The following is a 72,089-nucleotide window of genomic DNA, read 5'->3' as shown; positions in this document are numbered from 1 at the left end:
TATATGTAGCTCACTTGTGAAAGAACACTTAGAGAAATTCAAAGAGAAAATCGACACTCGCCTCTAAACTTGATCTCTTATTTTGCCTTCTATTTCGCTGTTTGTGTAGACTCTTTTAGAGACAATTTTTTTATTGCACTTTAGTGTTATTTTGTTTTAAGACTGAGCTTACGTAGAGCTGTGAAATCCTACCTTTGTTGTCCCACGATACCTAAGAAAATAGACCAGTGATTAATTATTTTTCTTCTTCTTGACATTTTTGAAGAGTTTGCTCAATTTGGGACAAAACATCTATAGGTTGGCCAAGGCTCGAGACTCCATACATAGCTCGTATAGGTGCGATCTTATTATGTTATCGTTTATCTCTTATGTTATGTGTGTTGCTTTAACGTTTCAGCATACTCATCCAATTCTAGATGTCAACTTCTGTATAAAACTCAACTAAAGGGGTTGATCCCACAGAGAGTTGTTCTATCTTGAATTCAACTATGATGTTATAACAGTGACTTTCGTAGCTAAAGGAATAAAATTTTAAGGAAATTATGAACCAAATTCGATGATGTAATCACTAATTCAACCGAGCAGCTCTTGGACTACAAAACCACTTTAACAATCTACAAGGAACACTCAAATAAAAAGACAATTCTTGGACAATTGAATAACCAACTGCAAAGGTCAACTGACAGGTGGAAATCACTAACTAGCAATGCTAATTCGTCATGGATAGGATGGACTTTAGGTAAGACACTTTTCTTTCGAACAATTACCTTATTTCCACTGAATTCTTTCTAACCTCATCGCACTCCATAATAAGAACAACCCACAATGTAATCAAATCTATTCTCTCGAGCTAAATACAAAGGATGAATCTTTAGTTTCACTTTGTCAAGTGGAATTTGTCACGACCCACTAGTTACTATTGACAAGTTACTACCTTAGCTCTACACTTCTCTATCAAGCAAGCATTAAACGCTGAGGTATATTGCACAAAACATACAATATCAGATTTATACCACTTCAAATTTACACCAAAAACTGATAAGTACTTGCACATATTAAGTCAAACGCAACAATTATTTACATTCTCAGACCCAAAAGACTGGGGTTTTAGCAAATCGTGTTAAAAGGACAAAATTCGATACTTGTTACATGTTTCATTACTAAATACTTAAAAATCAAAAGTATAAAATGAATAATATCTCCTCTACTACAATATCCAACCGAAAATTCATGCTAAAATTACTCAAAATCTATAATAGTAGTCTTTTTTTCCTTATAATTTCTAAATGTTTTCTTCCCTAAAAAAATTATTTTATACTAATCTAAGGTGTGGATTTTTGAGCTAATCAGCGAGGAAAGTCGGGCTCCACTAACCATTCGATGACTCACCAAACGTCCTTTCCTCTCGGCTTTTTCTTTATACTTTTATTGTTCAAACACTATGATTTTAGTCGATCCGGATCGCGATCACCGATCGACTCGGCGATATGTCCTTTAGTCTTTTAGCTCGCCAATCTAAGTTCACCTTGATCTCAATGAGTACGTTCGATGACATGGTCATCCTTCACCGATGCAGTCAGCGAGGCGCCGATAGGGAATGTACTTCGCCTAAGTTTTTCTTGTTTCAGGCTTAGTGTTCTATAAAATTAGGCGATCTAGGAGTGATTTGGCGGTCCGATGAGTTCTCTTGGCGATTGTCACACTTTTTTTTCTCTCTTTTTCAGCTTATGTTGTCCTTTTTGCCTATTAATTTCCTATCTTTGCTTTTCAACCCATATACCTGAAAATCAAGTATTTTTCATTAGTTCATTTGAGGACACTAACCCTATGTAAGCAAAGCCTTAAATGATTCCAAATCTTGGGCTCATCAACACTCCCAACTTAAACTTTTGCTTGTCCTCAAGTAAAACTCAAGTTCAACAGTTCAAAAAGGATGTCTCAAACAGAGCTACAAAAGACTCAACATGAATGCACATAACAAGACTCGACTACTCATGCAATGATCAATGTTGCACTCAAAGATTCAAGTTGTGATTTCACCATTACCAAAGATGCTCACAATACTCACTTCAAATGTAAGTTCAAGATCAACAGAGGTACTTGGATTCCCTCACGACAAAGACGATTCCATAGTCACACACAATTTTTTTGCAACAATTTATAGTTCTAGAATAACATACAACTATCACACTCATAAAGATGAACACATGCATGACTTCACCCATAGGTTTGGACTTATTCTAATTAACAATCGTTTCAAATCAGTTAAGATCACAAAGGTTTTTTAAGACTTGTAACTGGCCTGAGTGTAAATGTATAATCATTTAGGCTGAATGAGTGTTACCCTCATGAAATGTGGTTTTGACATCATTTTCTTCCCTATCTTAAATATTTTGATCATGTTAACAATTCACCTCATTATTCACTTTCACGTGGACTATCAAATATCCTATTCTTTTACAACTTTCATAACTTTATTTCACAACTTTTTCTTTTGCTTTCTTCTGTTCTTTCTTTTTTTATATATGGAGAGGTTCCATCTCATTTAATGCCATTGGCTCACTGGGAAATTCTTCAAAATTCTTGATTTAGCCTAAGTTTGCTATTCTAACAAACAACATTTCATGAGAGTTATGTGTGAATGGATAAAGAGGGATCACGTTCAAGTGTATTCCAAGGGGGTTCAAGCAAGATTCACACATCTCACAAGGATGGCCACAAAAGAGGTATATTGCCAAATTGTTTCACTCTTCATTTATTGTTGCCAAGGATCATTTCAAGTGGTTGCATCACTTAGTGAACCGAACCAACAGGGAAAATTGTAGGTATCAGCACAGACAATGTTCAAGGTAAGATTATCACACAAGGCATTGACACCATTATCATACGAGACTCATTCGAGGTAGTGTACCATGTTTATCACAAGAGAATCTATTCGATAATCTTCTAGTCACAACGAGATACAAAAATTCCATATATTGTTTATGCAATTTCATTTAGCCTCATCGTAGTTGCACATGCATTTCGTTCAATCAGGAGCACTATGTAAGTCATCAGTATCAATTACAATGATACTCAAATAAATTTTGAAAGAACAAAGGACTCAATAACCAAACAACTACCAACCCTACCAAAGTTGTCACATCCAGGGAGCACCCCCTAACGAAACCCGCATCGTCGTCCTCGAAGAGGACTAAGACTAGACTCTTAGCATTCATCATTACATTTCATAAGTTAAATTAGTGAAAAATTTAAACTTTTTAACTACTTCTACATTGAGGTTTACATAGACCTCTCGCTTAAACATAATATATATTTAGGGAGTTTACATAGACTCCTTTCAATAGGAAGCACTATATAGGCTTCTACTTTTATTTCACATACATAGTATAGCAATATAATCTCATAGGAATGTCTAAAATACATCTCATATTAAACCACCTAAAAACGAGTACAACATTGGGTGTAGCCCATACTTCATTACAATAAAGGCCTCATAAAGGCATATACAAAGTCAACAAAGAAAGAGAATGAACTAAATTATCTTAAGACTAAACAATATCCAATAGCAAGATAGTTCGATTCCATGCTTTCTTCAATGGCCCTCTAAAAGATCACTCGCCGGAACCTACATTTTGTAGTAAACATAAAATATGGGTTAGTATGAGTATATGCACATCAAAAATTGAAATCATGTTAAAGAGGACATTTGTTCAAAACTATGCTAAAGTACTTTGAAAAGCCTTATGCACAATCAAGAACCCATATAAGCCAATTATCACATAATGCTTAAGTCATAACCATGTACAACACATGACCAACATCACCAAGTAAAGTAAAGTCAAAATGTATAAGAATTCATAATATTATAACATAAGCAAGACCCTTACTCATAACCCACCCTTTAGCTTCCTCAAGGATACAGTTTCTTAAGTCATCAACATTAGGAACACACAACCTTCCTTGATACCTCAAGACGCACCCCCTAAGGGTAATGACTCATTAAGCTTGCAAAGAACTAATTCCTTCAGCTCCATCAATGGTTGATCAAGGTGTTGTTTAGACTTCACCTAAACCACAAAGACGATTTGGAGTTATGATAGACCATAAAACCATTATTTGGAAAATCTTCCAATCTAACACCCAATCTAGCCAACCTATGAACATCTTTCACTAGGTCTTTCTTGGGTTCTTTTACATGAGAAACACCACCTATGGTCACACGACTTAGAGCATCCACAACCACATTGTCCTTACCGAGATGGTAGAGAACACTCAAGTCGTAATCCTTCAATAATTTAAACCATCTTCTCTGTCGGAGATTTAGCTCCTTTTTGAGTAAACTCATATTAGAGACTCGTGTAATCGGTATACACATCAACATGGACACCATACAAATAATGCCTACATACTTTCAAAAGAAAACACCACGGCTGCTAACTCAAGATCATGAGTTGGGTAGTTCTTTTCATGAACCTTAAGTTGTCTAGAATCATAAGATTCTACTTTCCTATATTGCATAATAACACAACCCAAGCCCACTTGGGATGCATCACAATATACAATGAAGCCATTGGTATCTTCCGGTAGAGTCAATACTGGAGCGGATGTACGCCTTTATTTCAAGATTTGGAAGATTCTTTTACATGCCTCCGACCACTCAAATTTCACACTCTTTTAGGTCAAGGTAGTCAAGGGAGCTCTAATGGACACAAAACCATCCACAAACCTCCTATAGTATCCCACTATACCTAAGAAACTCCTAATGTCGGTTGGAGTCAATGTTTAAAGACAATTCTTGATCGCCTCATTTTTCCTTGTATCTCAACTCCCTCACTAGAGATGATATAACCAAGAAATGCCACCAACCTCAACCAAAACTCACATTTGCTATACTTGAAAAATAATTGGTTTTCCTTAAGCACTTGTAACACCACTCTCAAATGATTCATGTGTTCACCCTCATTTTTGTGATATACCAAGATATTGTCAATGAAGACAATGAAAAATGAATCTAGGTAACTTTGAAACACCCTATTCATGAGATCCATAAAACTGTCGGTGAATCAGTGATACCAAAGGAAATTACTAAGAACTCATAGTGGCCATATCTAGTCCGAAATGCCGTTTTTGGTATATTCTCACCTCTCACCCTGAATTGGTGATACCCCGACCTTAAGTCAATCTTAGAAAAGTAGCTTGCCCCTTGGAGTTGATCAAACAAGTCTTCAATTTGAGGGAGAGGATACTTGTTCTTAGTAGTGACTTTATTGAGTTGGCGATAATCAATGGATATTCTAAGGGACCCATATTTTTTCTTCACGAACAATTTAGAACCCCACGGAGAAATACTAGATCTAATGAAGCCTTTATCTAGTAAGTGTTTGAGTTGAGCCTTCAACTCATTCAATTCGTCCGGAGCATATTCGATAAGGAGGAATTGAAATGGGGTTGGTATCTGGTAGAAAGCCAATACCAAAATCAATTTCGCATTCGGAAGAAATTCTGGAAAGATCATTAGGGAAGACCTCCGAAAATTCCCTCACTACGGGGACCGACTCAATGGGAGGAACTTAGCAGTCTAAATCTTTGACTCTCACAATGTGGTATAAACAACCTTTAGAGATCATTTTACAAGCTTTTAGACAAGAAATGATACGACCTCTAGGAATAGAATTTTCCCCCTTCCACTCTAGGACAGGTTCATTTGGAAAATTGAAATTGACAATTCTTGTTCTACAATCAATGTAATCAAAACAATGATGCAACCGATCCATCCCAAAATGACATTAATATCGACCATATCTAGTTCTATCAATTCATCATGAGTAACTCTATTGGGCAACATAATAGGACAATTTCCATATACCCTTTTTGCAACCGCCGACTCTCACACTAGGGTAGACACCATAAAAGGTTCATTTAGAATATCGGGCAAAATATCAAACTTACTAGCTATAATGGGAGTAACAAAAGTAGTGTAGCACACGGGTCAAGTAATGCATAAACATCAATAGAGAAGACTTGTAACATACCGGTCACCATATCGGGAGAACTCTCTTGTTTACCCCTAGATCGAAGAGCATAAAATATGGGTTAGTATGAGTATATACACATCAAACAATAGAAATCATGCTAAGAGGACATTCGTTCAAAACCATGCTAAAGTACTTTGAAAAGCCTTATGCATAATCAAGAACCCATAAAAGCCAATAATCACATAATACTTAAGTTATAACCATGTACAACTTAAGATCAACATCACCAAGTAAAGTCAAGTTAACATGTATAAGAATTCATAATATTATAACATAATCAAGACCCTTACGCAGAACCCACCCTTTAGCCTACAAGTGCAATGACTAAGGAAAGCCCCATAACCTTACTCAATCATGTAAAACCAAGAGATGGATCACAAGTAATGTCTAACTCAACATAACATAGCATCAATAGTAGTCATCATCATATTTAGCACTACAAACTAATAACATGTCCATAATTGAAACTAACATCAAATAGGATCATTAATATGCAAAGTCAACATATGCATAACATTCACTTTACAAGATCATAAGAACATAAGAACAACCTTCTAGGGACATCCCTCAAAGCCAACTAGTGCAATGCCTAGGTAGAGTGCCATACCCCTACCTAGACTAAGTCAACCCTTTACGTCACCCTAGTTAGTGTTCACCTTATTACTTCATTTTACTTTCGAGAACATCTTTCCTAACCTACATAGACCACACGAGCTATGAGTTTACAGATTAAATTTCTGGTGGTAGATCCATAATCAAAAAAGTATTTGTGATTGTTCCAGAAAGAAATGAAACAAAAAATATAGTAGATCTAGGACATTTATTGTAGGAATCCGGTGTCATGAAACCCTACACCGAAAGAAGGTGGACAACCTGTCATTGTAGTACCAAAACATGAACATAGCATTTATGTGGATCCACTAGCTAGTATTCCTATGGGGGCAACATAGTTTAAGAACTAGGAGATGTAGTTGGGACCCTCTTTATGATACATGCATTATAGTCTCCAATCTCATGAGTACAATAGTCAACCTACTTTCCTTATGTGGGATAGGACACTCCTCACTATTAGTTCACTCGGTGCTAAGCTAGAGTCCCTTTTGAAATGTCTTTCTTTAACAATCATAACTTAGTTTAGGTAATAAGGTCTATCCCTTATATAGTCATAGTCATTAGCTCAATACGAAATGTATGAGAACACCTTTCAATACAACCCTCATAGGTGAGATTAGCACATTAACATCATTACATCATAGTAAGGCACATAGGTACTTCATGACTAATCTTATATCATTACATCTTAAGCATAATCTCACAATCACATAATCAAGACATTCAATTGTATCATCATACCACACCTACTTAATCCAATTACAAGGTATACTTCAATTGAACTTTATCACAAGTACAAGCCGTCATAATTGAAGTAAAGGTTTAGATATCAAAGACTTACCCAATCTCCTTCAAAAGCCATAATCATATTTTTACCATCAATCAACCAATTTCATCCAATAATAGGTGTAGGAACATAATTCAATAGTAATTAATACAATAACTGGATCAATTGCATCATCACTATCCCAATTAACTTTGATTCATAACTTAGAGTTAGGGAAAATAGGGTTCATCATGAATTCATCAAGAAATAGATCCAATCCCAACAATAAATTATCCTAGGCAGCCCATAAATGAATTAGAATAGATAAAACAAGTCTAACAATCAATACATCAATCAATTCCCATTAATTTATAAGGAAGATCCAAGATTTGTTAAATTGGGGAAAGGGACATGATCTAAAAGAAATTGCATAAATTAACATAAATTAAACAAAAATCTACACTTAATTAGTCATAGACAAACACAATTTATCATCAATTTGAAATTTAGAAGAAAACTCATTAGAATAGGAAAACCCTTCCAATTGGGTGATTTGGAAATCAATTTTGAAAGGAACTCTTGGGAAAAGAATCCCAAGAGTGCATAAATCATACCTTAATTAAGATTTAATCCACGAAATTGGAGTGAAATTCTAGGGAAATTGTTCTTCTTTTTCAATCTTTCTTGCTTCTTCAATGGAGGATTTTGGGAGAGAGAAAGTAGAGAGAAATGAGACCTTTTGGGTTTTATTTTGGGAATTTTGTTTATGTGAGCTAATATTGACTTTAAAATGAACCTTAGGCTATATATAATCATCCCCTAGATTACCCAAAAGACCCTTCACTTAATTGGATCTTTTTGTGAAGTCAAAATGCTTAAAATAAGATTTCAATGAATCTGGAAAATGGTTGTGCAATGCGGGGCTAATTTCAGATTTTATTTTTGAAATCCTAGTTGAGGAAGTGGACCATGTGGAGTGCACGCGTCGCGAGGCAATATTTTCCAATCCACGTGGCAGCTGCGCATCGCACAGTGACCTCAAATTCTGGCTTTCGCAAGCTGCTTTTGCAGTTTGGTTGCCAAGGTTTGGTCCTCCTCCCAGACCCTTCGGGGAGTCCTTGAGGAGTATTAACTTTAAGTTTGGACCCTTTGCACTACATTCTACCTATTTAAATTCTTTCTATAAGTTTTGACTTCATATGACCCTTCGAATCCTTCATCAAAAATAGAGACGTCAACTAGTTCCATTTAGACTAACTTTCAAACGTCTTGGAAGTTTCTTGACGATTTGATTTTAAAACTTTGTAAATGGTTTATAAAAATTTTTTTAGGATTAAAATAGTGTTTTAAAGTTTAGTTCATCATGTGAGGCTCTAGCTTAGGTCATGGACTTTCGGAGTGTTACAAAAGCATCTAACATTATCCCTAATGTGAATAAAGAACAAACAATAACAAAAAAAAAAAGGTAAACTATTGTCACTGAAACATGCATAGTAGGATGAAAAGAAATCTTCACTAGGCGCCCATTTGGTCAAAACTTGTTGGAGTTGCCAAATATCTTGGCAATTCAGAAAAAATTCTATAGCTCGCTGAATTTCTAGTGTGCGACCAGTCCATCTAAGGGTAAAAAGGCGATGAAAGTATGGTCTCCCAATCACTTCGGCAAGTCGCCTAGTGGTACAAGCATTCCACCTAATGTTTCAGTATCTCAGCCCATTGTTGACACCAAAAAGGCAAACAAGTTTGTAATCACCGAACTGGATTGGTGACTCGCTGATAGAGTCTTTTCCTACAAAATCGCCTATACTTGCACATTCACCACACATTATTCAAAATACTAACACATGGTTTGCCTCCCAAGAAGCGTTTTATTTAATATCGTGGCATGACATGGAAATGATCTCAAGCATATTCCAAATACACCACTTCAATCACAGAAATTTCATGGCATTCTCTAAAGTATAGTTTCAATTTTTCCTCGTAAATTTTGAAGGCAATGCCTTCTTTACCTTCGGCTTCAATTGCTCCATTAGTGAACACTCGTGTTACTCTTTATGGGCCTGACCATTTGGATTTGAGATTTCATGGAAAGAGTCTTAGTCCAAAATCATACAGCAACACCCAATCTGTAACTCATAAATTTTTTGTAAGGATTATAGAATCATGCAACTTCTTCATCTTTTCCTTGTAGAGTGTTGAACTTTCATAGGCCCTAAACCTGAATTATCTAATTCATTAAGTTACTTTGCTCTTCTTTTTGATGTACTTGCCTAGTCCAGATTCAGAGCCTTTAATGCCCATAATGCTTTGTGTTCAAATTCAATCGGTAAATGGAGAGATTTCCCAATGACTAGTTGATATGGAGACATATCGATTAGTTTCTTGTAGGAGGTGCGATATTCCCATAGAGCATCATCTACCTGTCGAGACCAATCAGTCCTATTTGTATTTACGGTTTTAGCTAAGATATTTTTGATCTCCTGATTTGAAACTTCTTCTTGGATACTCGTTTGAGGATGATATGACATTGATACTTTATGTCTCACCCCATATTTGCTTATGCGGACACGAAAATCCTGTTGCAAAAATGGTATCCGCCAACAATAATTATAGCCTGATGAGGGCCAAACCTAGCAAAGATGTAGCATTTTAGGAATCAAACAACACTTTTCATTTCATTGCTTGGTAGTGCCACAACTTCTACCAATTTAGAAACATAGTCTACTGCCACCAAAACGTACTTGTTACCAAACAAACTCAGAAATGGACCCATGAAATATATTCCCCAAACATCAAATAATTCAACTTCCAAGATTGATTTTATAGGAAGCTCATGTCTTCTAGATACTCCACCTTGTCTTTGACATTGCATACATTTCTTAATATATTCATGATCATCTTTTCAAAGGGATGGCCAATAGTAACCACTTTGGAGAATTTTAGCAGTTGTACGCACTCCATCATGATGACCCCCAACAGGTGAAGAATGACAAGCATGGAGAATTTTATTGAATTCCTCTTCTGATACACATATTCGAATGATATACTCTTTACACTCTCTAAATAGGTATTGTTCAACCCAAAAATATTTCTTGACATCAAATAAAAACCTCTTTTGTTGATAGAAGTTCAGTTCTTCCGGTATCAACCCACACACTACATAGTAACCAAAACCAGCATACCAAGGCATTTCTTGTAGAGTTACTGTGAATATCGTTTCTCTTGAAAGGCATCATTTATGTCTACCTCTAGATCGTCCTTCTCCTTTCCTTCTTATCTTGATAAGTGGTCATCCATTTGATTTTCACAACCTGTTCTATCTTTGACTTCAAACTCAAATTCTTGCAACATTAGCACCCACCTTATAAATCTTTGCTTGGCATCCTTCTTTGCCATCAAATAGCGCAGAGCAACACGATCAATGTGAACAAACACTTTAGTTCCTAGCGAGTATGCCCGAAATTTCTCAAATGCATATACCAATGCAAGTAATTCTTGCTCTGTAAATGTATAATTATGTTAAGCACCATTCAAATTTTTGCTTGCGTAGTAAATGGGGTGAAATAGTTTGTTACGTTTTCGCCCCAACATGGCACCTAATGTCGCACCACTTGCATCACACATCACTTCGAAGGGTGCTGAATAATCGGGACTAATGATAATCGGGGTGAAGATGAATTTTTCTTTCAAACACTTGATGGCCACCATACACGCATCATCAAATTTGAATTTCACCTCCTTCTCCAAAAGTTTGCATAAGGGGTGTGCAATTTTTGAGAAGTCATTTATGAATCTCCGGTAAAAGCCGACATGCCCCTAGAAGATACGAATACCCTTCACTAAGATTGGTGGCGGTAACTTCTCAATCACTTCAATCATTGCTTTATCAACCTCCAACCCTTTTTGTAACACTTTCTGACCAAGAACTATGCCTTACCTAACCATGGAGTGGAATTTTTACCAATATAGGATAAAATTTATCTCCACACATCTCTGAAGGACTTGCCCTAAATGTGCTAAATATGCTTCAAAAGTATCACCCATAACTAAAAAGTCATCCATGAAGACTTCCATTGAATCTTCCATCATGTCAGTGAAAATAGATCGCATGCATGGTTGAAAAATTTTCGGAGCATTACATAACTCGAACAACATCTGTTTTTAAGCAAAAATTCCATATGAGCAGGTAAAGGTGGTTTTCTCTTGGTCTTCCGAAGCAATAGAGATTTGATTATAACCGGAGTACCCATCCAAAAAGCAATACTATACTCTTTCTAAAAGTCAATCAAGCATTTCTTCCATGAAGACATGGAAAAGTGATATTTTTCGGTCCACAAGTTTAACTTCCGATAATCCATGCTTACTCGTCATCCGGCTGGTCTAAAAGACACAAGCTCCCCCTTTTCATTTGGGACTATTGTGATGTCTTTCTTTTTCTGTACATATTGTACCATACTTACCCAGTTGTTATTCACTATATGATATATCACTCCTACATCAAACCAATTTATTATCTTTTTTTACCATCTCTTACATCAGTGAATTCAATCTGCGCAGATGTTCAACACTCATTTTACATTCACTATCAAGATGGACCTTATGAGTACGAATACAAAGAGGAATGCCCACTATGTCAGCGATAGTCTATCCTATATCTTTGATATGTCATCTTTACATATCAAGAAGCAACTTTACTTGTCATTAAGGAAAATTAGTTACAATTATTACATGTAAGGTGTTATTTGCACCCAAGAATGCATACCGCAGATGGTAAGAAGAACTTTCAACTCAAGCTTCAGTGGTTACTCCTCCCAATCCCCTAAACTCGAAAGGGAAGCTACTAAATCATCGTAACCTTTGACTTCAAACTCATCATAATTGTCAAGCACAACCTCAAGCGGTTCACTTATACACATCAAATGGCTCACATTAGCCACCACTTCATCAATAACATCAATAGTCGAGACCACATGAATATCCCTTGAGTGTTTCATTGACTTACATACACTAAATGTTGCTTCATATTCGTTCACTCGAAACTTCAATTCACAACTTTCAACACCCACTAATGCTCTCCCAGTTTCCAAGAATGGTCTTCCCCGAATAATACGATTTTTAACATCAACCTCACAAAAGAATGCATCAGCTGGAAAAATGAATCAGTTAACCTTTACCAAGATGTCATATAGTATCCCCACGATGTGTTTAATCAATCGATCTGCCATCAAGATTCTTATTGTTGTGGATTTTGGTTCACCCAACCCAAATTGTTTATATATTCTGTATGGTATTAAGTTGATGCTTTCTCCTAAATCACATTAGGCCTTGACAAATTGGAGCATGCAGATGGTGCAAGGGATGGTGAAAACTCTAGGATTTTCTTTCTTTTTTATCATCTCGTTAGTCATAATTAAACTAGAACTATGAGAAACTTCGATTGTCTCAAATTTCAAGCTTCTTTTTTATGACTAATGCCTTCATAAACTTGGAATAACCCAACATCTCCAACAACGCCTTATCTAATATCTTGAACAACAATAAGAAATTCTTGAACTTCTGACTCTCGTTCTTCTTCTTGAGATGTTGAGAAATGGATGAGGTATTTTGGGTAGAGTTTGCACCAGTTTTAAGATTGGATTAATTTTTTCCAAATCTTTTTGTGATCATTTGTCAATGTTTTTTTGGATTTCTGTATCTTCTTCGTCCCTACCTTTTTATTCTTCATGATCTTGAGCTTTGTCGTTTCCCTTCATATCACCTACCGCTACCTTCACACTATGCGTAACCACAACTAGACCACTATTACCATTTCCCCTCATCATTCTTTGTTCCAATTATTCTATAAGTGAACTTAACTGGCCTTCAAGTATCTTGATTACATCAACATGAGAGTTCAATCTATTGTTTAATAACGAAAAATTGGCTTTTATCCCTTTTAGCAAATTATTCAAACCCTAAACCTTGTCAAGGATGCACGACAACAAATTGTCTACTCAGGACTACTTGTACTCCTTTTTGACTTTGGGCTCTCACACGATTGAGTGTGGTCTTCTTCATGGTCATCCTCTCTTATCCAATAATCACTTTTCTTAGACCATTCTTGAGAGTATCTTCTTCGCTCTTGTTCTTTGTGAGAGTTCCAACCTTAACTCTTGCTGGAAACCCTTCTCATATCTATTGGAATTTTAACTTTTTTATTCGCCGGATTTGAATAGCCCGAGGAAGATTTCTCCTCCACTTTAAACACTCCACTTTAACCTTCAGGACTTTTAATATTTTCTAACACATGTCCTAGTAATAGTTCCATTTGGCCTAACATCTTCTTTGTTTTCATCCCTTTCTCTTTCCTTATAAAGTTCTCTTGAGTCATTCTAACACAAAAAGGTGAAACTTTATCTTCTTGAGTATACAAAGACTGATTTATTTCCATCATGTCATCAAGAAGAAATGAATCCACCTCAAATGAATGCAATATTATTCCCCTTTGAACCAATTGATCACCCACCCCTTTATTTATAGAATAGAGACTCCGATTAAAGTAATAGAGTAGTTAATTGTTTGGTAGTCTGTGAGTCGGGCATCAAAGTAGGAGTTTCTTAAACCTCAACCATGTTTCATGGATGGGTTCACCCTTCAATCGCTTGAAAACTTAAATGTTATCTCTGAGTATCATCATCCTCGACGTAGTAAAAAATCTCGCATTGAATGTCGTAGTAAGGACTCAACCAACCATTTTCTTGTTTCCCCTGTGATGAATCCACAAATTGGACATATTTAGGGATTTATTTTGATAGAATTATCGTCCTCAAATGCTTATTTAGTCTCAATATCTAATGAAAAGTCTTAAGTTTCAGGTATTTAAAATTTTAGTGCAAGCATAAACACTTACGCGCAAAAGAGAACAAAAAAGGTTGTAAAGAATAAAGAAAATGAAGCCTAAGCATCACCAAGTACACTTGGTGATTTGCCGAAGGGATGTACTCCGCCCTTTGTTCTAGCATGTAAAGCCCTAGAGGAAGAGGATCTAAAATGCGATGAAAGTAGTCGTCAGCGCTTCGCTGAACAGATTCACTAAGCAATTCTCTACCGCCTAGTGGTCCATAACATGGAGATGCTGAAGGCAAGCACAAAATGGCACCGAAACAGAAGAAGGGCGAGTCACCGAGTCATTTGGCGATCTCGACTTATCTCGTTGAATAGTCCGCTGCAACACTTAATCTGAACGCTATAAATTCTTGACTTAGTTATTATTTGTAAGAATCTGAACATTATCATAATTTACACTTTAGGATACTACTTTCCTTGTATTTTTCTCTCAAGTTTGGAGAGGCATTTTTTAGAGACTTGAAGAAAGAAGGATTTCATCTTCTCTAAGTTGGAAGTGGGTCTTCTCCATTCTTCTTCCTTTGCTTAAATAAAGGTTTAGTTTCCTATACCCATTTGTTTTAATATCATTTTACGTGTATTTTGTTATTTCTTGACGTGCGGCTAAAAATCCCTATTCTTGGTTTGTGATTTAGCAAATATGAGTTAATATTATTGATGGGTTTTGCTTGCTGATAGGTTAGATGTATTTTAATGGTGATTCAACCTAGTGGTTGTGGTTTAAATTAATAGGTTTGTAGATGCAAATACAAATCCACCCATGTGTGTTTGGCTTGCCCGAAAGGGAGGTCGTGAAACCAAGACGACTAGAATGATGGCCTAAGGAGTGGGTCGACATGAGGTTCAGCCCGAGAGGGTGAGCCCTATTTCCATATCCTAACACTCAACTCTAGAGAGTGAGTGGGGTAAGGTGTAGGCTGACCTTCATGCAAAAAATGTGTGTCCGAGAGAATCATATTTTAAATGGGGTAAGTTGATTGAGAGAGAACTTATTTCCGCCTAAAGCTTAGCTTAGTCACTATTATCTTGAAAATTTCATATTGCAAACATGTACTCAATGATTTATGTTAACTTGTATTGCAGTCACACCACAAGAACTTCTCCACATACTTGATTTTCCTTAGTTTTACTGTTTACTTTACTTGTGACAAAACCCCCCATCGATATATGACACTTTTGTGTCACCCCCTTGATTAACAGTGTTTTTATTCGTTAATATCTTTAGTTACGACTAATTAGAAAGAAATTCTAATTGACTATATCTTCTCAAAACCGCTCCCTTGGGACACGAATCCAACCCTTGGTTGGGTTACTAAACTATCAATGATCGTAGACACTCAAACTGTAGGTTAGTGTCATTGGTCATGATAAGAATCACCCGTCAGAGATGGTGGAGATAAAGTGAGTCGGATTGATTCTTGCAACATATTCTTGAATAAAAATGGACTGCAAACATCTATAAAATTCTTCACATTCTCATGTGTATCTTGATGAGTCAACCCTCCATAGAGTCCCTTCATTTACAGGATATAAAGATTTGTGCTCGTGACATCAATTATGACATCCTTTTTGGCTAGTGGTAGGTAGATTGCACCATTTCCACCTAATTGGATTGGGTTGTGCAAACTATTAACACCATCAACATCATCTCGGTGACTTGCTTGTACTATGCACTCTCTCTCACTCATTCTATCTTGTGCTCAACACAACCAACACAAACACACTACAACCTAAATTGATTCAACTACAGCCGACAAATTCACAAGTTAAACTTCGATAAAGGAACTCTAAACAACGCTACTCCCTAGAACCGGTGCCATTTTGATTTAATGTTTCAAGCGCACCTCATCCAATCAAGGTTTCAACTATTGTAAATTAGTATACAATCAACTAAATGAGTTGTGGATCCCAAAAAGAGTAGTTCTATCTTCAATTCAACTATGAAATTATAACGGTAACTTTTGCAGCTCAAGGACTAAAAGTTTAAGAAAATTATGGACCAAACTCAGCGACGTAATTACTATTTCAAACGAGAAACTCTTAGACCACAAAACCACTTCAACAATCAACAAGGAACACTCAAATAAAGAGAAAATGATTGGGGTATTGACTAACAAACTTCAAATCTCAATTAAATGCAAATCACTAACTAACAATGTTAATTCGTCATGGGTAGGATGAACTTAAGTAAATCACTTTCCTTTCGAACAATTACCTTATTTCCACTGAGTTCTTTCAAACCTCAACACACTCCATAATAAGAAAAATCCAAAATCTCATCAAATCTACTCTCTCAATCTAGATACAAAGAATGAATCTTGAGTTCCACTTACTTAAGCTAAAACCATTATGATTCACTAGCTACGAATACCGAGTTACTACCTTAGATCTACACTTCTCTCTTAACCAAGCATAAAACCTTGATGAATATTGCACTAAACATGCACTATCGGATTTAAAGTACAATAATAACTTAGGCCCATTTCAAATTTACACAAAAAAATCAATAAATTACTAGCACCTATTAAGTCAAACGCAACAATTGGTCATATTGTCAAACCCCTAAGATCATGGGTTTTAGACAATCATGTTAAAAGGAATAAAATTGATACATGTTACATGCTTCATTGCTTGGTATATAAAAGTCAAAAGTATATGATAAATAATATCTTCTCTATTACTACACGTAATTGAAAATTCTTAATAAAATTACTCAAAATCCAAAGTTTTTTGTATCTTCACTCTCTTTCTTTTGTTCCTCATGTTTTTTGAATGCTTTCTCTCCCCTCAAAAATCAATTTATACTAATTTGATGTGTGGCTTTTTGGGGACTATTGAAGAGGAAAGTCAGGCTTCATTGACCATTCGACGACCCACCGAACGTCATTTCCTCTCGCCTTCCTTTTTTATATTTTTATCGTTCAAATACTATATATTTAGGCGATCGATATCACGCGATCACCGATCAACTCCGTGATGCGCCCTTTAGTATTTTAGCTCGCCAATCTAAATTCACTTTGACCGCAATCAGTACTTTTAGTGACATGATCGTCCTTCATCGATGCAGTCGGCTAGTCGTCAATAGGGAATGCAGTTTGCCTAAGTTTGTCATATTTTAGGCTCAGTGTTCTATGAATTTAGGATATCTAGGAGTGATTTGGCAATCCTCCGAGTTCTCTTGGAGATCGTTAAGTTTATTTTTCTCTTTTTTTCAGCTTGTGTTGTTCTTTTAATCTATTAATGTCCTAACTTTGCTCCTCAACCCATATACCTAAAAATCAAGGATTTTCATCAGTCCATGAAATTGAGCATTTGAGGAAACTAACCTATGTAAACAATGCCTTAAATGAGTCTAAATCTCTTACACATCATAGTTTAGGGTCTTCATATTCATACTTGTCTGCTTACCTTATTTTCTTATCGTACTATCTATATTTTAATTATTGTGAAATCCTTATTGGGGGTTATATATGTGTGTGTTTATCCCTCATTGATGATCTATTTAAGTAATGGGTCGGCTTGATGTTGTTTTTATTTAGGGATTAGTGATTGAGTGGCACCCTTTAAAATAGGGACTTGTGGCTTTGTTATGATCATGCAGTTGGACAATTGGATTTCATTACCTGGCACCTTTATTGTGCGTTTTTGCTATAGTTGAATTTTAATTTGCTTATTGTCAGTCCTTGCTTATTAGATTACTAGACTAGTATACTTGTTTAGTATTTCATTTATTTGTGTTTGATATACACCTACGTTCGTTGTTTATCATCCTTCTGCTAGTAGATGAGAATGTGGTCATTGAGAGTTGAGTGAAGAAAGGTTAAGTCTTCTACGAATTTGTTGTAGTTTTATCTTGTCGATTGTTTCCTATGCCTAAAGCCTGTTCTCAACTCCTAAGGTAGGGATGTTGAAGTTTTTCTCTCTTTTTTATATGTCCCTTATCATGGGTTTGGTGTTTAGATTTGAGTATGAGGTGTGAGTGATTCCTTTCATTTTTCGAATATTATACTAAATGGTTTTGATTGAGTTGGGAAAAGTTAGAAGGGAAGTAATTTCAGAACATTCTAAGTATAATAATACTTAGTCGGGTGTGTTTCTGAGGAAGGTTTCAATGAGGACTCAGTAAAAAGATGGATTATGTGCTTATGTCTTAGCACTTAAAAGTTTAGAGAACTTTTGATAAAGGTTTATCTATGGGATGGGTTCAAAGTATTTCATGGAATCAATGGATGTATAATTTGCTTTGGAATGTGATTTTGGCTTCAAACTTGATGATTTTCTTTTGGTGTTCATTGTGGGCATTTAGATCCATTTGAGACATTTTTTGTAGGTTGACTTTGATTATTCACTGTCTACCATCCTTTAGATCAAAGTGGTTGGCTCAAACTTTCTCTCGAGGGATAATTCATGGGCACATGTCATCGACTACTACAATATTTGGATTAAATTTTATCTTGAACCAACTTTTAGAATTTGTTTTCATGGAATAAAGACATTGAAGTTGGGCTTAGCATAGTTCTTCATCCATTGATTAATCGTCCATTTGAGTAGCTTGTTCAATTTCAAGAGGTTGCATTTCAAACTTATCTTGTGGGTTTTGAGAGTTATTAGGACTAGTTTGTGATAGGAGCGGAGTTGCATCTTTTAACTTTGTCATTGTCTTCATATGAGATATTTCATAATTATAGTGTCGTTATACATGAAATATTCAAATGATCTTGGGATGTTACAACATGACTCAAAATAGGTAGGATGCTCCAGCTGATAACTTAGAAGATGATGGGCTTGGAGCATAAAGTGAACGCACCAATTTATAAGCTAGTTGCATCTTTCCTTGTTACGTGTTCACTCAATTCAGTGGTATATGTGTGGAAATGGTATATATCTGGTCATATTTGATGCATTTGATCATGTTTGTCTGGTTGGGTGAAAGTTGGCATCAAGTAAGGAGTTGGCGGTTAATTTGAGTTTTGGAATGATGAAGTAAACTCGAGGGTACATTGTTAGCTTGAATTCTGGGATGACATTGTTTGACTAAGAAATGGAGTCTAGGATTCTTTTGGAGCACGCGAACCCAATACACTCATTTTCCCCAAACCTTTAGCGATTTTATTCCATCACTTTTGAGGGTGAAAGTCCTTTTAGTAGTGAATGTTGTAATAACCCTCATGGTCCTGTCCTTGGTCTTCATGCATTTCTTACATTTCGAACTTTCTCCTAGTCACTGCAATTCATTTATGATGTTTAAAGATTGTTGTTTCCGTCAACATGCCATTCATTTGGTTTTCATGCAAGTTTCTATATTTTGGAGCTTCTAAAGTTTAGTTGCTTCACTTTAGTCAAAATATCAACTAAATGACCTGAAAATATAATTTTTATTGTTTTATTAGCTCTAGAAGTTAAATTTACCCTAGAAGGACATTTTGTTTGGGTCTCAAATCTTTTAGACACATCTTGATCTATATTGTGAATTTTTAGCAAAAAAATGGAGCTTGGATTGTGCAACCCACTTTTCATCAAGTCAACCTCATTTCAAATTTTGACAGTTCCATTGAGTCTTAAATGTTGTTTCTAATTGGGTAGCATATTTGGTTTGCGTTGTTCAGGCACTAAATGAATTTCTCGGTCAGTGTAGAACTTGGGATTTAATACCAAGTGTTAATACACGAGCTGCTAATGAAGTCGTTCCCACGAAGATTACTGCACCAACAAAAAGTGATGACATTAAGTTAGTCTTCTCTTCTGGAGCTTTTGTTACTTCAGCAACGTCTCTCCAGCAGAGTCAGTGCGGCACCGTTGGTAGTTATATGTCTGCCTTCTTTATTTTTCATAAGTGAGAAAAAGAATTTGAGATCTAATTAGAGGAGATTTTTGGGTTTTGTTTTGGAGCATTTTGGGGGTCTTTATTCACACTTCAAAACCAATAAATCTCGATAAATTTCTTATTTGAGCTTGGAATTAGGTGGTATTAGCTATTCCAATTCTTGGGTTGTCGCGATGTTTGAGCGCGGATGTGCCTAACTTTGAGCCATAAGTTTCTTGAGCTTTTTAAGTCCTATTGACAGAGTCAATTTTGTGTTTCCACATGTAGGTCCCATGAACTTATTTTTTAACTTGGTTTTAGGACCGAGTTATATTAGAGAAATATAGTATTATTTACTTGTAGTGATGCATAGTTTACAATATTCATAGCTTCTCGTCATACTAAGGACATGTGAGGAGACCAATAGTCTCTGTAGTTTGAGATTGTTGTTTGGCTTTTAGGTAGTCTATACTCCACTTTTTATTAGATTATGATCCATGAGATACTATCTAGTATAAATCGCATGCTGGGAAGGGTTTATACGGCGGACTTGGGGTTATGTTCCTTTTTTATCTATCATGGACTCTTGTAAGAACCTAAGACTCTGTGAGTCCTTAGCTTATGCTGGAAGTTGGCTTCCCTATGGATTAATTGGTGTTAATAGCCTTTTCATAGTTAATGTTCGAGGCTTTTGAAAAGTAGTAATTCAATTCACCTTAGAATGAGTTCTTTATGATCCTTTAGTTAACATAGTTTCTCATCTTAGTAATTGTTATTGATTGGTTCCCTCTATTTAGGTGTGGAATTTTGGTTTGCTTTGCTTTTCTTTGATATCTTGAAAATTTGCCCAGCATAGACCCTTAACCTTGACATTGATTCCGATCTCGGATTAGGCTTTGGAAGCTTTGACTTGAGTGGTAATTAATGTTTACTTGTAGCGTTACCTTAGGGTAAAAGTTGAAATTCTTGATTTACTCCTTTATTCTTATTTCCTCATATTTACTTTCGTTTCTGAGTTGTTATATGCATATGATGATCTTACTATCGTGATATTTGGTATATTGTTGGGCTTGAGGTCTTGGTCGAGGACAAATTAGATTCCAAGTTAGTTTTTTATGCTTCGAGATAAAGGTCGCTCCAGTTATGTACATTGGGTGTTTAAGTGTTATTGGTTGTATATAGGTGATGACATGCATTGTATCGATACTCTTTTTCATGTGTTTTATGGTACGTTCCCATCAAATGCATTGATTTTTTCTACCATTATTGAGAAACTATAGTTTGACACTTTTCACCCTTAAACTTGTTTTTATGGAAATTGTACTATCCTTAACACTTGATAAATCTATTTTAAGATAAAAAGTCATCGAGGATGTACTATTTATATACTAGACAGATCGATAAAGATGCTAGCCCTTTCTATATTGATGTGATTTTCATAAGTATCTTCGATACATGATGAAGAAAATCTGAGGTGGATCAATTATGAAAGTCTTGGGTTGGTACAAGACAATATTTATAGACTTCCCGAGTCCTTTATGAGTCCCTCATTTTGTGTGTCACTTTGAATGTGAAGAAGGGTGTCCTCATGTGTCCTACCTTGCATGCCTATGTCTGATAGTTAGTGTATATACTTGGTTACGTGACACTTGACACTAATGACATTAATGGTTTTCATTCCGTACTTGCATTCATACACATCGCCTTTCACTTGTATAATTGGTTGTTATTTGCACCTTCTAGTTTTTAGGAGGGCGGTAATTGGGTTATGTGTATTGTTGTGTACCTTTTAAGATTAAAATGGTTCAATTAGCTTATTCTTTGATTATAATTATGTAGTTGTGACATGATAATTGTTGGTTTCCTTGATTGCCTTGGGTAAGCCTTGTAATTTACTCCTATATTGGTACTTCCGGACTGGGTTAGATTGGATGAGACTTTTGGCTACTATTATGTTTTGTGGTGGATGTTCTAAGTATACTTTTGTGTAGTTCGTTTTCATGTCAAAGGTTAAGGTTAGTTTATCTGGACAGTTCCTCTGGTATATTCCTTCGCCTCAATTACTTGTGTGTTATGTTGTATGTCCTATTGACTTTGGTTATCCTTTTCTCATTTCACCTCTTCTTAGTTACTTGTAATGCTTATTTATTCTCTACCTGCTTTTTATGCTTGCTTTATGTTTGAAGATCACTCGGCCTATGCCTACTAAGAAATACGTGTTTGATACTCACATTATACTTTTGCACCTGCAGATCATAGTAAAGTTCTCACATTGATGTGTGCCTCGTGTGAAGTAGCTATGGATTGGAGACTAAGGGTGAGCTCAGGCGTTTCAAGTCATTCTACTCCTATTAATTGCGGCTAAACTGGTCTTTATTCTATATTCGGAGACATTAATTTATATTGTACTTGTCTTCTAATTATGTTATGGTTGGTAGCTTGAGTACCGACTAATATCATGTCTTGTGGATGTTTTATATATATCTTGTTTCTCCCTCTCTTTTACTTTCTATATTTGTTCTTTGCATATACTACCCCTTCTCTTCCATGTGATGGGCCTATCAATTTTGATTATGGGCTTTGGTATCGCCTTACCTACTGGTGGCATGTTTCTAGGTGAATCATCATGTCTTGAGTTTCTAGATCATGACAATCATGGTGGAATTATGATCTACAAAAAATACAATATCAAAATTTTTAAACAAGTCACTATGATGTAATTCGACCAACACAGCTAAATTCATTGTGATGGGCAATGCATCATTATGTAACATGAAAAAGTTAAAGAATCTATAACAAAGAGATATCATTAGATTCGATGCTTAGAGAAATTTGATCCAATGTGATGAACACGTGTTGTGGAGGAAAATAAAGAAACTTACTAAGGAATAAAAGCAGTACAAGATGACACATGTTTAACCAAAGTATATTTATAGCATAACCCAATTTTAACTTCGAGATCCAAAGGTTTTTCCACATCTAAAAATAGGTCCTTAGATCATTTTTGAATGGGTGGAACGTTATTTAGAGGATTTAGTGTAGAGAGAACATTAGAGCCATGAAATATTTTAGTTTTTACTTCTTTTTATCTTTGTTATATATTTTATATATGTTACTTTCTTATGATTGTTGCTAAATGAGAAGCTAACACCCTTTTTTGAGGTTATAGAGGTCAGATGAATGTTGTTATATGATTTTGAAATAATATTTTAGGGTGTATATCACTGTTCCATAACTTATGTGGTTGTTTACTTTATTACACATAACTTGTTATGTGTTATTCATAGCTACCAGTAAAACATATATTAGAAACACAAATGTGATCCTAGAGGAAGAACCTAGGGTAATCAATAGGGTTAAGTAAAGCATGATCTCTACCCCGTGTAGGGTATTGAGATCTGGGTAGGATAAATACAGACTGAAACACCATGCTTGGTTAATGCTTAACAAAATTGTAGGTTTACATGTCATGTTCCTAAGTATAGAGAAGTAGGCATGGAAGTAAGAATATTAATTATAGTGCTACATATTGTCTGCCTCCGAGCCAACACCCTAAACTTAATCGGCACTCGAGAACCATTTCTAACCCCCAACCGAACCTTTGGGTTGGTTTACTATGGATCACATGACTCTACATAATACGCGGAGCTTAATTAGATGAGCATTTAGAGAAGTCTTATATCACTATCTTGAAATACTTAACATAAGTCATAAATTAAATAAACATCTTGACAAACAATGGAAACATCTAATTTTGTCCGTCTATGAAGCCTCTAATAGTTCAAGATGAATGTTGGGATTAGACTCACATCACGTCAAATACTACTAAAATGGAAATGGAAATTGAGTCTCCCGAAAGCAAGAAGGCCTCACCAGTCTGTGAGTGTGAGGTGACCTCAACAAAACACTAATGATTCTGAAGACATGTATCTGCATCATAAAAAATACAAGTCGAATAGTTAGTACATTGAATGTACGAGTATGTAATATGGCTGAGTAAAAGAGAAACTGACCTGTATGAATGAAATGAAAGCAACTCAACTAAATCAATACACGATCATGAAGCGTAAACCATTTGAGATTTACAATAAGATATGCAAACAAAACAATATGAAAATATTATACTTTACTAGTGGGGAGTTTCTCTAAATGACAACCATTACCATAAGCCTAGCAGTGATACAACGTTTCATCACGCTGCAAGGGTCATCCTATACTTGTCCGGGTATAGGATGATATAATACTGTAAATATGGATCTATCTAATAGGTCTTCTTAGAGGTAGTGAGGTGTCGTATGACGAGTCAATGTTTTCCTATCATACGCTTACTATGTAGTTTTTTATGAGACTTTTGAGTTATAAAAGACTCTAACCCAATTCAGTGTTTGATACTACTCCAAATATAATAAATAATATAAATAGTGCTCAGTTCATCCCACTAAAAAATTGTTTAATTGAAGTATTTTTCAAAAACATAACTCATACTTACATTTGAACGTATTCTTATGGACTTGTCTTTTCAAGTCCAAGATCGAGATGCATAAAAACTAAAAGCTCTTATATTTATACGAAAATAGAGTATTACACTTTTCACGTAAACTCACTTTAGTTTTAAATGTACACTTAAACGCATGATTAGGATATGTAGGGACTTTCAAAGGTAAATAGAGTTTATATTAGCTAGTATAGAGAAGGGAAACATGAGCACAACTTAAAGGAATATGTGCCGGATGAAACAAAGAAAAGAATCAAACCAGCAAACCCCAGCATACTGTTGGCACATGGCGCCAGCCCCCAAAGTACTGGGCAAGTTTTGGGCATACTACTAGCGCGTCGGCCTGCGCCCGAAAGTAATGGGGTTGGTTCTGGTCCCACTGTTGGCGTAGCTGATGTACCGAGATATTGAAATACAGTTTAATGCTTAAAAAGAACTAATGCTAGAATCAAGTGTATTTGGTATGATTTGATGTTTTTGTTGATAATGTAGGAAGAAGGAAATGGAGAAGAAAAGTAGTAAACCAAGGCTAGTTTGACGGTCCGTGGCTCACTTCATGGATCGTGTAAGTGACTTTGAAGTATGAGGAATAGAGGAATTTTGAAGACCAACATTGAGAAAGTTCAATTTAAAACCACGGAAGTCTTCACAGACCTTTAGCATTTTGACGATCTTTGGTTCAATCTGTGAACCCGATTCCATATAGCAGTGCGAAGTGTCTGGAGTTTGAAAAAATTAAAGTGAAGATCACGGACATCTTCGTGAACCGTAATAACTTTAACGATCCGTGATTCTGTCAGTCAACAAGATTCCAGAGAACAGTACAAAATGTACACAGTTTGAGAAAGTTGAAGTGAAGACTACGAACGCCTTCACAGATTGTAATAACTTTGACAGTTTGTGATGTTGTCCGTCAACAAGATTCTAGAAATCAGCAGAAAGTGTCAAGAGTTTGAGACAATTAAAGTAAAGACTACGGACGTCTTCACGGACCCTGATAATTTTGATGGTTTGTGATTCTATCCGTGAACCAGATTTCAAATACCACCTAAAAGTTTAAGTTTTAGAGAGTTAAAGGCAAAACCACGGACGACTTACGGACCGTGAAGTCTGTCAAGATGCGTGATGGGGGCCGTGAAGAATAGCGAAAATGATTCCTAGTTAAATTAAGTCTCTTTTAAAAGGTTTTGGGATTTTTTTTTAGATTTTTGTTAGGGAACTATTTTTTCTATTATTGAAATTTTGACGAGGAAGGCAGAATAAAACTTGGAATTTTCAAGCTTATTTTTTTTTCGCACTACTTGGCAACAAAAGTAAGTTTGACTCTTAGATTGTCAAGTTTTATTTTTAGTTTCAATTTGTTATCGTAAGTATCCAGAATTATGTTCTCAATCATTATCAACTGTTATGTACGCAGAATTATGAATCACTAAGTATTCAAATCAAGTGTGTGGGATCTATGATGAGACTGTGAATCTCAATCTGTAAAACGATCATAGAGTAATCTGATTTCACATGTTGTAGATTCAAGCTTTGGTTTTAATTTGGTCTAAGGAGTACATACTTTAGATTAGTCTGAATCAAGTGGTTGTTCGAGAGAAAAACAATTGTTAGGAAAAGCATAAATCTTTTTACTGTATTGAAGTTAAAATTAGAATTCGAGAGAAAATAACTTAGCCTCACATCCATTTAAGCCAGTACTTTATAAAAGAATCAATTGTAGCTCGAGAGAGTACAAGCGATTATTATCTAATAAGGCTAAGAAGCATTAGATAAACTTTAGTCAATGATTTTTGTGAAAGTATGATTGCTTGAAGCTCCAGTTTTTCAAAAGAGTTTCACAAGTTCTTGTCATAGTGAACACTCACCTAGTTTCTCTTAATCAACAAAAAAACACATACCTAGTCATCATTGATAAAAATAGACTTGAAATATTCATCTCATGCCTAGAAATTGCTACTTGATATTCATATCCAAATTTTACTTTTTTTTTTTGGAATTCATTAGGAGATAGTAACAACAATCAGATAAGAGCGACAGTCTGTAAAGAAATTCTCTGTGGGAACGATCTCAACTCTAGTTGAGTTCTGTAAAGTGACAACGATCGTTTACACTCTCATTTGAGGTCTAAGTTTGGACGTATCAAATTTTGGCGCTGCTGCAGGGAATTTCAATTCAGTAGTGTTTTACTAGCTTGTATTCGACTTGTAGTTATAATTTCCTAATTTTACTTGTGTTTTTGTTTTGATCTATTACAGATTAATCTGCTTGTGTATGTCTACCACCAGAAGTAAGCGAACCACATTGCTACCTTACGATCCAGAAATCCATAAAAACATACGCAAGATGGTTAATGCTCAATAACTAGAGGCTCAGAGGCAAAGGTTGGGCCTTGATGCTGAACTGGATGTTTCAAGACGTGCAACAAAATGTTGGATTAGTCTCACCTAGGGGAGTTGATGGAAACAATGATGATGTAATTCCTCCTCATCGTTCCCCAGTAGCCCATAGGGGTAGAGTTCAGCATCTAGATCACATAATGTATGAAGAGGATGATGTTGATTTGGATGGAGTTGGAGCCACTGGGCCTATAGTGTTACCTGCGTTACCTCCAAGAGTGAAATACACTATCACCAGTACAATGATACAATTGCTTAATCTCAAAGGAATGTTTAGAAGGGCAGCTGGTGATGATGTGAATCAACATCTGATGAATTTTATGGGGATCTGTAAATCTCAAGAGAATCATGAAGTTAATCAAACTGCAATGAGGCTAAGGATATTTCCCTTATCTTTTACTGGGGAAGCAACTAAATGGTTGAATGAGATGTCAGATGACTCCATTCGAACTTGAAGTGAATTAAAAGAGGCTTTCCTAGAAAGATTCTTTCAGAATCAAAAGAACTGCAAATAAAGGTTGAGATCAGTACACATAAACAGTTACTAGGAGAAGCAATGCATGATACTTGGTGGAGGTTCAGCCAAAAGTTGAAGAAATGTCCCAAACATGATCTTACTGAGAGGCATCTTAAATAAGTTTTCTATAGGTCTCTTAATTATGTGACTAAACTTGTTGTTGATGCAGTCTGCAAAGGTTCATTTATGAGAAATCCATTTGTTGATAGAATGCAACTGTTGGATGAAATTTCCAAAAACAATAGGGCATGGTACACCAGAGATGCAGAAATAGGAGAATTCGGGTATTCATATGAGATGTCAGTGGAACAGAGAAAGAATGAAGAAGAAAGGGATCAGGACATGGCACATCTGTCAACTCAAATTGATTTACTAACAAATATATTGTGTCCAAGTCTGAAAAACTGAATGTTGTGGGACAACAAAGCAGATAAGAAGATCAAGACATTGACATTGATGAGAAAGCTAACTACTTGGGAAACCAAGGAGGTTTCCGAAGATATGGTCATTTGAAGTTGATCCAAAGCTAAAAATTATTGAGTGAATTGTACAAATTTCTCTTTAGTTCTTTTCGAAACCTAAGATGTTATGCATATCTTGCAAGAGCCTAGTCACAGTAGTTTCCTTTAACCAACAACTTTATAGAAAATCGATTGCCAATTCTAGTGATCACTAATTAACATGATTGTCAATAAATGCATAAATCCAAAATATCAACTCCTATTTTTTTAAATCATTATGCCTCAACATAATCTAGTAAAAGTTAGATTAATAGATTAAATTATTTTTCTATAGTAGTTTTTATAACAAAAATAATACTTGTGGTGGAAGCATTTGCGTTAATATCGGATAATAATTGAATTTGATAATCTGTAAAATTAATTCTATATGAGATTGATATTTAACTTGTATAGTCATTGTAGTACTTGGCGACTATGTGTGCTTGCATGTGTGTTTAGGAGCAACAAAAAGTAAAGCAACATGGGTATCAACACACTCATCGATTGAAAAAGAGTATATATATTCTTCATGGATTAGGACTATTACATAGTTGGTAAAAAATGAAAGGTACATTTATGAGGACATTTGAGGTGGGTTTTGATTTATCTTCTACACACCTCAAATGAGATGATTATCGTATATTGAGTGTGATAAGTTTGAGTGTGTTGGATAGAGAAAATGATCAAAATGGTTCTTAATGTAGGGGAGTTGATTCTTTGTGGTCCTTAATCTAATTCACTTGTATATATGGTCCTTAATGTGATATAAAAAGTGATCAATTTGATCGTTTACCTTAACTATAACAGATTTATTAAAAAAAATTATTAAATTTAACTCGACCCCTCGTGCAACTCAAGCTTTCCCTTTCCCCCCAGAAGGAAAGGGAAAGTTCTCTCTTTCTCATTTAAACACAGAGCTTCTGTTTTTTTACTACAAAATGTCAAGAATTTGAATCCCTAATTCCTACTCCAATTCAATGATGATAAGTGTTTTCTAATAGAAGCAATTCTTGAAGTCTTTCATTGTCATTAAAAAAGAGATAAAAGACACTAGTATTCCCTAGACTATGAGCCCATTTGGATAGGCTTTAAAAAAAGAATCTTTTAAAAAATACTTTAGAAAGTGCTAAAACTTTAAGTAGTTATGTGTTTGGATAAAAGTGTTTCAGTTGAAAAAAAGTTGTTGATGTGTTTGGCAAATAAGTGTTGGTAAAAACTTTTTTTAATCAAAATGTCTTAAATATCCTAAAAATTGTTAACATGATAAAAAGTTGATTAATATAAGATTTTTATACTCAAAAAAATTAATTTATATTTTACATCCATAAGTAATAATATTTCCTGTAATTCACATATTTTCTTATCATCACAAATTTTTTATAATTATAATTATAATTAATTATAATTATAATATTAATAATAATAATAATAATAATAAAATTAATAATAATGATAATATTAAGATTTGTAATAATAATAATAATAATAATAATAATAATAATAATAATAAAAATTATTTTTAAAATAATAATAATAATAATAATAAAATAATAATAATAATAATAATAGTAATAACAATAATAATAATAATAATAATAATAATATTTATAATAATAATAATAAAAGAATTAAAGACAAAAAGGTAAAGTACTTAGTCAACATAAAATGACTTTTAAGTTGAAAAAAAAACATCCCTCACCTAGCTTTTAGTTTTTACCTTAAAATAAGTCATTTTGATAATTGTCAAACACTCTAATAAGTCAGAAACTGACTTTTAAGTCAGTTTGACCAGTTTTTAAGCTCATCCAAACAGGCTCTATATTCGAAATTTCAGAGACACCTTGACTAAACTAAAGTCATATTACTCCCGAACTTATATTTTTATAATTTTGTACATCTTTTTGGATCATGTGGCCTTCAAATATCTCTCACGCAACTCAATTAAGTGGAGTCATGGAGTGTGCCACGTAAGCCAAATGGTGTACAAAATTAGACAAAAAATGAGTTAGGAAGTAATAGAACGTTAAATTAGTTAAGATGTTTCTATGATATTTTTGTCATGGTCTAGAGAGATAGTTCTGCCTTATTGCTTTAAAAAAAAATAGACATTATTTAAAGGTAGATAGAGAAGCTCTAATCATAGCCTTATTTGAAGGTGACAAAATTGTAATACATTAAGGGTTCGTTTCGTACAAAGATGAATAATGCAAGGATTACTAATGCTGAGAATTAGTAATGTAGGAATTAGTAATGCAGGGATTATTCTTTTGAATTGTTTGGTTCATTGTTTCCCAACTCATCTTATGCTTGGATTGAAACTATATAAAAAATTTCTTTCCAATTATATCCTTAAATTATTATGAAATTGAGTTAAGGTAAATAATTGTTGGACAATATTATTTTTTATGGCATTCTAACTAGCTATGAGAAGAATAATTTTGTTGTCATGTGTGCCTTCTTTTTTCACTTAAATTATTTGATGATAAATTATTGTTATCTTAGTATTGATTACTTAAAAAATTATAATTTTAATTTTTTTTAGAAAAAGAATAAATTATCAACTTTTAAAATTGAAAAGACGACAAACAATAGTAAAATTGAATAAATCATCTACATTTACACATAAAAGTTATAAGTCGTAATTTTTATATGTATGCAATTTTATAAATTCTTAAAAATAAAAATAATTAGAAAATCACACAAATATTTATATACATTCAATTAAGATCACAAACGTCATGTGGTGATATATTTATGCTTTTAAATAGTTAATGTTAAACAACTCACATTTTAAATATTGTATCGATTTGTATTGGATTTATTTAGTGATAAACAACTTTTCTCTAATTAATTTGTAAGTTAATCTATTCAAATAAATTTACCAGTACAAATATAAATCATAAATCAAAAAAATAATTAAAATGATTTGAGGGATATTTTTGTCTTTATATAGACTTATCCCATGGTATTATATATGTATTACTAATCCCTCCAAATGAAAGATATTACTAATAATTCTATAATACCATGTATGAGGTATGTAACTAATCTATTAATTAGTTATACATAAGTCCAAATCTCTATCAAACATAATACTAAATAATACCATACATAATAGATGTATTATTTGTTTTAATGCGACCTACCAAACAACCCCTAAGTACTCTATGGATAAAGTAAAATAAATAAAGGATCAAAAGTAAAAGTAAAGCAACTCTCTCTCATAGACCATTTTCTCGTGTTGGATACATAATACTTTATTTGTGATGCATTTGTTTATGAGCTCTGTTGTATTATGAATGTGACTTTATCATGGTTTGTTAGCCTTGTACCTCGCTTAGCTAATATATCTGCTACATAATTTCCCTGCCTGAAACTATGTCGGACTAGTTGATTTTGATGAAATTTACATTTATTTAGAAAAAACTTTCATTTATTCACTTTATGGAAAATAGTTTAACATAAAATTATATTCTTGCAAAAAAATTAAGATGGAGATGTTGAAAAGCTAATCTAGGCTACAAGAATTGACATTTCTGCCCTCGTGTATGAACCAGGGCTTCGACAATGTGCTATATACTTTTACATTATTATTATATAATATTATAAGTGGGAACATTACAAATAAAAAATTGAAATACCAAAATGCCCTTGTAAAATTAAATGATTGTATTACCATTTTTAAGGTAAAAGAAAGAAAATTGATTTTCCAACATTTAGTTATCCTTTTTCACTAATTCTTTTCATTTTATATAATAAGAAATTCAAAAGTCTGTGAGTAACATCTCAAAAGTTGAAAGATCACAATTGATTTCTTTTCAAATTTGCCCTTTTCCATTATATTTAATTAATAATTAGATAATTAAACAATAGCATATTAGATAATCGCACCACTCATCAAAATTCCAAAGAAGATATAATTTCTCATTAAACAATGGTATAATGTCATTAGGTAAAAATCTTTTCATTTTTTTTATTTATGTATTGTATTTAAGAATTCAAAACAACATAATTTTACATTAAATATTATATTCAAATCAGTTATAAGTCTTTTCACCTTTCCCAATATTTCATATATATTTAAATCTATTATCACTATATTTCTAATTGTATGAGCAGTAAAAACTTAACTTTAATAAGGTGGAATAGTACTTTCATTGTTTATATATATATATATATATATATATATATATATATATATGAAACTACTTTTGCTTTATAAAATCTTGAATTGACCTCTAATTATATAAATAACGGAATCTGAACTTATTTAGAGGGAGTAATACTTTTATTAACTTATCAATGAGCCTCCTGCAATGCTGAGTATTCTAGGAAAACAGTTAATGTGAGTAAAAATAGACACAAATCTATCATATGTTATATTCTTAATTGTATTGTTTTTTTAATAATATTATATGATAGAGATGTGATTTTGCAGGGATGGGTTCAGGAGATGGCAAGTCATGTGAAATTACTGGACAAAAAGCACTTATTAGAGATAGGAATGGAAAGATTTTATGGTGATTTAATGCCTGAAAAGAAGCAAGTTAATCCTTGTTTTCAAGCTGGTAAACATTTCATCAGTAGCCATCTTATTAGAGAGATTGATTTTGCCACTATACATGCATGCACCGACCAATCATAAATTTCTTTACCATCTCTTTTACCTTATGGTATAAACAAACTTATATTTTTTTTTAAAAAAAAAAGTGGAGACTACTATTCCTTTAAAAGAGGACGAAAACTTTAAGGCATTAAATATTTTGCAACTATATTGCTAACATTTAAATTATGTGTTGACGTATTAAAAAAAATACTCTTAACAAGTTGAATAATTGATATATTATAAGAATTGTATATTTGAAGTCGTTATAGTATTACATGTGAAATCACTTGATAATAATATTTTTGTATGATGTGTCATAATCACCGTTCAATTGATTCAAGCTTGAATTTTACACATCGTACTATAATTTGCCACGGAAACAGTTCCAACACAAAATGTAACAAGAGGAAATTTGTTAATATTCTTTGATTAGTATTTACAAAAGTATGTGAAAACAGACTGAGAACAAGTCAGGTTTCAAACTAACCTATATTAATTGTTGGCCTTTATGGTTACCACTTACCTGACACAGCAAGTAGCTTCAATATCTCTAAAACAATTACAACTTTATAGTGAGTCAGTCATCTACTCTTATTCTATTGTTCTACATTCTCCTGTATTACATTCTCCACTGGTGGGGTATACAAGTGAAGAGAATCAAGACTGCAAAATCACCAAGAAAGATAAAGTCAGAAGAAAAAAAAGCATGTTGCAAGGTAGTGTAGTGTGCATGTGTATTATCGATCAGTTAAAACCGTAACGTAGGGGTCAAAGCTATGAAGGAAGCACAGATAGAAGACGGGTAAGGGGTGGGAACAAACATTAGAAAATGTAAGGTGGAACTTGTGAAAGGGAGACACAGGTCCAAAACAAACATGAAGGAAGAGCAAATAGGCAATAGACAACTGGATGGTCAGGTCGGGGAGTAGAATATTAAACCAAAAGATAAAGGCTGGATTTGCAACTTTCAATAACATTCTAAGGATTTGTTTAGTTTTTGATGTAATATTGTGTATCAGTTATGACTATGGTATGACCTTGTAGAGCAATACAACATGTTCTGTTGGATTGTACCAGAGGCCTATTTGTTTTGATAAATTCTAGTGTTGTGTCTTGTGTAAGTAAAATCACTTGAGTGCATAAATTAATAGTAAAAAGAATTCTTTAAAACTATGACAAACCTGCAGTTTTGAGGAACTCGCCATGATGGTGGTAATGATCTCTTCAACGTTGGTGGCAAAGACAAGAAGTTTTTCCAATCTTGAAGCACGACTCTAAGATCATGAAGTTTACTTTCCAGCCCAAAACAACAATTAGCATGCATTGTACATACTAAATTCAAATCTTTGCTTGGTTCACAAAATCCACCAAAATATGTTGTATCCAAGAATCTCATTTTGAGATCAATATCAATAATGAATGAATCATACTTTATATTGTTAAGAACATCTTGATCATGCAAATTCGGATATGTTTCTCTTGAGGTGTACCAAAACTTGTAGAACTCAATAGATCTGTTATTCGATCTCACAAACAAGAAACCACCATTAGGTCTATTCTCTACGTCTTCAGGGTTTCCTAAGAAATGATCACAAGCTATCTGAAAATCTGCATCCTCGTAGAAGTGAGGAAATGGATCTCTGAACCACATGACATCAGCATCCTAGGAAAAAAGAACCAATGAAGTGTTTAAGTGTTGCATGCACAGGACTACGAAATTTCTACTCTAAATTAGGTGAAGACAACTACTACAAACAACGCCGCATCTAAAATTGCACAATACATGCACATTAATGAACATACTTATTTAATCGATTAATGATGATCCTTCTGTTGAGGCCAACATCAGGTCACGTAGGGATGGGAGGTCTCTTAAATGGTATTACAGAATCCTCTCCTCATGACTAGGTTCTTTTTATCTGAGTTAGGCTGCAAGGTCCATTAATGTGGCATCAAAACCAGGCCAATTCCAATATGGGGTCCCCCGTTATATTGTTCATGCTCTAGATGTCCAGTCTTAGGTGAGTGGGGGTGTTGACTGCCACATCATCCCACATAGAGATGATAACTCCCTGTATATGTTTTTAGGAAATCCTCCCCTCATGAACTAGCATTTTGCGCTGAGTTAAGCCCTAGGTCTATCAACACGTTAAATGACAAATCATAAATACTGCCAAACATGAGTAGCATATACAGCGCACATGATATTATAGGTAAATCAGAACTTTACTACTTCTCTTTCAACCTTGTAAACTTACAGGTCATATGTACTATCATAGAAAAGAAATTTAAGTTGCCATCAAAGCAATATCAATGCAGAAGGTTTCAGTTAATCTGATTTAAGGCCCTGCACTTCAACAAAAGACCTTCTAAAGTAACGATTCTTGCCAGCTTTGTTAAAATTACCGAGCAACAAACAAGGAAAGAGAAAGAAGTAGCAGAGATCTAGATCAAAGAACATTGATGCAATCTGCTACAATGTCGAGCTAATACAACCTATTTTGTTTCAGCTCTTTAGTATGAATAAGGAAGAAACAAGCATTGTCAATGAGATAATGAATGGCCTTCCTGTTGAGGAGTGGGCTAACATATACTTTTGGTGTATCTCACATTATATGTCTATACTCTTTGAATTTCAACATTATTCCCAAGTTTGAAATATGCATCTTTCCTCCAAGTATACTCCTTGTTAGTTAGTGAAATAATTTTTTGTACTGACAGTAGATGTTTAGAACTTTTATTACTTTGAGGCACATGCAAATTAATTGTAACATGATTACCTGGAAGTTTCTAAAATTTCCACATGCCAACTTCCTAGGGTGGCACAAAGAATCCCGATAAATCTCTTATCATAAAAACAATTTAACACACTTATACACCAGGGATCTCAAATTAGAAAACAGAATGGTAGATTTTCAATTATAATTATTGATAAATACAACATCTTTCAAATCAAGTTCTTAATGACCCTGCAGAATGCTCATTAAAAGCCAGCAAAGAAAACATCTCAAAGACAAGTAGCATTCTCATATTCCCCCCGCCCAAAAAAAAAACAGAATCTATTCCAGTCCTTGGCAGTTGTCAAGTAAGAAAACATAACTCTCATATATCTTGTGGAAGCTATTAAAGTTCCTAATTGGTGGTCAAGAAGTGACTCTAGGTTGTATATTTCACCAAACCATTAGGAACAAACTATACATGCCATTGCACTCAGTGCTACCGATGCTCAGGAAACAAGCAACCAAATCATTTCAATACCAGAAACTAGAAGACTATTACCAATTAAATTCTGAATTGAATTATTTTATCAGAAAAAATAAAACTACTATCGAAATCTCTTCTTGTTTTGTCGCTACTAGATAAGTGGAATACCTTGGCAGTTAGCAAGGAGACAACAAAGATCATGCTATAAAGCAATACATTTTGTAGTACAATGCATTAATCTATTGTAAGATTTCTTCAGATCTAACATTATCCAAAAAAAGTACAAGGACAATTGAAATGATAATGATACAAGTATTAGAATGAATACCGTGAAGACAAAGTTGTATCCCATTTCAAGAACACCCTTTAAGAAGTCGATCCGTGTCCACATCATCTTTAGGTAGTCATGAGTCATGAAATAAGCTTCCTTTGAAAAATCAACCCCTTCACTTACTAGTGCATAGCAATGAGTATGTACAATCAAGCACCGGGAGAATGCCTTCTCATCTAGGGCAATTATTACTAAATGATTCAAAAGCTCACGGGTCTGATTGCCAATTCTGAAGCTTTCAAGAAAGAGATCAATAACAGAAGAAGGGGCAGCCCACGCTTCATTTAAGGTCGTTAAAATCACGGTTTTATCCTCCATAGCAGCATCTTTCAAAACCTTTTCAAGCTTATTCTCCTGAGTATCCTGAACCCATAAAGGATTTTACATGAGATAAACGGAGCAAGAAATGTGTCCAGAAAAGCTTAAACACAGCAGCAAGTGAGATTCAAACTCTCGACCACCTAACGCATGAACTTTTCAAGCATGCCAGAAACCACTAGGCTACAACACTTCATTATTTCAAGTGTTTGTCATTCAACCATTTAGCATCATATTATGTTACTTGTATATACCGTATAATTTTCCGGGAGTCCAAGCTACGCCGACTGCTATTTAGATATATGATAGTTTTGTAAAATAATAAAGAGTTCACTAGTACTTCCTAACCTTAACCCCACCATTAATTGGGGGAAAAGGAGAAGAAATCTTAAGCAAAAATAAAAAACTTAAAAGAGAATTGTTAAAATAATTATACAAGAATTGTGTTGTATTAGAAATTCTATCCACTTGTAAATCGAGCATATTAATAACAATAATGTAATTTGTAAGGGAAGAAAAACCCACATTGTTATAAATAAATAAAAAAAAAACAGAGACAAATTGTGTGTGTATATATATATATAGATTGTATCAAAGTAGTTCTCACCGATGGAGGAGGAAGGGAATCTGAGGGAGGGATGAAGAAGAAAACACGAGGTGCATGGGAGGTGAGAGATTCCGGGATCTTGAATCCGATAGTTTCACCAGCTTTGTAAAGGACAAACCAAGAAAGTGAAGCGAGAATGAATAATAGGGCCACCGTACCGATACGGCGGAGGAATAAAACCGAATTTGCAGCAGTAGCACAATTACAATCAGTAAACATCTCCGTAAGTGCTGAAGAAGAAAAGGAGAAGAAAGAGAGAAGAGCATTTCAAAATTGATGATCTCGTAACAAACTAATCGAAGCCGTATTTGTAGCAGTGGGAACGGATCATAATTCTTCTCTCTCTCTCGAAAATGGGAAATTTTGTGAATCTCAGTTTACAGGTGGAGAGAGGTAAGTAACCTAACTTCAAATTTGCCTATATTGACTATATGTACTCTCTCCCCTCTCATTTTCTATAGTATAAAATATTTATATCCCTCCATTTTTATTTGTTAAATTAAATAATATTAATTTAATATTTTAAATAAAAAAATTTAATTTATTAAAACTATACAAAAAAAAAGTTATACATTGCATTTTTCACATATTAATATGATAAAAAAATATATTATAAAATATAAGTCAAAGTTTTTATAGTTTGACTTCAAAAATAGAATCAATAATGGACAAAGGTAATAGCTCTTTTGTGTTTCGAGATTCAAACAAATCTATTTTTGATAATAAATTTTTCATAAATCTTTTAAATATTTATCAACTATTGTGACTTATAATATTTTTTATATAGTTTACAGACATATAAATTTCATTTTTTAAAAAAATGAAAATATCATGCGTGATATTACGATCAAACTTAAATTGTTTGACTCTCGAAAAATAAAAAAATATTATATAAATTAAAATAGAATGAGTATTAATTTAAAAAATCAAAAATAGCTATTTATTTATTTCATTTTTTTCTCTTTCTTACTATTTATATTTTCTCTTATTCTATAAGAGGAAGTTTGCACGGAGCAAGCTTCTCCCCGTCAACATAAATTTTATTATGTATATGTTATATTTGTACGTGACATTGTTTGATTGACAAACGAATACAGATGGAACCCATTGATCAAGCTAATAAAGGGACATCGTTAATATCCTTTGTCATTTTCTTTTGTTTTATGCCCCCTTTCTCAATATATTGTGTGTTAATTTTTTCTTAAATATGTTTTTCTTTATATAAGTTTTTAGTTTATTATTTTAATATTATTTTTTTATTTTATATTATTTATTCTATTATAATAAATATTTTTTTGAATTTTTTTTAGTTTATAAAATCAAGATAGAATAGGTTTTCTAATCCTATCAATTATTTTTAAAAAAAATATAAATAACTTTTATAAGATTGTAAAAACTATTTTAAGGAATAAATAATTAAAATTATTATTTATATTTATAATTTCTTAAGAAGTGTCTAAAAAAAGTTAATAGCAAATATTAATTAAATTTTACTTATCTTGAATTTTAAGAAAAAAATATCGTATAAATTGACGGAAATAATGTATATATATGTTGGTGTTTATGAATGTATTTTGTTTTTGAATTTCATTACAATAGTATCAAAAAACTTATATAATTGTTTGTCAAGATCATTAATGTTCTTTCCGTTATATTTACTTATTGAAGAGTATTTGTGGATTGAAGTGATTTTGGATTATAAAATCGTTGAGAGGAAATAAAAGAACATATTTAACTTTTACCTTCTTTATTTTCATATAATAATCTATTTTTTCTTTAATTTCTTAAAATATCATAAATAGAGTAATAGTTTTACTAATTTACACCTTAATTATTTTTTTTGATAAGTTTATAAATTTTATTTATACTATTAAAAATAATTCATTGTTTATAATGAAATAGAAAATTATAATTAATTATTATCTTAAAAATTAACAAATAATTTTATATAACTATTGTTAATAATATAAATAATTAATATTGAAATGAAAAAATAATATCAAAATATTAAAAATAAAATAGTCGAGCAAAGACTTTTTGAATTTCATATTTTTCATGAATAACGTTATTTAAGTATGAAATATGAAATAATTATTATAAAAGAAAAAAAATTTGAAAAGGAAGAGAGAAGAGGAGTTTAGTGAATTTTCTAAAATAAATTCAGTTAGCCAAATATAAATGGTACGACTCTTGCCTGCCACATCATAGTTGTGCCACATGCATGATAAAAAATTTCGCCTGCTTGGGTATATTTTGTAAGTATTTTGCTACTAACCTATTGTACTTTGTGCTACTGAAAATGTACATTTCCCAAATTAGACAAAACAGTCAACTACTATTTTGTTCCTCTATATACTTTATCTTGAGAATATGGGGCCTACTTCACAGGTGTTTAATTTTAAAGAGGTTGCGGCATGCATCATTACACAGAAGATCTGAAGTAATTTATAGGCATAATAGTGTTTTTGAATTTGGCTTCGAATTATATTTACGTCATTTATTTAATTTTGTGCGTGCATAAGTAGATATTTAAATTTTATATAAAATTGAACAAATAAATACATGTGTTTTATATGTCATTTTTTGTCCTACATGGTGTTCTACTACATTCATGTGTTTATTTATTTAAAAGTTCAATAATTAAAATATTTATTTGTGCATTATGAAATTTGAAAGTCAAAGTTAAAATTTGAAGCTTAATTTAGAATTCAATATACGTATTATCGCTAATTTATATTTATATTAGCATTAACTAATTATTATATGCAAAAATCTTAATAATAGGATAAAATTTATCCAGGGTAATAAAATAAAATTAAAAAAAGCCCCCAAAAGTGAGAAAAAATCACTGTATCACGATAATTCCCACAATGTTACTGGAAATTTAATAAGAAATATTCTTCAAAAGTATTTTCTATAAAAACAATAAATGAAATGTAAAAGACTAGCATAATGAAATATTTTAAAATGTAAGTCAATATTGAAATTATTCTATTTTTTTAGAATGAGTAGTATATGATATACTTAAATTTATTTAAAATTAGATAAATAAATTAAAATAAAAAAAATATTTTTATACTGAAAATTATAAAGACTTAGATTTAAATGTACTTGTTATTATTACCTCAAAATAACTAAATTCATACTTAAAAGGACTACTTGGTTAAAAGACAAACTCTATATAGAAATTTTAATTTAAAAATTAGTGTAGTAATACGACAATACAAAAAATTTCACACAATTGACATAATTTATGAGAAAAAAACCTAATATTATATGAATTAACAATGATTTAATATATGTTGATTAAGTCTTAAGTGAAGAAAATAAAATATATAATTTTTAATATTGTACTTCAATTTTTTTTAGAAAAAGAAGATAATGTTCACTCACATAAGATTTTAGAGAAAGGAGAGCAAGACAATTTACTGCAATCTTAAATATTTATAATTTATTTTAAAATAAAAAATTTAAAAGTATTTAATCAGAATTACTTTAGAATTATTAAAAGTTAATAATATTTATTTTACAGCTGAAAAATAATTTATAAATAAAAATTGCACGGGCTCTTCGTCACTAGTTTTTCTAGATATAAGAGGCACCTAGCACCTAAAAATACAAAGATTTAAAAAGGAAATAAGGAAGATACTAGAAAAATTATAAGTTATATTCTTAATTAATTTTTTTTAAGGGAGGTAAAAGACCTTGTTGTGACGACAAAATGGGAAAGAAAGGGTACCGGCTAATTGTTGATATCATTTATATATTTAAAAGTACTAGACAACTAAAACTATTTAATTTTTTTAGAATTTATGTAATGGACTAGGGAATTATTTTGAGAGTAGAAATTTATTTTTCTAAATTAAGATTATTGTAACCCCATTATGCCATTTACGACTTGTTAGGATGGGTGACACAGTTCCTAAGGTAATTAGGAAGAGTGTCTAAGTGAATGCATAAGCTACTTGATGAATTCTCAACGATCAATGCAAAACATTACCGCTGAACCCACAAGGATTGGAATCAACACAAACATGATCTACCAAGTTTGGAAAAGACTAGAGTTTGTGTATTACAATGGGATTTCAACTCAAGAGGTAGAGAGTAATCGCAATCAAATCGAGGATAGCGTTTGGTCTAGGCTATATTCAATATTCTCTCGAATTATCAAACGTATGTCTTTTGGATTTTCTCAAACTCTGAGACATTTACCATAACACACTAAATATTGCTCTAGTGGATAGACAATCCCTATCTCATATATATCATTAAATGAGAAATTACTTTAACTATCCCAATTTATAGAATAATTTCATCAAGTCCTTACTATTTACTCTTACCCAACTCCATTTTGATTTCTCAAGCCAAAATGATGTATGAGAGCTCAATCAATGTTAATTTGTAACCACCGATTTTCAGATAAAAACTTGAAGACGACGAAAGATTCTTACCATACAATCAATTTTAGAATCAATAAATCAATACTAATTGGGGTTTTACATCCACACCTTGTACACACACCCTACCTAAAGATTTAGTTGCTCATAAAACAAGAAACTTAGACTATACTTATGCGAGAAATCTTCATATCAAGCTATTTTTTTTAACAAAAATCCAAGCTTATAGTGATGCAAATATGAGGTTTCTCCCTCTACAAGCTAGAAAGGTTGTTAGCTAATTTCTCTTACTATAAAATATAATGTGTAAATCCTAAGATTGTCTCTCCTCATTATTTCTAATAGGTATGAAGATAAAGGTACATAATTACATAAATTTATAGTTTATCCTAATAACCTTCTAAAATGAAGCACTTAATTGCTTAAATATGTTTTTGCCCCTTGAGCTTCCACTCTTGACTTGGCAAAACACCGATACACAATTATGCAACGCTAATCACATCACCGCACGTAGATCAAGAATTGTATCATGCCAATGGGTCACCTAGCGCTTAAGCTGTTTTGCTCCAGCCAAGTTGTCGTTTAGTCCGCGAGATGCCAATTGGAACCTACGCAACGTCGATTCCGTGTGCTTTAGTAATTTTAAGCTTTAAATTCATCAAACTTGACTTTTCCAAGGAATGCTTACGTACATGCAAGAAGACTGATCTAAAATCCCCTAAATAAACATTAAAATGCAACAATAGTTCATGAATTTAAGTTCAATGAGTATGTTAAATGCCAACTCATTAAACCCCCCAAACTTGAACTATTGCTTGTCCTCGAGAAAAACACTCACTAACCACAGAAATTGAACCATAGGTTTTCCCTATATGTAGATCGCCACTAATGTAGATTGACGATATTCAAAATTTCCAAAGACTTACGGGTTTAACTTAAGGTTGTGCAAAAGGCATGGTATTATTGGGTCTTAATGCTTTCACCTCTCAATTCACTCACTTTTTTTTTTTTTTTGCACTTTCAGCAAATTCTCCCTTCTTATGATGTTTACTCATTTCATACACCCGATTTTCCTTTAGCCTAAGGCATGTGCACACATTGAGCTAGCATTAACATTTTTGTTGTTTTTATTCTAAAAAATCTTTCATCCATGAACATTTTGAAGCTTATGGTGCTCTATGCTTTTAGATAGTTCCTCGTTTTAGTATCGGTGCACAAAACCCCGAACTTGAGCTTTTACCTACATCCTGACTCATTCAATTTATTAGAAACTAGGGAGACATAAGTGTCAAAAATAGAGGATTATGAAGGGTCAAGGTATAAGACGTGGTGGCCAAAAAAATTTGGTCCACACTTAATAAGGCTTACTAAGATTACATCAAATGGAGGGAAAATTTAGGGTAAAGTGGCTTATCAATAAAGGCCTAGATTCATCTTCCAAGCAAAGTCATATCTAGAACTTCTCCTTATATTATATTTTGGGGCAAATATCTAGACAATACACATATACAAGAATGAATTAAAGCCTTACCGCACAAGGCATCACAATTCAATAAATACTCAAGCTAGTTGTAACGACCCACAAGTATACCCTAGAAGTTAGAGCACTCTTGAGTCACCACATGGCGTACTTGACCTCACATAGGTCTTGCACAAGCATCTTAGCTATCATTCATTACATAGGTATGAAAAGTAGTGCGGAATTAAAAATTTTCATAACATCATGAGAGAAACTCTATATAAAACTAAGGAACAAGTCTCATCATCACAAGCCAACTTAAAAACACATCTTAAAATCTTAGGTTCCCGACTCTTTACATTGAACGAAAAATACTAAGTCTTTAACATAAAGGAAATGCTAAAAGAAACATAGACTATGTCCTCGAACGTATGAGGACATACCAATCTTGAGAGAATTGACTTTTCAAGCTTTGCCTTTTAAGAAACCTTCACTTGCCTTCCACCTATACTTATAGAAATATAGAAGAGTATGGAGTTAGTACAAACATTGTACTAAGTATGGCATTATGCAAAAACATGCTCAAATAGGACATTTTAGTTGAAACATACTTTTCATGCTATTTTGATAAAACCTACATGAAACAACTTTACAAAGCATTGTATAAGTCACCATGTATCATATAAAAGTAACACTTTCATAAATCTCAACATATAGTCACATTTACAGTGACCCGGTTAGCACATAAACTCTTGCTAATTCCTATCCCAAGTTATCCTAAGACTCACCTAGGTAAGACATGAAGAGACCACCCATACTCTTCAATACACACCTAATTGATCCTTAAGGCTACCAAGGATAATCATACTTTATTACAACTCAACAAGTCAACATCTATTTATTAAAGACACTTAGAAGAACCATACTTTCATTTAGGCACTTCACATACAATGTGGAAGTAGCACCCCATACTACCACTTGCACCTAGTGCACCTTAGGAAGCACCCTAGACTAGGTACATCACATTCATCATCTACATAACTTTCATCATACAAGACATAATATCAACATACTTCATTAACCTTAGACATATAGTCAACATTCTTCATTTCATAAAGTCAACTTACTTCATTGATATCATATAGTGACTCATTCATACATTTTCATATAAAGACACACCAAGACTCCCTCCAAATATCTACTTGTGCAATAGATAGATAGTGTCTCATACCACCACCTACCCTAAGTAGTACACCCTTAAGAAGACTTAGTTCATAATATTCATTTGTGGGGCTAGCTTTAACCTACATAGACCATGAGAGCTATACATGGAATCCCGATATTGACCCCTACCGAATGAGGGATTCTTAATTACCTACGGTAGGGTCATATTCTTAGCCTTTACATGGATCTCCAATAGTTATACCTACGCGGGCGCATAGTTAAAAGATAACGAGATTGTTACTAAGTAACTCATTCTCAACTAACGGGGAGCACTCATCTTAAGAAGTACATTTGGATACAACATGTCTACTCACAAGGTGTACCCACCCCTTCTTCAAATCCTCTCGGTGCTAAGTATAACTCCCCTACGGAGTCTTAAACATTCATAGACTATAGGTTAAGGGATCGATATTTAGTACCACATCTCAACTAACGAAGAGTACTTATCCCTAGAGGTTACTCACGAAGGGCATCAACCTCCAACCTATCTTGGAAAACTCATTGGAAATAGTAATGTTGCTACTAAACACTTTATCTCAACTCACGAAAAGTGTTCACCCCAAAATCCCCCTTTTCATACGCTAGGAATAGTAAGGATGGTCTAGACACTTCATATCTACTCACGAAGAGTGTCTACCCTACAATCCCCCATTTACATTCATAACTTCATTCTTTCATTCATAGCGTGTGTGAGTACATGTGAGAAAACCTTTAACATAACCCCTATCATGCATAACATTGATTTCTAATCATGTCACCTTGCATTCATCATAATCACACACTATCATACTTTGCATATACATATACTTCATTTAGACATAGTATCATAAAGTCACACAATCTCAACTTCACAAGATATCACATGCATATTCATCATAACTTCACTTTACTTTACATACAATACTTCAAGGCCATAGTCACAATACACATAAATAATCATGTACTTCAAGTAAACACCTTTACCATAAGTGGACCATACCACTCAAGATCAATTCAACAAGAATTATGCAATATAGAACAACTTACCCTTCATCCAAGATTTCACCATCTCTTCTCAATTTCTCCAATAATTCATCATAATATAGCATTTAAGGAAGTAGCTAATCACAATATAATATAAAGAAACCATAGTTCTAACATTATCTACTCATGTTCATCAAACCCAATTCATAAGTTAAAATTTGAGAATTTGCATGAGCATGGGTTCATTGAGTTTTTGACCTTAAAATCATCAACTAACATCAATAATATCATAATACATCCATTTAAATGTTTTCATGCAAGAACCCATACTTAGAATTAGAAATAGAAGAATTTAGGATTTGAAACCTTTTTGAAAAGCCTTTGGATTGGCTCCTTGAATGAAAGAAGAGTCAAGGATGAACGACCATACCTTTATTGATGAAAATCCCGCGAAATTTGGTGAACAAATCACCCAAGAACTTCAATTGAAGCTCTACCTTGAGTTCTAGCTTCAATGGGGTTTGAAATAGTTTTTCTTGAGAGGGAGGTTTTGATTTTGAAAAAGGAATAATGCACAAGTACTCCCTCAACCTATGCTCGAAATCTCAGAGACACACTTATACTATACTAAGGTCCTATTACCCCCTGAACTTATTTTATAAGTAATTTTCTACCCCTTTTTAGCCTACGTGGCACTGGTTTGAAAAAAAGTCAACCATCGATGGGCCCACAAGATAGTGCCACGTAGGCCGAAAAGGGGTAAAAAATTATTAATAAAATAAGTTCAGGGGGGTAATAGGACCTTATTATATTATAAGTGTGTCTCTGGGATTTTGGGCATAGGTTGAGGGGGTACTTGGGCATTATCCCTTTGAAAAATGAAGTCTAAAATTAGGTCTTAGTGTTTAAACCTTCTTAAAATACCTAAATAAACATAAAATAACCATCCATACTTCATAACAGACTTGCGGTGAACTCACTAAAACACCCCAAGCTTGGCAAAATTTCACAAACAGTTTGCAAGTGCCAAACGACGGACCCAAGCTAAGGGGCGTCGTCGTTTGATGGACGGCCCGTTTGGTTCAGAGACAGGTTTCATAGGGGATAAGATCCTACCACTAAGTGTTGAGCTACGGCACAAATGACGGGGCGCCATCCCATCTACTGCCCGTCAACAATGGGCATCGTTTGGGCAGTGTTTGGCAGTTTTGTTGCCAAGTCTTGAGTCATCCTCAAGGACCCTTAAGGTGGTCCTTGGGGAGTCGTACCCGGACGTTAAAATCCTAAACATGCTAACCTAGGTCTTAGGGTCCTCCCATATCAATTTGGAATCCAAACAACACAACAAACATGTCAAGGCACACTCGAACACACACAAGCACATACACGTCTGGTCGTCGAACGTCTTGGTCGTCCCTTGACGTTTGACTTCCAAACTTACCTCAAACATTAAAATTTACTATTTTAACACATTTAACTCATGAAACACATGCAAATCTCTAATTTGACCTATTTCATTTTTAGGATCGTTACACTAGTCTCAAAGTCAATTGAACCAAATAAATTTTGACAAACTATAATTGGAACAATTTTACCCCCACTTGTAAATCACAAAGCCAAACAATGAATGTGTGAGTCATGAAAATAGCTTGCTTCCGATTCACCTTTTCCCATTCTGAAAAACATTTTAAACTTTCTTTGCCAACCTACAAAATTTGTGGTGGTCCCTTTTGCAAGAGGTGAGATAGAAGATTTAATTTAAAACTAAAACTTGGACACTTTCCCTTATGAATGTCGCCTATCAACCTATCAAAAGGAAACACCAACTCGGTTTGACACAAAAGGACTATCAAAATTCATTCTCAAAATCACATCAAAATCAAGCATATCTAACAATATAAAGTTCGGGTGTCACACCCGTAGATAGTAACAAAGTATGATCGAAACACCTGTTCCACATACTAAAGACTTACCCACAGGGGTCGACACATGAAAAGGCGATGCCACAGGCTCATAACTCATACACATATACACGAGAAGAATAATACACATACACATAAGAATTGGTAGATCCTGGATCAAATAAAGCTGAAGTGAGCTGATGGCATAAAAGATTCGTACATGTGTCACATCATTCGATGCCTCAACGTCCGCCCCTTGCTGGATCTGCATGAAATGACCCTGCACATCAGTTTTACCACCTGACTTTCCTCCCTGAGGACCACCCAGAATACCCTTCTTTCCACCACGACAATCCTGACCTCGACCTCTAACTCTAGTTCATTATGTATTGTCTAGTTCTATTTGAATTTTAACCCTCCAATTTTCTTAAGGAACATGTCTATTGTATATGTTCCTGGCAGATCACACCAATTACGTTTTGTGAAACAAATAAAATAATGACACAATATTTTATCGCAGAAAACCCCAACTCACAAGGGTAAAAACCATGACTTACACCTCTGTAAGATTTAACTCCACTTCATTAAACTTCAAGTCTCAACACAAGATTACAAAGCTATGTAACCTAAGGAATTATAAACTCTAATTCCTAGCTAAGAAATTATAAACTCTAATTTCTAGCTACCCAAAGACACAAAAAACCCCGGTTTTATATCTTCTAATGTTCTTCATGTTCTACAACTTGTCGAATAACTCCTACTCACAAAACTCAGATTGTAAATAAAACTCTTGAATACAATCTTACAACTTTTCCTCACAAATTGCAACACTCTCAATAAATCTCAAACCCCTTGATTGTGTTTTGATCTTCTCTCTATGTAAGTGCGCAATTTTTTCTGATGCAAATAGCTCCCTATTTAATAGATCATAACTTCAACAACTTCTTGTATAATTCAAATTGTATTTGCCTTCTACAAATCCTTGTTAACTTCTACTTGGACTTCGTTTCTCCTCTTTACAGCACATCAACTTCAACTTGCTTGTAACAAAACCTTGTTAATGTTGAAATCCTTGTTATGCTATAACTTGGATGAACATATTTTTTCTTAAATACATAAGAAACACGCTTTGTTAACTAAGTCGCCACCGCCTCAACTTGGATGAACACAATATTTTCAACGAAATCTTTGTTGAACTCGACTTTAACAAAGCCTTTTTAACGTAGAAATCCTTGCTGCAGTCAACTTGGATGCAAAAATCCTTCCAGCAAATTTCCTTATTAATTAAGAAAACACATTTTCCTTAATTAGAAAAGAAAATATTATTTTCCTTAAATAGATTTCTCCTTCGGCTTTGTGATTAATGTATCCCAATTGAACTCGTACTTGTTGAAATCATGTGTTCATACTACGTAGATTCAAATGCGTTTGTTACAGTTTCAAGCACAAGTTGATGCGTTTGTTACATGTGTATTGTCACAACCTGTTCCTCGCTATTTTGCCATCTTTCAAAACAACAAGACTTCTAACAAATTCCCCCTTTTTGATAATGGTAACTATACATTACGAACACAACAAATAAGACACACATCTTTTTTCTTTTGTCATATTACTACTATAACTCCTTGACTTTGTCATACTTCAAAACAACGAGACTTTAACAAATTCCCCCTTTTTGACTATGGCAAATTTTATCACCTTGCATTGAATAAGTACACATAACTCAATGCAACAACTTCCCCCTTTTGACATCAGTCGAAAATAAATTCGATACTCATGACCACTGCAATCACTTACTGAAACACTTAAAAAATCAAGAGCTCGGTTAGCTATAACAATGCGTTTGCACAAACATATGAGATAGACATGAACCTGAAACTCAAACCCAACATTAGCATTAATCAAAAAACATATACACCATATATGTAATCAAAATTAAGGATAGAATCAAGCACTTGTGATGAGAGAAAAAAATGGAGAAGTCAAAGGCTAGAGTGGCTAGGTAATATCAAAATATCGGGCATGAGAGGATAAATAACAGTCATTTTTCAGTAGCAAAGATGTCTTTTGGATTAACAAGATTAGCAGCCCTCTCAATTTCAAAGGTAACCTTGGTCTATGCACACTCAATCCTTTTTTTTCTCTTTTTATATCACTTTTAAAGAACTTGTTCAATCAATCATGTTCTCTCTGCAGAAACAATAGTTCACTCATCTTTAATTTCAATAGAGTTAGTAGGAGGAACAAATTTTCTTGAATATCACTTGTAAAAGAACATGTTCTCTCAATTTGTTCCCTTGACGTGTACTATCAGGTGCATCACCAACTATAATATATTTATTTTTTTATATCACTCAGAAATTCCAATTTATATGGTTCACAATAGAAGAACTAGGTTCGACAGATGGGTCTCCCATCGATTCCCCCTCACTAGATGAACCCAAGTTGAGCCTAACAAGTGAACTTTGTTCTAGTGTAGGGTCCCCAAAATATTCCCCCTCACAATGTAAATCCTCCAAGACTTTACTCAATACAAAAGATTCCCCCTAAGAACCAACACACTCTATTTTCTTAATATATATTTATAAGGCACCAAAGCAGAGGTGTCCTCCATCAAATTCATCTCAACCATAGACCATCACATTGGGATAAGTCTTTTTAAGAAGATATTTGTTTTGGTAGTATTTAGGGCACGAATATCTTTTGGGACAAGTGGAAGAAATAGGTTCAAGTGCATTGACTTTATATTTAATCATGAATAATTGTAATGCACATACCTTAGATATATGGATAATTCTGAATTTTTCTTCAATTTTACCAAGCCTCTCTCCCATGCTAGATGCAACTACAATGTTACAGTGCATGAGTAGCATGACCTTAATCATCCCCAAGTTCCAAATTTTTCCTTTTGGAAGTGTTTTCCTTGGCTGATCATATTTTTGATCGATTAATCATTTGAGTGCGCATAATTGTTAGATACTTCATAGGTTGGACCTATTCCTTTCACGTGCTTATTCAGTCTTTCCCTTTTTTCTTTTTCTTTTTTCCATTTTTTCAACCTTTTTTTTCAGTCAATATTATTTATCCATTCCCTTTTTTTCAAGTGAGAGGATTTTTTTTAATTTTCAATCATGTATCTGAAATAACATGTTCAATTGGTGAATGTTGCCTGCTTCCTCTCACTTTTCCTGCAAATTCAAAGGTTAGATTTAGGAACCCAGACTAGCTTGGGTCCTTTGTATTGATAAAAAGGATGAATAAGATCTCTATGAGCCCACTTGGGCAGATTATTTTTCCTTTGAGTATACCTGTTCCTTTGAACAGTTTTATAAATTCCTCTTGCTTTATTTTCTACACTAACTCTTTATTTCGGACAATTTTCCTTAGAGTGACCTGAGTTACTACAAATAATACATAACAAAGAATTTTCAATCATAGGTTGTTCATACCCTATTCCAGTTCTTATGTTCAGAGTATTGTTACCTAGATGTGTTACTATCATGGAAGATTTTTTCCATTTATTAGCTCTTTCCAAATCAGTTTTTATTCTAGACAATTCAAGATTATTCTCTTAGAATTTTCCCTTCCAGAAGATAGTTCATTGTTTAACCTCATTAGATCTTGGTCACCACTAATTTTTTTCTTTTTTATTCTCAGTAACACTATGTTTGAGAATTTAATATTTGAGAGTCAAGGTGCAGGAATCAAGTTGTTGTACCTGTTCTTTTAGGAGTTGATTTTCTTTCTTGAGATCAGAATTAGCTTTTTCAAGATCAATAGGGAAAATACCCAAGTACCCCTCAACCTATGCCCGAAATCCCAGAGACACACTTATACTATAGTAAGGTCTTATTACCCCCCTGAACTTATTTTATATGTAATTTTCTACCCCTTTTTAGCCTACGTGGCACTAGTTCGAAAAAAAAAAGTCAACCATCGTTGGGCCCACAAGATAATGCCACGTAAGCTAAAAAGGGGTAAAAAAATTATTAATAAAATAAGTTCAGGGGGTAATAGGATCTTAGTATAGTATAAGTGTGTCTCTGAGATTTCGGGCATAGGTTGAGGGGGTACTTGGGCATTATCCCAAAATACTCAAACTTTAAACTAGTCATGGAAGCAAACAATTGAGTTTGGTTTTAACTAGTTCTTGAATTATATCTATGGAAGTGAGTAATAAGAAGGATAACATTTTCTTAGAAAACTTTACTAGTTTATCTTTTAGGTTAAGAAGATTTACCTCAGTTTCTTCAGAGTCTGATTCAGGTTCAGCATCTGATTCTTCTATCACCATCAAAGCAGTGTCCTCATTATCTTCTTCATACATGTCCGAAGAACCTGTTCTCCAAGTTGAATACATTGCTTGTTCTTTTTCTTTGTTTTTTTTATTAAGGAGTTCCTTCTTTTTTTCCTGGCTCTTTCCTTTTTCCATTCTACTTTCCACATAGGAAAATCCTTAATCTGATGATTTATTTGACCACATTTGAAACAACCTCCATCTTGTGGTTTCTCATCAATTTTTTCTTTCGTAGGTGGTGTTTTCTTTCTAGAATTCAATCCCTTTTTGAAGAATTTCTTGAAGTTTCTTCTTATCAGTGCCAAATCATCATCATCTATATCTGATCATCCCTTTCAGTTGCTTTAAATCCAAATTTACTCTTTGTTACCTTCACCTCTTTTTTCAATATTCATCTCATAAGTTTTGAGATTTCCTACTAATTCATCCAAAGTCATATTGGTTAGATCCTTGGCTTCTCTGATTGCAGTGACTTTTATTTTCCATGATCTAGGCAGAGTTCTTAGTACTTTGTCTACCTGTTCCTCAGTGGTGTATACTTTGCCCAAGGATATTAACTCGTTTACAATAGTGGTAAATCTGGTGATCATATCTTGAAATGATTCTCTAGATTCATTTTGAAGGCTTCATATTCAGAACAAAGTCTGGCAATTCTGAATTTACGAATTTGAGTTGTACCTTCGTGAACGTATTTTAAAGTGTCCCATATTTGTTTTGCAGAGGTACAACTAGAGATGCGGTTAAACTCATCAGGTCCTAGTCCACATACGAGAATGTACTTAGCTTTTGCATTCTTCCCTAACATCTTGTAGTCAACTCCTCCGTATTTTTCTGTAGGTTTAGGTATCTTATTCCCTTCACTATCAGTAATAGTAGGATTTAATGGTTCATTAGTTACTCTAACCCATAGTTTGTAATCTTCCGCTTGAATAAAGTCTTTCATTCTTGTCTTCCACCAAGAGTAGTATTCTCCATTAAATAATGGTGGTCTATTGATGTGTTTCCCTTGACCATGCCCAAGAGGAGGTGCAGAATTCATAATGATTTTATCTTAAGTTTTTAAACTCTTCAAAGATAACCTGCTCTCATACTAATTGTTGGAATTTTGACCCCGAATTTGCTTAAGGAACATGTTTATTCTATTTTTTTCTATGCAGATTACAACAATTACGTTTTGTGAAGCAAATAAAGTAATGACACAATATTATATCGCGAAAAATCTCAACTAACAAGGGTAAAAACCACGTTTACACCTCTGTAGGATTTAACTCCACTTCATTAAACTTCAAGTCTCAACACAAGATTACAAAACTATGTAACCTACGGAATTATAAACTCTAATTCCTAGAGGAATTATAAACTCTAATTCCTATCTAAGAAATTATAAACTCTAATTTCTAGTTACTCAAAAACATAAAACCCCACATTTTATACCTTCTAACGTTCTTCAAGTTCTACAACTTGTCGAACAACTCCTACTCACAAAACTTAAATTGAAAACATAACTCTTGAATACAATCGTACAAATTTTCCTCACAAATTGCAACACTCTCAATGTTTTGGTTCATGGGATTATATAGTATTTGAAATCCACATTAAAGTCTCCTCTAAATTTAGATCGCGCACATTACAGGGCCTATTTAGGATGACACACCCTACATGATTCCGTAACTTCTAATTGAAAATGAAACAATTTTATTCCCGCACCATAATCTAATTAAGAATGACCTGTTTGTTACCAGGCTTGTATATGTAAGAGCTGAGATTTCAAAGATGGTTACGTGATACTATTTGAATACTTCCAATTTTGACGTTACACTAGACACCAAACACTTTCCCTAAAATAAAAACCAATTCTGACGTTTTGTTACCTCTTTATTCATGTTTTCTCCATATGACTCCAACCTTCTTTTAAGGAAAAAAGAAGAATAGCCAAACGTAACGCCAAAAATATTTTTTGCCATTTTTCACGTCAAAAAGCTTCCACCGTTTCCTTTTTTTTTTTCTTTCCTCCACAATTTCTAGGCGTTTCAACATGAACATAAAATTCACGATTTAAAATTATTACTATCTATATCTCAATTTATATGACATTTTAAATTTTGAAATTCAAACATGTCTATCTTTTACCATAACTTTTTATATATTTTTTAAGTATTTTGAATTGTCTATTATTATGAGTTATTGTAGTTTGTATGTAGTTTACAAATACATAAATTTTATTATAACAATACTTGAAGATTTCGTGAACAAATTCTTGATCAAACTTAAATTGTTATCTGTCGAAAAATAAAATATGTCACATAAATAAAGACAGAGGGAACAAATAAATATATTTATGGACTTTGTGTATTTTTTTCGGTTTTCTTTATTTTTCTTACTCGTTTTAGTTAATTATATATTTAATAATTATGTAAACAATATTGTAAAATTACAAGAATTAACAAGTTAATAAATGTTTGTTTAGTGTCTATAAGCAACTTCTTTATGTATTCAATTGAAGCATTTACCTTATACTGGATTTTTTATAAAAGGAAATTAAATTATAAATTAAAATTGACTAATGTTTATTATTAATTTGTCAATATTTCTAAAAATTATATCTTATTTATTTGATTACATTAAATCAATATTATTAGTACACAAAATATTATTCGCATATACATATGTAGCTAAATAAGCTATACTATTAGTTTTATAAGATGTATTCGTTGAACCATTATCCTGTTAAACCTTTATATTTGATTATTTAATCTTAGGTAAATATTAAATACTTCATGAGTTTCAATCTTCTAACTCTTCGGTCCTTTAAAAAATTATCTCTTTTCTCCTAGCAATTTTTTTATTTCAATTTTTCACATGACATATAAATGGACATAGTTAAGACAATAAATTTAATTTTTTTTAGTATATTTGATATTGAATCACAAAATTCCACTTTTTTATTTTTTATTTAATTTAATATTAAAATAAAATAAAACGAATAAATTATTATAAAATGCAAACAAAAACATACAAATTTAATACATGCATATCTATGTTGCAACTCTCACCGAGTGTCAATCAACTAAACTATATTATGATTTCGTGTACCACAGTGATTACTAGTCTGAAAAAATGATTCTTTAGACTTCCTTGGTGAGAAAGGGAAGTCGTTTAGGTTGCACAAAAAATGATGATTTTGTCCTTGTCTTCCGTCATGCTAATGTTGCAGGCATTAAGCGTTTTTCTCTTTTCAATTCACAATTTGTATAAAAGTAGTAGTTGTATACCCAAATATAGAAATTGTGACCTCTTTTCCTTTACTAAATGGCTTCTCCTCCATCTCACACTCTTCAACTTTTTTTTACTTTTTCTTTCTTCTTAACATTAACACTTACTCTTGCTCAAAAACAATCCTACATTATTAGAGTTCAAAATGACTTCAAACCTTCTGTTTTTTCCGATGTTGAGCACTGGTATAGTTCTACACTTAGTACCCTAAGGTACGATTCTCTTAAAAGTAGTGATCATGAGGATCACAAAGAGGATTTCATTCATGTCTATAAAACTGTTTTTCATGGCTTCTCTGCAAAACTCACTGCACAAGAGGCCCAACAATTGGCTAATTACGATGGGGTTCTTTCAGTTTTACCTGACCGTCTTCGACAACTTCATACTACTCGTTCACCTCATTTTATGGGATTGGATTCACCTTCTACCATGTTTAATCTTGTAACTGAATCTGATTCTGGTTCTAATGTTGTGATCGGTGTACTCGATACCGGGATATGGCCAGAACGATCGAGTTTTCATGATCAGGGGATGGGACCTATTCCCTCGTTTTGGAAAGGGGAGTGTACTGAGGGTGAAAATTTTACAAAAGCTAATTGCAATAAGAAAATCATTGGAGCTAGGTATTTTACATCTGGGTATCTGGCGAAAATTGGGAGTATGAATTCCTCTGCTGATATAAAGTCTGCTAGAGATACCGAGGGGCATGGAACGCACACTGCGTCCACGGCAGCTGGTAGAGCTGTCGGGGATGCTTCGTTCCTGGGATTTGCTAAAGGGGTTGCGGTTGGTATAGCACCCAAGGCGCGGATTGCTGCGTATAAAGTTTGTTGGAAAAGGGGTTGTATGGATTCTGATATTTTAGCTGGATTTGATAAAGCTGTGGAGGATGGTGTTAACATTATTTCGATTTCTATAGGTGGTAGTGCTGTTCCTTATAATCTCGATCCGATAGCAATAGGATCCTTTGGAGCAATGGAGAAGGGTGTTTTTGTCTCTGCTTCAGCAGGCAATGAAGGTCCTAGATCAATGAGCGTAACGAATGTAGCTCCGTGGATTACAACCGTGGGAGCTAGCACGATTGATAGAAGATTTCCGGCTGATCTTGTTCTAGGAAATGGAAAGAAAATCACTGGTTCATCGATATATAGAGGTGATCGTTTACATGACATTAACCATTTTCAACATTTACCCTTAATTTATGGTGGTAATGCTTCAGTGGGTTTACGAAATGGTGCTAGACATTCTAGTAGTTTTTCTTCAGCAGCGTGTATGCCTGATTCTCTAGATAAAGAACTTGTACGTGGGAAGATTGTGGTCTGTGATCGCGGTGGAACTCCAAGAGTGTCAAAAGGAGAGATCGTTAAGGATGCCGGTGGTGTTGGAGTAGTTGTAGCAAACGTATTCCCCATGGGAGAAGGCCTAGTTGCAGATGCACACTTGATCCCTGGTCTAGGGGTGACTGAGTCATCCGGTAACCTCATTCGTGATTACATTAACTCCAACGCCAATCCAACAGCCACTATGACTTTCTACGAAACTCAAGTTGGGATAAAACCAGCACCTGTAGTTGCATCTTTCTCTTCAAGAGGACCTAGCGCGGAGTCTACTTTTGTTCTCAAGCCGGATGTGATTGCACCTGGAGTTAACATCTTAGCTGCTTGGCCTGATGGTGTGGCACCTACTGAGCTATCATCTGACCAACGCCACACCCAATTCAATATTGCTTCAGGAACATCTATGTCGTGTCCACATGTATCCGGTTTAGCAGCTTTACTCAAAGGAGCTCACCCATACTGGTCACCAGCAATGATTCGTTCCGCTCTCATGACAACTGCATACACCCAAGATCAACAAGGCAATGCATTACTAGACGAAACATCCTACAACATTTCAACCACAACGGACATGGGTGCAGGGCATGTTGATCCGGAGAAGGCTGTTGATCCTGGATTGGTTTACGACATAACAACCGATGATTATTTGAACTTTTTATGCGCGTCTAATTATAGTGGTAGGGATATTAAACAGATTACAAAGAGATCAGCTAAGTGCAGAGGGAAGCATGATCATAAGCCTTGGAATATGAATTATCCAGCAATCTCAGTAGTTATTTATACGACGCAATTGCAGGAACCAGCAATAGTACAAGTGACAAGGACTGTGACACATGTTGGTGAGGCACCATCAACCTACACATTATCAGTGACAAATCCAAAAGGTGTGAACATAACAGTAACTCCGACGAGTATGAATTTTAGAGAAAAGGGTGAGAAACAAAGCTATGTGGTTCGAATTAAGGCTGAGAAACGGACTGTTACAAGCTTAAACTCAGTGATTGAAGTAGGGAAGTTAGATTGGTCAAACGGGAAACAACATGTGGTTTCCCCTCTTGTTGTCGTTTGGAAACAAGTGTTATGAAATCATGATATAAATGTCTTCGATTATCTATAAAATAAAATACATATTCTACTATTCCTTTTTAGTGTATTCACCTCTTAATTTATTCTTCATATAAGTACATTCGAATCTCACCTTGTTTCTCAAATTAAACTTGAACATAATTATGTATGATTAATTTAACAAAATTCAAAGAAAAAAATACACTAGAATAAAAAACTGTCAAATAAATGATTTATTGGGTGATATAAAGAAGGTTATTGTCGTTTAAAATTCATTTTCCGTTTCTTTTTTGGATAATGTACAAATACCCCCTCAATCTATGCCCGAAATCTCAGAGACACACTTATACTATACTAAGGTTCTATTACCCCAGAACCTTATTTTATTAATAATTTTCTACCCCTTTTCGGTCTACGTGGCACTATCTTTTGGGCCCAACGCTAGTTGACTTTTTTTTTCAAGCTAGTGTCACGTAGGCCAAAAAAGGTAGAAAATTACTTAAAAAATAAGTTCAAGGGAGTAATAGGACCTTAATATAGTATAAGTGTGTCTCTGAAATTTTAGACATATGTTGAGGGAGTACTTGTGCATTTTCCCTTTCTTTTTACTCTGCTCTTACAAAAATTTTGATAAGAGATAGAAACTACTTATTATTTATTAAGTTTTGTGGGTAAATCTATATTTATAGCTAAGAGAATTTTGATACTGCTTAACTCTCTGTCATTCTTCGGCTTTGAAGATAAATGTTGTTATTGTTGATTTTGGGCTTCACGAGAAGCCACTAATAGTGATTAAAAAATGGATAACTTTCACATATAACAAACAAAAAAATCATATTTGTATGCTATAAAAGTTTTCGTAATTGCGCTCAAAGCAAATATATAAATGTATAATTCGCTATACATATACAATTGTATGATTCGCTAGCCTATTTCGCTGCAATCTGTATAAAATTTGCATTTGTATACAATTGAATCAAAGTAAAATAAATACAATTTAAAATAAGGGTAAATTGTGTATAAGAACAAATTATTAATTCAAATTAAATGTTATAACCATAGTTTTATTTAATTATACTCCATAACAAATTTTAGTTATTTCATCTCTCTCTTGGTGAATCTCGCTCGCCACTCACGTTTAGCTGGCAGATTCCTTGTTTCTCTCGCTTTTACACAACACAAATGTTTAAAATGTTTTTGTGTTTGTATAAACTGAGAGAAAATTGTATATATACATATATTTTCGTTTTCCTCTCGCCACTCTCACTCGTCTCTCTCACTTTATACAAACACAAATGTATACATTGCGTTTATGTTTGTATAAAGCGAGAGAAAATTGTATATACAAATACAAATGCATATATTTTCGTCCTATACACTTATGATTATACAAATACGATCTTTCCATACCCAATTTTCTTTTGTCTTTCTCTCTTTCTCGCTTTATCCAAACACATATTATACAATTGATCTTTTGTACATGTATACCGAAAGAGATTATACAATTACTTTCTTTTGTACATGATAGCGAAATATACATTTTTATATTTGTTATGGAGCGCAATTAAGCAAACTATACAAATATGATTTTTATGTTTGTTATATGTGAAAGTTTAATTATTAAAAATGTTAATATGTTAATTATAGTATAACTAACATAAATATCATAGTGTAAAGTGTAAATTACATTATATTCCTACTTTTTTTCTAATTACAATAATCCCTTAATTTTTACCTAATCCAGATTAATAACTCACTATACGGATACATTATGCATCAAGTTGTTACGCTAAAAAGGAAAAAAAAGCAAAATCTAATTAAAATCACATAAATTACCTTACACACTTCTTTTTATAGTCAGTCAGTTAGATGCAAATCCTAACAGATCCAGCCAATTCATAATTCAAAATTCAAAATCTCATACTTCATTCTGTTCCATAAATTTCAACTCTTCTTTCATAGCATTTACCCGACGATCAGAATTATTACTTTCAATAGCTTGTGAAAATGAAAATATATCATTATCAATTCCCAAGTGAATTTCTGACTCGTGCAAATATATCGAATAGTCATTAAAAATAGTATAACTCTTGTTTTTGAGATTTTCTTAATGCTACTTCTTGTGGTACATCTAATGCGGGTTCATTAATTATCACTTCATTGAGATTAGCAAGAGTATCAATTTGTTGTTCTTGTTGATTTTTAGGTTGTACAACAACGTTAGGAACAACATCTTTAAAAGAAGTAAAAGGTAGAAGAACTCTCACCTTAACTTTTTTTATTTTCACTTTACGTGGTTCTTCACTCACACTCACTCGACCTTTCTCAATGAACCTAGCACTTGCTATCTCAAATATTCTTGTATTGTGATTAGGAGGGTAAAATGTATATCCTTTAGATAACCAATGAAGAAAACACCGATTGTTCTTAAATTCAATTTCTTTTCTTGTGGGTTATAAACTTTAACCTTTACCAGACAACCCCAAACAAGCAAGTTCCTTATACTAGATTTTCTACCAATCCACATTTCAAAAGAAGTCTTTGAAACTGCTCCACTAAGAACCCTATTAAGTAAGTAAACGACAGTCCTTAAAAGCATATATCCACAATGAAAGAGGTAAAAATGAATTACTTAACATATTCTTAATCATATTCATTAATTTACGATTACGCCCTTCATACACATCGTCTTGTTATGGTGTGCCTAGCATTGTGTATTGAGTATATATGTTGTGCTTTTTATTAGGAATTTAGAAAATATACTAGGGTGTTGTCCAATTTTATCGTATCTTCCATGATACTTACCACCTCTATCTGATTATGTTCACCTTTCTGTCTAATTGTCTTTGAACCTCATGACTAATAATGCCTCCAAAGTATTTATCGCTTGAGATTTTTCATGCAACAAATAGACATACCCATTACATGAAAAATCGTTAATAAAAGTGATAAAAATATTTTTCTTTACTAAAAGATGTAATATCAAAAGGACCACATATATCAAGTCTGTATAATTTCAAGAAGTTGTGTGTTTCTTGTGACTCATTTCTTTGTGTGTCTTGTTTGTTTTCCTTTAATACAATCCACACAAATGGTATGGTTTGTAAAATTCAAATTTGAAAGAATTTCATTCTTAACTAATTTTTCCAATCTTTCTTTGGATATGTGACCTTAACGTTTGTGCCACAAGAAAGCAAATTACTCACCAAACTTCATTTGGTTCCAATATTATGATATAGAGTTAAGAGTGTTTCGACAAATAAATCAAGATTTAGTTTTTATAAGTTATCACAAAGAATACCAGTACAAATGAGATAATTATGTTTAAACAAACTAAACATCCTTTACCGAAATTAATAGAGTATCCGGTCTTATCTTAGACAAAGAAACTAAACTTCTCGAAAGAGAAGATACCTGACAAGTTTCAAGTAGATATAAGTGAAACCCAGTATTAAGGATCAAACGGTGAAGTCTCTATAGCTTTAACCGGAGCCGTCACTCTATTTCCCATATACACATATCTTTCAGGTTTATAGTTTGTGTTGTAAGGAATTCCTGCATCGTATTAGAAACATGAACAATACAACTAGAGTCAATCCACCAAGTAATATAAGGAACTTTAGTTAAATTTGATTCAAGACTTGTAAAAGCACAAGACTTACCTTTATTCTCGAGTCATGCCTTAAATTGTAGGCAATCTTTCTGAAAAATTCTCCACAAAAACGACACTTATCATTTTTGTATTCCTTCTTACAGACTTGAGAGGAGGACTCATTAATATTATGGTGTCTCTATTTTCCGTTAACATGTTTCTTTCCTTTCTTTCAACTCCTTAATGACTTACAAAGTTGATGGAGTGGGTTCCTTGATTCTAAAGCCTTACTTCATCATGAACCAACATTCCATGCAATTCATGCACATTCCATTTATCTTTCATGGTGTTGTAGTTCATTTGGAACGGGTCGTACTCACACAGTAATGAGCTGATGATTAATTGTACAAGGAAATTTTGTTCCACTTATTGACACCCAATTTTGGTCCTGCACAATATAAATTAATCATCGAGTTTCTTAAATTTCAAAGATAGTTAGTTTTCTAAAGTTCAAAATATTTTTCAATTTATTTTTAATTAAATTTATTATTTCATAATTTTTAAGAAATATATATTTTGTATATAATTAGTATATTTTATGAATATTTGAAAATCATCTCAAAAATATTTCTGTTTATTTGAATATTTGGCTAATTAGTTTAATTATTTAATACTTACATTTTCGAGTTATTAGTTTATAATTAAGTTAATTATTTTATTTTATTAAAATTAAGAAGCTCGTTAATTAATTGTTTAAATTTTAGTCAATTTCTCTAAGTTAACATTAATTTGGCTACATATACTTCATATGACCAATCTTTGGATTCTAATGTTACAACCCAAGAATAGATTACCTTTTTTCAGCAGCCAATATCAAGACCCATTCCCAGCCCATTTCTTATTCATCAGCATCCCACAACTAACAATACATACAGGAATTGGAATATGCAACGATCCACACATACAAGTACAAAATAATCTCATTGAAGTTTGACTATTGAGATATCCCATTTTGGTTTAAGGCTTGCTTACTATTTTTCATATCCCATTTTGGTTTAAGGCTTGCTTACTATTTTTCTTTATCTAAAAGATTACGACTACCTCTTGTCATCGAAATCGCTTTCTATTCTTCCATTTCTGATTGTTATGCCTCCAGTTTTACGTAACTTATCATTAAGTTGGCTACACTCGATTTTCCTTAGCATATCAAAAAGCAGAAATTTATAATAGTTGGATACAAATATAGCTTCATTTTGCCTTAATTCGCTGTTTGTATGATGATTTAATGCTTGTTTGCATTTCTCTTTGAACTCTATTTTTGACTAACTTGCGATGAATCCATTTATTTTATTTAATTCTTGGTGCATACAAAAATGCTACGACTGACCTCATATCCTGACTTAGACCTTGTTGAGTTATCTATATTCTTTCTATAATGTTTAAAATAGAACACTAGAACGTCTTTATAACTTTACATATCTTGATATTAAATTCATTGAGTCGTTATTTACGTATTTTATTTATTTATGTTGCATGTAAAATCTACCCGCTCGAGTTCACCACAAACTCATTCTTTTCCCTTGCATTTTGAGAGAGTCATGCAGGATCAAATTCCCTTTATCGAGTTAGCCAACCGTAAAATCGAAGAACAATTCTCGGACTTGAAAAATACACAACGTATACACTAATATACAGTGTGATACAGATCACGGATACAATAGAAGTGGGCCAAAGAAGCCCCCAAATTTCAAAAATCATATTTTGTTATTATTGGGCCTAAGCCCATCTATTATTATCTTTTCAGAATTTAAGACAGGTGGAAGAGTTGGGAATAAGGCCCAAAATGAAAATAAGCGCAAGTGCTGGCCCAAGCGAACATATACAGACTTGGGCTCAAATGTTCTTTCTCTATCGACTTAATTGTCATTACGTGTTTATTTGTTAAATTTAATCTTAAGGTTTTCAAAATTCAATTCCTCAAAAGATAATTATTTTGAATTAACTATTTAAAATTAAGTAAATATTTTTCAAATTTGTGTATTTTCTTAAAATTGTTAGCCAAATAGTTTAACTATCGAACAATTGAGTGTTAGTGGACATTTCAGATGTTTTAAATCCTTTTCAAAATGCTAATATGAACCCTGAACCCCCTTCTCGTATTTTCATCACATTTCTGTTTTAATTTTATGAGAAAAAGAGTTTTCTTAATTTTATCTTATAAATTAAGTGATAACTCTAAAACTCGTTCTTTTAAATAAAACACCACTTTCTTTTTCAAAAATTTAAGTCTTGCTGCTACATTTGTCATTTCAATGACATGCTCATGCATGGTACATGAACCATGAAACTTCAAGGTGATCAAGAAACTCATTAGTGTCATAGAAAGAAACTTATCGACAATTTGGGATAATTCTTTCGTAAGTTTCAGAATCTTTTGCATGTTCAATTTTGGGAAGAGTAGTCGTAATGTTGCCTGCAATATTCATCCGCATAAATATTATGAGTAATGTGTTAGATCGATCCCAGTGCTTATAATAGGACCTTTCTTAAGTATTTCTAATTTTAGCAATAGTAGTTGACTTCTCAGTTTAAAGTGCAACATGAACTAAAACTTTGAGATGAAATTTTATCAATTCGCACCAAACTGAAAAGTTAAGACTATTAAAGATCGTGACAGAGATAGAGTGTGAATGAAGAACAAATGTTCCAAATATAATATGTATATTTGTTAATACTTTGAGTTATGAATTTTAAACATACTATTAAATTCAGAAATGATTTAGAATTTCTTTAATGGTTATTAATGTCCTTCTTTGGGCGAAACATCAAGATACTATTTTAGACATAATGATTCTTAAATGTGAATTTAACGTAATTTAATAATTTTTAATGTGTCAATGAGTAATATTTATTATCTTTGGATAAATTAAAGGGATAATGCACAAATACCCCCTCAACCTATGCCCGAAATCTTGAAACACACTTATACTATACTAAGGTCGTATTACCCCCTGAACTTATTTTATTAATAATTTTCTAACCCTTTTCGGCCTACGTGGCACTATCTTGTCGAACCAACGTTGGTTGACTTTTTTTAAGCTAGTGTCATGTAGGCCTAAAAGGGGTAGAAAATTACTTATAAAATAAGTTCAGGAGGGTAATAGGACCTTAGTATAATATAAATGTGTCTGAAATTCTGGACATAGGTTGAGGGGGTACTTGTGCATTTTTTCCCTAAATAAAATAAACTAATGACACATCTCAATTGTCTCCTTAATTTTCAATGGTTATAAAAATAAAATGATCAACCTTTGTGTCACGACCCAAATCCGGGCCGCGACTGGCACCCACACTTACCCTCCTATGTGAGCGAACCAACCAATCTAACCTTAACATTTCAATATAAACAGAAAGTAATGCGGAAGACTTAAACTCATAAGTAAAAATAAATAATCAACTTCTATAACTCAAAAACTTATCATTATCCCCAGAATCTGGAAGTCATCATCACAAGAACATCTACCTTTAAATTACTAAACTAAGAGTATCTAAAAGCTAAAAATACATAAGAAGCTAGTCCATGCCGGAAGTTCAAGGCATCAAGACTTGAAGAAGAAGACCCAGTCCAAGCTAGAAGCGTTAGCTCACCCTGAAGATCCGGTGTGACGAAGACTGGCTTGAGTTACTGTTGAGTCGAAGATGACGGCACGTTTGCTGCACTCCACAAATAACAAGAAGAAAAACATAAAAGTAGGGGTCAGTACAAAACACGGGTACTGAGTAGATATCATCGGCCAACTCAAAATAGGGAACAGTATATATCAAATACTATCGTAAATCAACTATAAAACTCAACATGTAGCAACAACAAGTACTATAATCATCAATAAGTACCATCAAGTTCATCCATGAGGGCTCAAGCCTCAACACCATACTCATTTGGGAATTAAGTTTTATTAAATTGAGTATATTATCATCTTCCAAGATTCATTATCTTTCTTCCTCTTGTGTCGGTACGTGACACTCCGATCCCCTACTACTATGTGTCGGTACGTGACACTCCGATCCCCTAATTCTATGTGTCGGAACGTGACACTCCGATCCCCTACATGTGTCGGTACATGACACTCCGATCCCCTACATGTGTCGGAACGTGACACTCCGATCCCCTACATGTGTCGGTACGTGACACTCCGATCCCCTACATGTGTCGGAACGTGACACTCCGATCCCCTACATGTGTCGGTACGTGACACTCCGATCCCCTAATTCTATGTGTCGGAACGTGACACTCCGATCCACTAATACTATGTGTCGGAACATGACACTCCGATCCACTAATATCATTCTGTAAATCATCAAGCCTTCTCTATACCAAGGCATCATCAATCCCATTACTTTAATTCATCAAGCCTTCTTCTATACCAAGGCCTCATCATTAATAATGTATATTAAAGTTTCTTTTCAAGATTTGGGATTCAATATTTTCATCATGCTTATCTTATCACAATCACATAATCATATTCATGGAAACATACCATTAAGCATATAGTAGGGTTTACAATACTACCAATACATATCATTCACTATTAAGAGTTTACTTATGAAGCATGAAAACCATAACCTACCTCCACCGAAGAATTGAAATCAAGCAAGTTAATCCTCAAAGCTTGGTGCTTTCCTCTTCTCTCGATCGTTTCTCTCTCTCCCTTCTTGTTCTTTCGGTTTTTTATTCAAACCCTCTTTCTTTTACCCTAATTAGTATATAATTAAGAACAAAGGATGACAATAATACCCCACTAATTAACTTAGGGTTACCTCTTTTAACCCCCAAGAATTTGAGTTATTAATATAAACCCACGAACTTTATAATTAAGGCAAGAATAGTCAAAAACGTCCCTTAAAACTTAACCAGAAATCCGACTCCAACTGGGATTATGCAAACTGTGACGGGCCGTCGCGCCTGCGACGGTCCGTCCTGCAGGCCGTCGCAAGGGTCAGAGACTCAGTTTCCACTGAATTATCTGTGACGGTCCGTCACGCCTGTGACGGTCCGTCCTGCCATTCCGTTACGAAGTTCAGAGAGTCGATTTTCAGTACCCAATTTCAGATTTTCTAAGTGTTTTGAAACGCGACCCTGCGACGGTCCGTCGTGCCCATGACGGTCCGTCGTGGGGTCCGTCGCTTCTGCCAGTTTTTCCAGAATTGAAGTTTGTTGCTCAAAACGACTAAACAGGTCGTTACAATAGATACCAATTTACCCATCGTTCGTCCCCGAACGATCAAAAGAAGGAAAACAAGGGCGAAAAGGAGTACCTGAATCTGTAAACAGATGTGGATATTTTTCTCGCATATCCGCCTCCTTCTCCCAAGTGGCTTCTTCAACGGGTCGATTCTTCCATTGCACCTTGATGGATGCAATCTCTCTTGACCTCAACTTGCGAACTTCTCTATCTAAAATAGCAACAGGCTCCTCCTCATAAGACAAGTTCTCATCAAGCAAAATTGAATCCCAACGGATAATGTAGTTTCCATCCCCATGGTATCTTTTCAACATCGACACATGGAATACCGGATGTACTCCGGACAGCCCTGGAGGCAAGGCTAACTCATAAGCCACCTCCCCTACTTTCTTAAGTACTTCAAATGGTCCAATGTACCTTGGACTTAGTTTACCCCTTTTACCAAACCGCATCACCCCTTTCATTGGTGAAACTTTCAACAAGACTTGTTCACCCTCCATGAACTCTAAGTCTCTAACCTTTCGATCTGCATATTATTTTTGTCTACTTTGCGCCGCTAGAAGCTTTTCTTGAATAGACTTCACTTTTTCCATCGAATCCCTCAAGAGATCAGTACCCCAAGGTCTAACCTCGAACGCATCAAACCAACCAATGGGAGACCTACATCTCCTACCATACAATGCTTCAAATGGAGCCATATCAATGCTTGAGTGATAGCTATTATTGTATGAAAATTCCGCTAAGGGTAGGAAGCTATCCCAATGACCACCAAACTCTATCACACATGCATGAAGCATATCCTCCAACACTTGAATCGTTCGCTCAGACTGACCATCGGTCTGAGGATGGAACGCAGTACTAAGGTCTAACCTAGTACCCAATTCCGCATGCAATGTTTTCCAAAACTTAGAAGTAAACTGCGTACCTCTATCTGATATGATGGATAGTGGAACCCCATGCAATCGAACGATTTCTGAGATATAAAGTTTGGCTAACTTTTCTGCATTGTAAGTCACCTTGACCGGAATGAAATGAGCAGATTTAATTAACCTATCAACAATCACCCAAATGGAGTCATACTTACCCATTGTCTTCGGAAGACCAACCACAAAATCCATTGCAATTCTTTCCCACTTCCATTCCGGAATGGGCATTCTCTGAAGTGTTCCTCCGGGCCTTTGGTGTTCATACTTTACTTGTTGACAGTTTGGACATTTGGCAATAAAATCCACACTGTCACGCTTCATTCTACTCCACCAAAAGTGTTGCTTTAGGTCACGGTACATCTTGGTTGCACCCGGATGTATCGAATACCTCGAACTATGAGCCTCTGTCAGAATAGTGTTGATCAAATCATTGACGCGGGGTACACATACCCTTCCCTTGATTCTCAAAACACCTTCCTCATCGATTTGTGCTTCCTTAGCCTCTCCTCGCAATACCTTATCTTGAATTCTGCGCAGTTTCTCATCATCGAACCGTTTTCCCTTAATTTTGTCAAGAAAAGAAGATCTTGACGCCACACAAGCCAACAATCCTCCCTTCTCATTTACTTCTAATCTCATCAAGTCGTTAGCTAGAGTCTGAACCTCTCTAGCTAATGGGCGTCTAGAGGCTTGCAAGTGAGCTAGACTTCCCATGCTTCCCGCTTTTCTACTTAAAGCATCCGCCACAACATTCGCCTTCCCCGGATGATACAAAATGGTGATGTCGTAGTCCTTCAGTAGTTCCATCCATCTTCTCTGTCTCAAGTTCAAATCTTTCTGAGTAAAGACATACTGTAGGCTACGATGATCCGTATAGACCTCACACTTAACCCCATATAAATAGTGTCTCCATTGCTTAGTCAAGTTCGTCAATTGGGAAGCAATAGAGGAGAATCCCTTGACAAATCGGCGGTAGTAGCTTGCTAACCCAACAAAGCTCCTTATTTCCGATACATTAGTAGGTCTTACCCAATTCTTCACTGTCTCAATCTTAGAAGGATCCACCATCACTCCATCCTTAGAAACCACGTGTCCCAAGAAGGACACTGCATCTAGCCAAAATTCACACTTAGAGAACTTGGCATAAAGCTTTTTCTCCCTCAACATTTCCAATACCATTCTCAAATGCTCTTCATGTTCCTTCTTGCTCTTTGAGTATACCAATATATCATCAATAAATACGATCACGAAGAGGTCCAAATATGGCTTAAAAATCCCGTTCATCAAGCTCATGAACGCAGCAGGGGCATTCGTAAGACCAAAAGACATCACTACAAATTCGTAATGCCCATACCTCGTCCGAAAAGCAGTCTTTGGCACATCCGTTGCCCGTATTTTCAATTGATGATAACCGGATCTCAAGTCAATCTTAGAGAAGACACAAGCACCTTGTAACTGATCGAACAAGTCATCAATGTGAGGAAGAGGATACTTGTTCTTTATGGTTACCTTGTTTAGTTGTCTGTAGTCTATACACATTCGAAAACTCCCATCCTTCTTCTTCACAAACAAAATTGGAGCACCCCAAGGAGATGCACTTGGTCTAATAAAGCCTTTGTTTAACAACTCTTGAAGTTGTGCCTTTAACTCTCTTAACTCTGCGGGAGCCATCCTATAAGGGGGTATAGAGATGGGGCGAGTACCCGGTTCAAGATCGATACAGAAGTCAATATCCCTATCTGGTGGCATACCAGGAAGATCTGCAGGGAACACATCCAGAAACTCACGGACTACTGAAACCGACTCAATCGAAGGCACTTGGGTAGTGTCATCCTTGTGATGTGCCAAGAAAGCTAAACACCCTTTACTAACCATTTTCTTAGCACAAAGAAAGGAGATGATACGCACCGGATTGGAAGTGTAGTCACCCTCCCACACTAACGGATCTGTCCCAGGCTTGGCTAACGTCACCGTTTTAGCATTACAATCCAAGATCGCAAATTGCGGAGAAAGCCAAGTCATACCCAGAATTACATCAAAATCAACCATTTCTAAGATAACCAAGTCTACATAAGTATTGCTCCCCACAAAAGTTACAAGACAAGACCTATACACCTTTTCAACTATCACAGACTCACCCACCGGAGTAGAAACACGAATAGGTATGTCAAGCAATTCACAATGTAAATTAAGACCATTAGCAAATGCGGAAGATACATAAGAAAATGTGGATCCGGGATCAAATAATACAGAAGCCATGCAATCACAAACCAAAAGATTACCTGTGATGACAGCATCAGATGCCTCCGCTTCAGACCGCCCAGGGAAAGAGTAACAATGGGCCCTATCGTTCGTCTGTCCGTTGCCCCTACCATGTTGTGATGTAGTGGCGCCAGTTTGCCCATTACCTCTGCCGTTTTGGTTACCACCATTACCTCGACCACCACGTCCTCCAGAATAACGGCCTCTACCATGACCACCTCTACCTCTAGCTATTGGGGGTCTATAACTTTGTCTGGGACAATTTTTCCTAATATGTCCAATCTCCCCACATCCATAACATTCTCTGGAGTCAAGCATAGGCCCCTCGGAGAAGTGTTGACCGGTCTGAGGTGGTCCCCCAACTACAGTCTGTAGTGAAGACTGAATTGGTCGGACTGAGTAACTTCCCGAACCCTGTCCTCTAGTGTAAGAACCATTAAACTCACCTCCCTTCCGAAACCTTTTTGATGTCGATGTTGTGGTGAAGTCGTCTGGCTTCACTCCTTCCACTTCTATCACAAAGTCTACCACTTCTTGGAAGGATTTTGCCGTTGCCGCTATCTGTAAGGCCAAAATCCGCAATTCTGACCTCAACCCCTTCACAAACCGGCGAATCCGCTCTTGAGGACTGAAACAGAGTTGAGTGGCATATCTGGATAGTGCACGAAACTTAGCCTCATAAGCATTAACCGACATCCTACCTTGCTCTAGGCTCAAGAACTCATCCCTTTTCCTATCCCTCAAAGTCCGGGGGATATACTTCTCCATAAACAAGCTAGAGAATGAGGCCCAAGTCATAGGCGGTGCCTCTGTTGGTTGACACTCAATATGTGACCGCCACCACATTTTGGCGTTCCCTTGAAACTGATAACTCACGAACTCAACACCAAACCGTTCTACTATACCCATCTTGTGTAGTAGCTCATGACAGCCAACCAGAAAATCGTAAGCATCCTCCGATTCAGCACCCTTGAAGACTGGAGGTTTCAATTTCAAGAACTTACTGAAAAGTTCATGCTGATCACTTGTCATTACAGGTCCTGTAGTCAGACGAGGAAATATGCTTATTTCCAATGGAACATTCATGCGGGGAGCCATAGTAGCCGCATGTTGTACCTCCGGAGCCTGAGGTGCTGGTGCCGAAAACAGTGGGGGTGTCTGGCCCTGATCAGATAACCCGCTAAGATAAGCCAGAACCTGATTGATCATCTCTGGGGTAGGTTGGGGTGGCATTTCCTCATTCTGCACTTGTTCAGTTTCCCCATCCTCCCCTTCTCTTATTACTTCCTCAGTCGGTGGAGGAGTCACTGCCCTAGTATCAGATGGGCTAGGCGCTCGTCCTCTTCCCCTAGAGGACGTCCTCCCACGACCTCTACCACGGCCCCTTGCCGCTGTTCTTCCTCGAGCCACAGCCCCAGTGGCTGGCTCAGTTGTTTCTTGTCTGGCCGGTGTTGGTGTTGGCGTAGTCGTTGCTCTAGTTCTAACCATCTGCGAAAGAGAGTGAAGATGGTCAGATACCAATTCGTATCACCTAGATACCAATTGGACTCAAGTAGTAGCACGAAAGAAAGAATGAAAGAGTGAAATTTTCCTAAAGTCTTATAACCTCTCAAGGAAAAGTAAAGGCGTCCCCCTACCGTTCCTTAAGACTCTACTAGACCTGTTCTTGTGTGATTAGACCAACGAACCTAATGCTCTGATACCAAGTTTGTCACGACCCAAATCCGGGCCGCGACTGGCACCCACTCTTACCCTCCTATGTGAGCGAACCAACCAATCTAACCTTAACATTTCAATATAAACAGAAAGTAATGCGGAAGACTTAAACTCATAAGTAAAAATAAATAATCAACTTCTATAACTCAAAAACTTATCATTATCCCCAGAATCTGGAAGTCATCATCACAAGAACATCTACCTTTAAATTACTAAACTAAGAGTATCTAAAAGCTAAAAATACATAAGAAGCTAGTCCATGCCGGAAGTTCAAGGCATCAAGACTTGAAGAAGAAGACCCAGTCCAAGCTAGAAGCGTTAGCTCACCCTGAAGATCCGGTGTGACGAAGACTGGCTTGAGTTACTGTTGAGTCGAAGATGACGGCACGTTTGCTGCACTCCACAAATAACAAGAAGAAAAACATAAAAGTAGGGGTCAGTACAAAACACGGGTACTGAGTAGATATCATCGGCCAACTCAAAATAGGGAACAGTATATATCAAATACTATCGTAAATCAACTATAAAACTCAACATGTAGCAACAACAAGTACTATAATCATCAATAAGTACCATCAAGTTCATCCATGAGGGCTCAAGCCTCAACACCATACTCATTTGGGAATTAAGTTTTATTAAATTGAGTATATTATCATCTTCCAAGATTCATTATCTTTCTTCCTCTTGTGTCGGTACGTGACACTCCGATCCCCTACTACTATGTGTCGGTACGTGACACTCCGATCCCCTAATTCTATGTGTCGGAACGTGACACTCCGATCCCCTACATGTGTCAGTACATGACACTCCGATCCCCTACATGTGTCGGAACGTGACACTCCGATCCCCTACATGTGTCGGTACGTGATACTCCGATCCCCTACATGTGTCGGAACGTGACACTCCGATCCCCTACATGTGTCGGTACGTGACACTCCGATCCCCTAATTCTATGTGTCGGAACGTGACACTCCGATCCACTAATACTATGTGTCGGAACGTGACACTCCGATCCACTAATACTATGTGTCGGAACGTGACACTCCGATCCACTAATACTATGTGTCGAAACGTGACACTCCGATCCACTAATACTATGTGTCGGAACGTGACACTCCGATCCACTAATATCATTCTGTAAATCATCAAGCCTTCTCTATACCAAGGCATCATCAATCCCATTACTTTAATTCATCAAGCCTTCTTCTATACCAAGGCCTCATCATTAAAAATGTATATTAAAGTTTCTTTTCAAGATTTGGGATTCAATATTTTCATCATGCTTATCTTATCACAATCACATAATCATATTCATGGAAACATACCATTAAGCATATAGTAGGGTTTACAATA

At 34.4% G+C, this 72,089-nt stretch overlaps 2 protein-coding genes across 2 annotated transcripts; one reads left to right on the top strand and one right to left on the bottom strand.

Annotated features, from left to right (window-relative positions):
* Positions 1-33,019: 33,019 nt before the first annotated feature.
* LOC101257224 (uncharacterized protein At4g15970) lies at positions 33,020-37,527 on the bottom strand. Its single transcript, XM_004231485.5, has 4 exons — positions 37,082-37,527; positions 36,154-36,519; positions 33,803-34,284; positions 33,020-33,284 (listed from the first exon to the last, which is right to left on the bottom strand). Exons 1-4 carry the CDS (start codon positions 37,298-37,300, stop codon positions 33,218-33,220), a joined length of 1,134 nt encoding a protein of 377 aa, XP_004231533.2. The 5' UTR covers positions 37,301-37,527; the 3' UTR covers positions 33,020-33,217.
* A 16,830-nt stretch (positions 37,528-54,357) lies between these two features.
* On the top strand, positions 54,358-57,070 carry LOC101256929 (subtilisin-like protease SBT1.5). Its single transcript, XM_004231484.5, has one exon. The coding sequence runs from the start codon at positions 54,632-54,634 to the stop codon at positions 57,014-57,016; it is 2,385 nt and encodes a 794-aa protein (XP_004231532.2). The 5' UTR covers positions 54,358-54,631; the 3' UTR covers positions 57,017-57,070.
* The last annotated feature ends 15,019 nt before the right edge of the window (positions 57,071-72,089 follow it).

The sequence above is a fragment of the Solanum lycopersicum genome, chromosome 2 (genome assembly GCF_036512215.1).
Source record: "Solanum lycopersicum chromosome 2, SLM_r2.1".
In the NCBI taxonomy this organism is placed as follows: Eukaryota; Viridiplantae; Streptophyta; class Magnoliopsida; order Solanales; family Solanaceae; genus Solanum; species Solanum lycopersicum.
The sequence above is the reverse complement of the archived record's forward strand: the minus strand, read 5'-3'. Positions and strand labels throughout refer to the sequence as shown.

Excerpts from the sequence above, each read along its gene's own strand:
- LOC101257224 (XM_004231485.5), bottom strand. The coding sequence starts at position 37,300 with ATGTTTACTGATTGTAATTGTGCTACTGCTGCAAATTCGGTTTTATTC. Across the intron at positions 34,285-36,153 it reads GATACAACTTTGTCTTCACG|GATGCTGATGTCATGTGGTT; the intron begins GTATTCATTCTA and ends CTTTTTTCCTAG. Across the intron at positions 33,285-33,802 it reads CGAGTTCCTCAAAACTGCAG|TCTTGATTCTCTTCACTTGT; the intron begins GTTTGTCATAGT and ends GTGATTTTGCAG.
- LOC101256929 (XM_004231484.5), top strand. The coding sequence starts at position 54,632 with ATGGCTTCTCCTCCATCTCACACTCTTCAACTTTTTTTTACTTTTTCT.